The sequence below is a fragment of the Nesoenas mayeri genome, assembly GCF_963082525.1.
Source record: "Nesoenas mayeri genome assembly, chromosome: 4".
Lineage (NCBI taxonomy): Eukaryota > Metazoa > Chordata > Aves > Columbiformes > Columbidae > Nesoenas > Nesoenas mayeri.
In genome coordinates this window covers 39,678,148-39,750,236 of record NC_137540.1, presented here as the reverse complement: position 1 = coordinate 39,750,236, position 72,089 = coordinate 39,678,148, and the positions used below count along the sequence as shown (strand labels likewise).

General features: G+C 36.8%; 2 protein-coding genes across 10 annotated transcripts; one reads left to right on the top strand and one right to left on the bottom strand.

Moving 5' to 3' along the window:
• Positions 1-35,182: 35,182 nt before the first annotated feature.
• Positions 35,183-51,069, bottom strand: CEP44 (centrosomal protein 44). 5 transcript variants are annotated; one of them, XM_080343189.1, is made up of 13 exons: positions 50,933-51,025; positions 50,125-50,594; positions 47,778-47,928; positions 47,010-47,157; positions 45,918-46,064; positions 44,931-45,038; positions 44,081-44,113; positions 43,397-43,537; positions 42,806-43,015; positions 39,718-39,787; positions 37,621-37,748; positions 37,325-37,362; positions 35,183-36,560 (listed from the first exon to the last, which is right to left on the bottom strand). In XM_080343189.1, exons 3-13 carry the CDS (start codon positions 47,864-47,866, stop codon positions 36,503-36,505), a joined length of 1,170 nt encoding a protein of 389 aa, XP_080199315.1. In that variant the 5' UTR covers positions 47,867-47,928; positions 50,125-50,594; positions 50,933-51,025; the 3' UTR covers positions 35,183-36,502. The 5 variants fall into 5 exon arrangements, with proteins under 5 accessions (XP_080199315.1, XP_080199316.1, XP_080199317.1 ...); XM_080343190.1 differs by lacking the exon at positions 50,125-50,594 and having other exon boundaries at positions 50,933-51,069; XM_080343191.1 differs by lacking the exons at positions 50,125-50,594; positions 50,933-51,025 and adding an exon at positions 49,714-49,776.
• On the top strand, positions 50,614-67,914 carry FBXO8 (F-box protein 8). Of its 5 annotated transcripts, XM_080343197.1 has the most exons (7): positions 50,614-51,042; positions 55,018-55,153; positions 56,117-56,453; positions 58,397-58,523; positions 64,593-64,711; positions 66,337-66,533; positions 67,278-67,914. In XM_080343197.1, exons 3-7 carry the CDS (start codon positions 56,125-56,127, stop codon positions 67,463-67,465), a joined length of 960 nt encoding a protein of 319 aa, XP_080199323.1. In that variant the 5' UTR covers positions 50,614-51,042; positions 55,018-55,153; positions 56,117-56,124; the 3' UTR covers positions 67,466-67,914. The 5 variants fall into 5 exon arrangements, with proteins under 5 accessions (XP_080199323.1, XP_080199321.1, XP_080199319.1 ...); XM_080343195.1 differs by lacking the exon at positions 55,018-55,153 and having other exon boundaries at positions 56,114-56,453; XM_080343193.1 differs by lacking the exon at positions 55,018-55,153 and having other exon boundaries at positions 50,615-51,042.
• The last annotated feature ends 4,175 nt before the right edge of the window (positions 67,915-72,089 follow it).

The following is a 72,089-nucleotide window of genomic DNA, read 5'->3' as shown; positions in this document are numbered from 1 at the left end:
CAAACCAAACCAAACCAAACCAAACCAAACCAAACCAAACCAACAATAACAACAAAAACCAGGTAATTCTCTATTCTCTCCAACCACAAGTTGCACAAGGAACTTGAGCGCATTATTAACTTCTTTCACAGCTCCCGGGCTAAGTTGGAGTTTGCATTAGCAAGAAACACGTTCTATCAAAAATGTGCCTTGTTTTTATCTTGAAAATATACGATCATCTTCTGCATAGCCTATTAAATCTGTTAAAATGGAGAATTCAATGCGCTTTAAAGCAGAGTGAAAAGATAAAACTGCTTCCACAGACAAGTATTCTAATAAAGTTTTTAAAAATGTTAAGTACAAAGTTGCTTACATATTTATGATTACGATTATAGGAAATAACTCTAAACATTTACTTATCTAAGGATGCGAACTAGTCCCTAAGCATCCTGGTCTTCTCCCCTCCTCCCTCTTGCTCTTCTTCAAGGACAACAGCAGCATCACCACCACATTCTTGGCCCAATTCAGAAACCTTCACCTCCACCTGCTGCAGTTCCAGTTGTGAGAAAGAAGAACAAAATGAATAAGAAAGTTGCATGTAGGTTTATTTTTAATAAATAAATATTTTTCCATTAAAAATGCATTATATTCTTCAGCACCTCAAGATTGTGAGGTTATTTTCTCAGAGAACTTTTGGGGAATGTGCCATTGTCTAGTTTAAGTTAACACTTGTAACAGCCTGGGATTTTTGGTGCAAGAGAGGAAAGAGAAGGAAAAAGAGTTTGAGGGAGTTTCAAATTAAGATAGAATGTCCATGTAAAAGTGTGAGAAGCTCTGAAAACATCTGTTTATCCAATTTCAATAAATGATAGCACATGAAAATAATTACTTAACAGAAACATTCAATCTCTTCAGAAATGTGTAGGCAGAAAGGTATACACACACATTACCTGTGGCAAGTCTAAGATCAAATATACATTCTGTTCCTTAATATGTCATCTGTCTCTCTGTCTGTCTTGACCAATGTATAACATGCTTTAATAGTGTACATTTAGTAAATCTTCAGCAAATATTTTAAAACACAGAACTTGTCACAATATAAGTAAGGTTGGAAAAGAGCTAGACACTGCTGTTTCCTAGACATGATATGACATATATCAGATACTTGTCTATCAAATAACTCTAGCAAGTACATCATGCCTGTATGGACAGACTGGGATACCTCAGACATTTGCAAAATTTTGACATGAGCTAATTTTATTTCTTTGATATAAATTAAAGAAATATACGTTGTCATATTTGATATTTTCTCATCGCTTTTCCACAAAATAAAAGGCACTTTAAGGTTGTTCCAAAGGTTAAGGATGAAAACATAAAATATTGTGCTAATATTTTTGTCACAGTTCCAGTTTTTAGAAAAAAAATAAGTATCTATCATGGGAGGAAGGACTGGATTAAAGGGCTCAGAAAACCAAGATTCTCTTGGGTCAACTCCAAAGACAACCAAAATATAAAATGCATTCGTTTTAATAAATCTAGAAGGGAACCAATCCAATTCTGAATAAACTTAAACTGGTAACAGAAGGATTTACATTTAAATATTTGAACCTGCTGACTTATTTGTTTAATTCATTTTCTTTATAAGATGTGATTATTTTAGCATAGCCAAATATGCCTGTGCACATGTATGTCTGTAATACTGTGGCAACTGAAAAAGAGATAGATACACGGTATATTTATGGAATTAGTATTCTTGCCAAACATTTCATATTAATTCTCAGTACCAACAGACATATCTAATCAAAGTAATGGGTGTCTGACTTTGTGAAGACGTGTTACCCAGTTTCACATGCTTTAGGACCGTTTGGTCATTACTTTCAGTGTTTTTGAATATACAGAAATATTTTGGAAGAATCCAGTGTGTTGATGGTAAATATACTGCAAGGTAATTATCACCTGGCATATCCTGACAGCAAACCAAGTATCAACTGTACCTCACCAACTGGGCTGAAAGTGAATTAGAACTACATAATGCTACTGCGAAATGTGTTGCAATGAAAACAACTCAAAGAAAAATAAAACCTGTTCTTAAAACTCAGTTAAATCCAAAGAAAATCTATCTTGAATTTAGCTTAAATTTGATGACCTTCAGAATTCATAATATGCTGTATGTACTAATATATACAGTGCTTCTTAATGTATTTGATACAAAGCATATAACCGGTATCTTTCAAATCTTAGGGACAGGCATAAACTGAAATCCATGCGTGACGTATTGGAGGTACTTCACATGCCTAACAATTAAAAATAAAAAAACAGCACACACCATAAAACAAGTGTTCTGTTATTTGTTATGCAAATTCTGCAGATTCTGCTGTTAAAAACACAATACAGGATAACATAATACAAATACATTTCTACATGTCTAATGTATTTTTATATGTGAAGTTCCTGACAGTTGCACCACAGAATACTGCAGAAACCACTATATAGGTGTCACACTAGACTAATTCACACATAGACTAAGTCACACATAGACTAATTTAACAAAAATTACTAGCAGTTTTTAGGAAAAAGATAATCTGTAGATGACCATATATTACAGATAAATATGACTGCTTTTCTTGAATGTTAAGATGTTTAACTGCAGATGGAAGTACTCAATTCTGTTTAGTGCAATCCCATATCTCATCACTTATTTGCTGATATGAGGAAATTTGTCTCTCACTTCATAGAATATATTGGTAAAATTGTTCTACACAGGCTAATACCAAATATCCTAGTTTTCTGGCTTCAGTGTAGATTTGTTGACTCTATGTCAGTTTGACTATAGAGAATTACACCTAACCAAAGAAATATTTTGAGATGATGGTTTAAGTGTCTTCTTGCAACAATACTTTCACTCAATCAGGTAACATGGTTACCAGGATAACGGCAGGAATTGGAATTTATAGAGCAAAGTCATTTAAGCCCTAAATGATGAATTATTTGTAGGACATCTCAAATGGCTCTGTTGTGCTCTGTAAGACTCTCTCAAGTCCATTAAATAGGTTGCTTGGCTTTAGAGAACAATTAATATTTTTTTCAGGGGTAGCCTTTTTCTGTAGTTGCCTGCAAAGATTTATTTAATGTTAAAAAGTAGGTGAGAAGCTTCATGTGCTTAGTTTTATTTTCTAATTTTTTTATTAGATTATAAACTGGAATGCTGATATTATGTAATGAATGCAAGCTAAAGACTAAGTGTCCTGCAAAAATCTTCTTGTTTCTTGCCTTTTTAGAAGGAAAATAATTATTAAAAAAAAAAACAACAAAAAAAACCCCAAAACACAAGCTAGAAGTAAAAACTGAACAACACCCTTCAAGATTTTGACAAAACCACTTCCAATTCAAAGAACTCTCCTGTACCCTCACACTATTTTTTTATTCTTCATTCATTCATGCAGAGGGAATAACAAGGTGGGTTTGACATTGAAGAAACCTACTCTTAAAAAAAATAATTTTAAAAAGGAGCGGTTTTGTCTAGGTTACTCCACTGCCCTTCTTCCCAAGACATACAAGCAAAGAATGAATATCCAAGAATATTGTCCCCTGTTTTGTCAGGTCTTTCTTTTTCCTGCTTTTAAAACTACTTCAGGACATCTTTAATGTTTTCCTGTACTTGAGAACTGAACAGAATTAAGTTGCTGTGCCACAAAGAGCAAACAGTGACAGCTGGTTGCAAAGCAGTTCCACAAGCCCAGCCCTGATTGCACTGCTTGTGCTCAGCACCAAGGGAGGCTACGCAGGGGCTGGATGAACAAGAGCTTTTGTTCTGCAGCCTCAATGATCTCAAAAATGCACACAGAAACATATGGACAGCACATCAGCACTGAGAATGGCAGGTCTGCAAATGTGCAGCATCCTCTTGATGGCCATTATTATTCTATAAGCCCAGTTTTCATACATAAAAATCTGAAGGTATATTTTTATTGTTTTAGAGCTGGACATCAGAAATCACTTTAATATTTTAGAGCTATCAGCTCTGTGTCTGAAAAGACCATGGTTCCATGTTCTTTTCATTAAGGATTTAATACTAGTTCACAATTTCTCTGTATCATTTAAACAACCACCTTTAGGGGATTTTGTGCCCCTTTTCCCCATGGTATACTTGCATAAGTTTTCACAGATTCTTGGGAACTCATAGAAGTGTTATATATGTGTATCAAGATGAGAATAACCTCTTCCAGGTATATAAGAGAGGGATCTGTTCAGAAAAGGTGCAGATATCAAGGAAGCTAAATATTTCTGGGCTGCTTTAGGGCCTTGACCTTGCAGTTATTAATACATGTAGCTCAGAAATATTCGTTCTACATGTTGCTTATGTTAGTGCGCAATGGTACATAATCCCAGTTCCTACAGTGCTATACTCTGAACAGTTTCTCAGGATGCAGAAATCAGGGATCTTCTTTAAAGGATTTATTTTTAAAGCATTCTTCCTCAGAGTAATGATTTTGGTTTGCTTAGTTCCATATATATAGCTTAAAGCTTCAGATTCTTCTAAATCTGAAATGACTGTGGTGCTCTTTTAAAGATAAATTGTACAATTTATTCAGAGCATCAGTGATTACTGCACAAGACATTATTGCCACAGACTTAAGTGGTGCAGTATCAAGCCTTCTAGAGCAGTCATTCCTGTCTTTCCTGTGACTTCTAAATCTTCTAAATTTTACTGGCAGTTTTCTCACAAAAGTCTCATTTTGGCACATTACAGAATGTTTACAATGTTCAAAGCATTTGTTAATGTAGTAATTAAGTATATCCTACAATGTTAATTTATTAAAACACTATTTAAAAGACATTAGATCACAGTATTTAGTGCTCAATACATATTTAAACTGTGTATCCAAAACCAAAGTTTTTATAGAGTGAAGTCATTATTATGCTCATTCATCATTCTTATTCTTTCTACATATGCAAATCTATCTATCTATTTCCTTTTCAGTGCATCTTGAAAAAATGCAAGGAGCTGGGAATAGAAAGACAAGAATACACCAAATAGCGGCATCAATTCTGAATCCTGATCACCACCCCTGAAACAAGTTTCCCCTGCACCCCCTCCACACTTACTGTTGAATATGGGTTGTAATTCCTGCAGGTGGCTAGAAAAATGTATCACACACCTGCACATCTGTATCCTTTAAAGAAATTACAAACATGCTCACTGTCTTGCTAATGCTTCTCCCTTGAGCCAAGGATATCCTCATGCAACAGCAATACATGTATCAAACAAAAAGATTAAGTAAAAAATAATTTAAAAAAAACAAACAAACAAAAAAACAGTTGAATTAAGGACTGTTCAAGAGCTCTGAGACTTTAGAGAATATCCAACAAGCCATGTCCTCAAATAACAGAACTTTTAATTAATATACTCCTAGATACTAGATATCATTCAATTACTGTGCAATGAATGACCTGCCAGGGACTTCTTTACACATAATAAATGAAAGAATGAAGTTTGTGAGTATCAATACTTAAATGAACTTATAAACTTGTGCAAGACTGATACAGTCATAAAAAAATAAAATCTGTTCATCGCTAGTAAATCACTCCCTTTATTTTTGTAGCACTAGCATAAATCCAAATGACAACAGTTACTGTCTAGATTTACAGTGATGTAACTGAAGTCAGCACTTGGATCCATATGTTTCAGTGCATGGTTATTTCTATGCATACTTAAAACTTCAGAATTATATAGAACTAATGAGGCTGCAAACAAAGTTAGGTCCTACTTTTAATTTGTCTGTAGGACTGATACAGGGCATCTGTGTACAAACGGTTTGAACTTCATATTTAAAGATATATATTCAGCAGGAGAAAAGGCAGTGCACAGCATAGTAAGAATAGCAGGTTCACAAGCCAGCACCAAACTGACCTTCACTACTCTCTTACTCTGCCTGTCCAGGCAAGTGATCACTAGATTGCATGACAAAGAAGGATGTGTGGTTTCCAGAGGTCTCATGGAATAGAAAGTAACAGACCCTGTAGCTCAGTTCTGAAAAGAAAATTAAACAATCATATTGAACACAGATAAGTCATTTCAATCAACACCACAAAATGCCTTTGAACATGCACCAATCTATTGCAGAAATGCTATTGTTTAATTTAGCTGGGGAAAAAAAAAAAAACCACTATGGTTCTTTGCTGGAGTGATACATTTCAATTCACATGGACAGGGGAGAGGGGACAGAGGAAAGGAAAGAGGCCAAGGTAGACTTTTCTATCTGCATTCTCTGGTAGGGAACTGGGGAAGTGTTCTCTGTGCTGCTGACTGAGACAGTCAGACCACATGTCCTTGGAAAAGCTTCTAAAAAATGCTTGTGTCTATAACTTATTTCACTGCCCAGCACCACACCAGAAAGCACTGTAGGACATGTAGGCAGCAGTTAAAAAGGATTTATCAATTTGGTTTCCTTTAACTGTTTTGTTTCAACTTAATAGAATTGTGGCAGTGTGCCACTGAGATGGTACTACCATTAGTTTGCTGTCCAACTACAATCAACAAATGGAGATAAAGATCACAATGAAGAATGTAATTGATTTTATTATCTCAAATCCCCTGTTAGATTGTGAACTTGTTTTGACAGTATTTGTTTTCTTTTTTGTATCCGCAAAATGCACAAGGCAACAAAGCCTGGAGCATTTAATGGCATCTGAGAACACTCCTAGAAGGAAAGGAACGCAGACAAAACTGTGATTTCTGGAGTCCTTAGTGCTGTAACCAAATCAAAACCTCAACACCTTGTTTAAAGTCACCTTGCCCACAAGTTTATGCACACATCTAGAAAATCTCTGTAAACACAATTCTCACTTTTGGAATGTGCTAGAGAAGAGTGAGCATCAATTGCTTTCAAAAATGTTTTTGAAGATAGATAAATATGATTTCTTTTGCTCTCCGGTTTACACATAGGATCATAGTATTTTTAATAGGTTTTGTAAGTCTCAGAGTACCACACCTCAGATCCAAAACACTGTACAAAACATGTTTCCAAGTGGCATTCCCACCTTTCTTCCCCAAACTTGTTTGGTTTATATCGGAAAAGAAACCAACAAACTCCTAGCCCTTTGGTGGAATCCTCACTGAGCTGACACGCACCCTTCCACACCAGATTAATACAAGCTGGAAGGATTCCAGAGAGTCTCCAAGGACAAAATTCAGAAGAAGACCCTAGTTAAAATACTGGCAGAACATAAATTTGCCTTTTTCAAGGCAACCACTTTACATTGTTTAGCACATTTAGCAGGATTTAAAGATGAAACTATGATAGTCACAAGCTCTGAGAATAAAACTGTGAGGTGAAGGAAAAAAAATGGGTGAGAGATGAAATACATAGTCACTGCCAACAGGTCTTGAGCAAGTACTGCATGAGCAGGTGAAAAATAATCTAGTGACTGTGAAGAGCCTGATGACAGCTCTGGGTCTGCTTCCCTTATTCAACCGTTTCTACTTATATTCACTTCTGCATCTGTTATATATTTAGGGGTGTTTTTATTAGTAGCTTTGGATCCATTGAAGCAGGTGAGCATGTGTTCAAAAGACAACTGAAAAAAGATAATAAGAAAACATGAAATTGTTCAGAGAAAAGCAGTGGAACAAAGCATGGTCTCTGCAAGTAAAGGCATTCATATTTTTATTTGGTCTATGCCATTTGAATGGAAAAAAAACTAAAAAAAAATAGAAAAAAACCATAACAGTTTCATTTTAAAATAAAACAGGGGAAAGTAACAGGATACAAATAATCTCATGACAACAAATACACATACGTACTGCATGCAAGTATCTATCACACAATATTCTTCCTTAAGCAGTTTTCCTCCATCTTTCCACCCTTCTACTTTGAGATATTCTTTAAACTCACTTTATAATATTGCTTGGTTTCCTCAGTATTTTTATGTTCACAGAAGTCTCAAGTCAGGAAAGCACCTGGTATGCGCTTGAGATGCAAGTGCATAGTGGTGGAGAGAAAAGTGAATTCCCTACAAAATGCCTTTCCTGAATAGGAGATTTTTGGCCAAGGAGGAGGAATTTGTGCTTTCGGTTTCAATGTATTCTTAGAGAAAAAGAAAAAAAAAAAAAAAAAAAAAAAAAAAAGTAACAAAAGTAATACACAGACCTATCTCCAAAATATTTATCTTTTGGGTTATATGTAAACGTTGGTGGTTTTTTTTCATATAATCTTATTTTAGTACATTAATTGCTGGTTAGGACAATTTGTAGCCTTATGTTTGGGACTATATGCAAAAGTATCAAAATAAATTAGAACAAATAATTCCCTTTGTATTTCTGAGAGTACTTAACTCTGACAGGAACAGTGAAGGACTCCACAGCCCAGTAAATCATAATTTCATACCTTAAGTTAAGAAGTGCTGCAGAACTGCTTAAGCACTTGATCAGCTCCTCTCCCAAAGGAATACAAGAGAATCCAAACATCTGTATTAAGGCATAGTTACATGATACATAGTCTTGTCTTCAGTCAGAAAAGCCAGTTTAAGATGTTCCCATGCCTTTCCTCCCTGACCCCAGACACTTCTTCCTTCCTTTAAGCTGCTCCCTGAAATAAGCCAATTACAGAAAACTCTCATGAAAAAAATTTCTTGGGAGCTAATGGTGTTTTACATACAATAAGATACCTCTCTCTGTTTGGGATCAAAGATGAAAACACTCTCCAAATTACAAGTACATATTAAAAATTAGTGTAGGGGAAAGGGACCTGGGAGCTAATGGTGGACAGCAGGATGACCATAAACCAGGACTGTACCCTTGTGGCCAAGAAGGCCAACGGTATCCTAGAGTGTATTAGAAGGGAGGTGGTTAGTAGGTCAAGAGATGTTCTCCTTCCCCTCTACTCTGTCCTCGTGAGACCATATCCTGCTGCTGCCTTGCTGCAGGGGTGCAGGGGCTGAGGGCCCAACTCTTTGGCGTGTTCCTGGTCTGTGCTGATCTTGGGGCCGGCAGGAGTGTGGGCCTGGCTCTGTGGGGCCGGGGAAGCTGAGAGCAGGGAGCGTTTTGAGGAGAGGCCGCCGTCTTGCAGGGCTGAAGCAGCCCTGGAACCCAGCTGGCCTGCAAGGCCGCCCTTCCCTGGCTGCAGAGCCGCAGGCAGTGCCAGCACCAGGGCTGGGGAGGGTTCAGGGGCCACGTCTCTCCCTGTCCCCACTTCCCAGGCCACATCTCTCTGTCTGGAGACCTTCTTCAGCCTTCTCTCCTGGTTCCACAGCCATATCCCTCTTTCTTCTTCAGTTCCATGGGCACCATATCCCTCCCTCTTACCCACATCTCACAGCCAAATCCCTGTGTTGAACCATTTCCCACATCAACATCCCTTCTTCTCCCCAAATTCCTGAAAATAGCCATCCCTCCCTCTCCCTCTTGTTCCCACCAGTCATTTCCCTCCCTCTCCCCAAGTCCACAGGCACTCGGCCGCCTCTCCCCCACTTCACAGGGCCACATCCCTCCCTCTCCTCCAGTTCCAACATCCACATTGCTCCCTCTCTACGGGTCCTCGAGCCACAACCCACCCTCTCCCCCACTTCCCACAGCCACATCTCTCCCACTGCCCAGATTTGCAGCAATGAGCAAACAACATGGCAGAAAGCAGGCCCGGTCCCTCTCAGTGGCCCAGTGCTTTTATTCCGGGGGGCCCCGGGAGGCCCGGCCGCCCCCTCAGGCGCGGAGCCAGGGGAGACGCTGCGCATGGTCCCCTGAGCCCGGCTCGTCCTCCTGGGCCCTGCGCAGCCACGACGGGTCTTCATCGCTCCCTGGCCGGTAGAGGAGCTGGCCGTGTCCATCTGGGTCCCTCTCGGTGGGCAGGCTCCGAGCACGCCGCTGGGGACTGGGGCGGCGGCGCTCTGCCCTCTCAGCAGAGCGTGCGCGGCGCCTGGAACGGCTGCGGCTCCGCTGCTGCTGCTGTTGCTGTTGCCGCCGCCTCTGCCACCACGGCCCCCGCCTTGCGTAGGGATGCAGGCGGCCGCGGCGACCGTCATCCTCCAGCCGCAGGCGGCGGATGGCCGTGATGGGGCCCCGGCAGAGCGGGCAAGTGGCATCCTCGGTGCTGGCAGCCCAGCGCTGGATGCAGGCATGGCAGAACGCATGCCAGCACGGGTCCACTCCAGCAGGGGCTTCCAGGAGAGCCAAGCAGATGGGGCACCTGTCCCCCCGCCGGCACCTCCTGGCAGCTGGTGGCACCGCTGGCTCATCCCTGTACCCCTCCATTGCTGTGGCTGGGACTCAGTGTCCTGTCAGTTGCTGGGACTTGGTTTCCTCTCAGCTTCTGGTAGGACTTGCTGTCCTCAGCTGCTGCTGGGACCTGATGTCCTCTCGGAGCTGGAGGCACCTGGTGTCTCTGCTGCTGGCAGGACTCGATGGCTGCTGCTGGCGCAACGCCAAGGCTCGCGTTCCGCTGGCGGGACTCAGTGGCCGCTCAAACGCTGGCAGGCCGCAACGTCTGGTGCCGCTGGCAGGACTCGACGGCTCGGGTGCTGCCCACAGGACTCGACGTCTCGTGTGCCGCTGGCAGCACGTGACGCTGCCGTTTATAGCCGCCCGCCGCCGCTAGTGACGTCACGGGCTGACTGTGACTCTGGTGACATCACAGGACTCTTGGGGGCACACCCAGGGACACACCCAGGAGCTCCCCAGCCTCACACATGCCCTGTGACGCAAAGCCCACCTGGCAGGGGGCTCCAGGGCTGGCCTCACCCGTGCTGGTCGTGGTTTAAGCTGAACTAGCAATAGAACCAGGATAGCCACTCACTCAGTCCCCCACTCACTCCCCAGACAGGGGAGACAACTGAAAAGGGAAGGGAGAAATTTGGAATGAGATAAACACAGTTCAATAAAATCACAAAATACTAACACACTACTATTTTTTATATATATACATATATAAAAAATAGAAATGGAATATAAAATAAAAGATACTCAATGCAATTCCCCATCAACTCCATCTGCATTGAGCAGCAGTCCTTTTAGTAGGAGGTAGAGACACAGTTGCAATTTTGTTGATCACATCAATTGGGATCTGACGATCTTGCCATTTTATTAGTGAAAAGTGGTTCTCTCGTGCAGGTGCCTTGACCTTGCTTCTTTTTGATGACAAAACTGGCATTCCAAGGAATCCGAATTACTCTCGCACTTTTCTAGAAAACTTATTTTGCTGTTCCATCCCATACAATGATGTCATCTAGATATTGCAAGTGTTCTGGAGCTTTTCTTTGTTCCAGTGTGGTTTGGATCGGTCCACGGCACATGGTAGGGCTGTGTTTCCAGCCCTGGGGCAAGCGATTCCACGTGCACTGGATGCCCCTCCAGGTGAATGCAAACTGCGGTCTGCACTCTGCTGCTAAAGGAAGAGAGAAAAACACTTTCGCAATGTGGGTTGTGGCTCACCGCCGAGCTGCCTTTGACTCCGGTTCAAGCTGCAGCTCTAGAGTGTCTGGCACAGGAGCACTCAAGGGTGCTGTAACTTAATTCAGCCCACGATAGTCTACTCTTAGTCTCCACTCTTCACTAGACTTATGCACTGGCCTAGTGGGGCTGTTAAAAGGTGAGTGAGCCTTGCTGATCACACCCTGACTCTCCAGTTGATGAATCAGCTTCGGGACAGGAATGAGAGAGTCTCGACTGGTGCGATATTGCCGGCGATGGACCATCGTGATAGCAATTGGCGCCTGCTGGTCGTCAGCCCTCAGCAATCCTACAGCAGAAGGGCCCTCTGAGAGACCAGGCACAGTCAACAGTTGATGAATGTTCTCCATGTCCACAGCCGCTCTGCCAAATGCCTTTTGGGACCTTAACACACCCTCTCCTGGGGCAGTCTGTGCCGAGGATGCACGGAGCACGTGGAGCAGTCGCCGTGGGACGCTTTTGCCCGTCTTTCCCAGTTTGGCTCATTTCGGCCACTACTACAACCAGCTTCTGGGATTCCGCAGTCACTCCAGAAATACTGATGGATTCTATTCCATTGTGGTTTGGTGGGATTACTGTGCACTGAGCACCGGTGTCCTCCAAAGCTCTCTGCTCCTGGGGGTCTGTTGTACCAGGCCATCAGATCTGCACAGTCCAGCAACCTCTGTTGTCCCTTTCCGGCAGCGGGCTGGAGGCAAGGCCCCCTCTGATTTGTGTTACACACATTCTCTGGGTAGGAATCACAAGGTTCCTTCAAGAGCATCATAATCTCTCCTAGCCCTTCTAGAAACTGGAGCACACATTTTCCTAGGAGGTTTTCCTTTAAATTCATGTACTCATTCCCAAAGTGCTGAGGTGGGATTTCCATCCCACCTCCTCAGGTCTTCTCCATGATCACCGAGGAGAAGCCACAGCGTGCCTCTCCTTGGGTGCTTCTTCTGTCCTCTCTCTTGAGATTGGAAACGCTTTCTCCTAATAGCGGAAACGTCGGCTGGTCAGGTGGTCAGGTGAACCTGTCCTCTCCGAGTGCTTTGATTTCATGGAACAGCTTTTTGAACCGGTTGTCAGATTTTTCACACAGTTTGTCCTCAGTTGGCACTCAGTTCACATCTGGAATACTGTGTCCAGTTCTGGGCCCCTCAATTCAAGAAGGACATGGAACTGCTGGAGAGAGTCCAGCGTAGGGCAACAAAGATGATTAAGGGAGTGGAGGAAAGCCTTGTGAGGAAAGGCTGAGGGAGCTGAGTCTCTTTAGTTTGGAGAAGAGGAGACTGAGGAGTGACCTCATTAATGTTTATAAATTTATAAAGGGTGAGTGTCACGAAGGTGGAGCCAGGCTCTTCTCAGTGACAACCAACGGTAGGACAAGGGGTAATGGGTTCAAACTGGAACACAAGAGGTTCCACTTAAATCTGATAAGAAACTTCTTCTCAGTAAGGGTAACAGAACACTGGAACAGGCTGCCCAGGGAGGTTGTGGAGTCTTCTACTCTGGAGACATTCAAAACCTGCCCAGATGCCTTCCTGTGTAGCCTCATCTAGGTGTTCCTGCTCCGGCAGGAGGATTGGACTAGATGATCTTTTGAGGTCCCTTCCAATCCCTAACTTTCTGTGATTCTGTGTGACACACAAACCCATGGAGAGGTAGCGAGGCTGTCCTCATAGTCCCGAAGCTGGTTCATCACTTCTGTCACATTTTGTTGAATGTAGCTGCCCAGGACATCGATGCCCACAACCCAGCATATGCCAGTGGTGCCCATTGTACAAATCTGCGTCCCATGGGTTGTGTACAAAGGATTCTATCTGCATTTGTCCCCTCTGCACCGTTGGCTCACAATAGATTATCTCCCGCACAGCTAATCCTCTCAGGATCTGGGTACCTGTCTCCATAGTATTCCGTTTACCTGGATGACATACAGCAGCATCCTTGAAGGGAAACCTTGCCTTTCCTGGTGGTCAGGAGTCACCTGCAGAGGCTGGAGAAGTCTTTCTCTCTGGCAATTGCCCTGTGGTGGGTGGCATCCCTTGACAGAGATCCCAGCTGCCTGAATTCGCTACCATCCAGTTCTAGACAATCGGCTCCCTTGTCCCAGCATGGGAGCGGCCAGGTTACCACATTCTCACCTTCATGACAACCACTGCAGTGCCCCCTGGGCAGTGGCTCTGGGCGAGGCTGAAGCCCTGACATTCTGCGATTCTGTGATTCTATGAATAGAAGGGAGACATTTCTCTCTTTTAAAACACACATGGTGATTATGTCTATAAAGTAATCCAGAGGGTTATAATGACAAACAAGCCATTAAACTCTGGTCTAGCCATCAGGGCACTCACATAGAGACAGGTTACATACCCCTGAACCTTTATTACTGTACATATAATGCAAGAACAGGTTAAAAGGTTTGTGAAGCAGGAAAAAAATAATGCTCCTTATGTAAACTATTGTACAGATAGGGAGTTAGGACAATCTCTGGCAGCAGAGACATACTTTTATTCCCACAGCTAAAGAACATACTATGTGTCCTAAGCCATAATGTAAAAGGCAAGTGCTGCCACTGATCGTGCAAGCAGACCAGTGCAGTAAACAGGCTCTGAGGACCTCCAAGGACCAATTCCAGGGAAACTAGTGTAAATGGTTTGGGAGGTTTTGGATACTGACTGCATGAAATGCTTCTCAGAACTGGTTAGGACAGGGGCACAGATGTACAATTCTGTGGTACTTTGTACTATCTGGATGTTTCTATTGAATTCTAGTGGCCTTTGAGAGACAGCTTTTTTACTTAGAAATCCTAATTTAAGTTGATGCTAACTTACTTCAAATTTAGTCTAACAGTGCCTTTGAATCCTCCTGTTACTCTAATTGACAAGACAATATATTTTTCCTATCTCAAAAAGGAGATAAAGCACACCTGAACTTACTAAAAAAGAAAGGAGATGGATGCTTTCTTAAAATAATAATGATATGGAAGAGAACATACAATGATTTAATCAATGAAAGATGGATGAACAATAAAAACATGTCCCAATAAGAGCATGAGTTCTTGCATAGACTGTTTTGGGTTTTTTTGAGAAAAAGCAGAAAATACTTCTCCCTCTGAAAACGTTTTGTAACAGTCTGCAAACCCACAAATTAGGCAGATACTCTTATTGTCACAGAATCATAGAATGGTTTGGGTTGGAAGTGACCTTAAAGATCATCTATTTACAACCCCCTGCCATGGGCAAAGACACCTTCCACAAGACCAGGTTGCTCAGAGCTCCATCCAACCTGACTTTAAACACTTCGAGGGATGATGCATCCACAACTCCTCTAGGCAACCTGTTCCTCTACCTCATAGATAATTCCTTATATCTAAGATAAATCAAATCTTTCCATTTCAAGCTGATACCCCTTGTCCTATCACTACATACCCTTGTAAAAAGTCCCTCTTCAGCTTTCTTGTAGGCCCCCTTTAGGTACTGGAAGGCTGCTATAAGGTGTCCCTCGAGCCTTCTCCAGACTGAACAACCCCAATTCTATCAGCCTGTCTTCATGGGAGAGGTGCTCCAGCCCTCTGATCATCTTCGCAGCCCTCCTCTGGATTCCCTTCAACAGGTCCATACCCTTTTTATATTGGGGGCCCTACTTTGTCCAAGCTACAGTCACCATGTAGAATTTACAGTATAAACCATGATAAGATGATAGACTATACATATGAAATTCATTTGTCACTAACTACATGCTAACCTCATAGGAAGAACTGAATATGTTTTCATTTTTTGTCACATATTTGGCAAATTTACAGATACTTCTGGAATGTTAAATCAGTGAGATTTAACAAAAACAACAGTTTGCAAAGTGGAGTTGGCAGAGGGGGAAAGGAATGCAGCTAAAACATCCATACTGATAAGTATTCAGTCTGTGTGGCCCAATGAGGTCTAACCCAAATCAAAACACACAAATTAAACACCACAGGGTACACTGAGTCCACATTACCAACTGTTTCGTCTTACAGATCTAGCCTTATAGGCTGCAGTGCTTACTAAGATAGACACAGCTTTACAAACATTGCCTCTTCCCTTATCAGGAGGTTTCATTTTTGCTGTAATATACTCTCTGAAACCCATTCACTTCTAATTTCTTGACAATTGCCCAGCCTAGTGCATCTATACTCATCTTACAAGTTCCAACTCTAGGCCAAGGGACCAGGTAAAGGCCACTATAAAAGACTTGTGTTTGGCACAAAATTAATTATCCTTCAATCCAGTAACATTTATACAAAATTGAGTGTGAAATCACCCATAAGTATGACGTGTGACAGTTGCACATTCATAAAAGAAAAGAACAAAACAGGCTTAGTGGGGTGCAGAAAAAACAAAACAAAATCGACTTCTCTGAACTGTGATGAAATGAAGCCTTTCAAGAGGTTTTGAATCAATGCCCTGAGAGGGGTAAAAATGAGCACTGAGAGTTTTTAAACATAACAATACTTGAAGACTTGCATATTACAAAAAAAAAAAACATTTAGAGAAATATTTATTCACTGAATTAAATAAGGCTTTAAAATATATATCAGTTCTTCAAGATGGAAAGACAGTGGATGTCACATTGAATAAGTCTTATTCTTTTGCAGCCATAGTACAACCTAGACTAAGTGGGGAAAGGACACAGGGAAGTGAAACAACAGAATATATAAATCAATCCTGGGGTTCTAGGCAGTAAAAAGAAGAGAGTATGGTCTATTTAGAGACAGATTTGTCAACTTTTGTCAGTTCCCTCCAGCAGTTAAAGAAATTTGGATGTCTACAGAACATATTTATGGAGGCAGACAGAAATAACGCATCACAATGTCATTATAAAAGTAAATGGAAAGTCAAATACATAATTTTCATTTCTTTTGCAGTGATTTTTAACAGAAAAAGTTTTACCTCTTTCAAGAAAGTCAGCAAAACCCGATTTTGCTAAGAGTCTTAATAGAACTTGCTTGCCCCTTTTGTGAAACCATAATTGATCACCATTTTAACATGCAAAACATTTCACACAGCTGTAGAAATGCTGGAAACACTTGTTGCTTTCAAGTTCCTGAATGTATCTCAAAATCCCATTTCATAGAGGAAACACCTTGGATAAAAGAGATTATACCAAGACATATTTTTTCTCATTTAGGAAGGAATCCATCTTTCTTAGTTAAAATATCTGAATATATTAATGGACACCACTAAATGCTACTGTTATGATTAAATCTTCAACATTCTGCTGCATGGGGAGACTAGCATTATATTCTTAACAGATGTAGTGTTGGAATGGTTTTACGCTCTTTAGAGAGGTTGCATAGTATGATTTATCACCATAACTCAAGTGAAATGATAGTGAATGGAGTTATGGTGTCAGTGATGAATATGAGTTCCAGATAACTGAAATTTACTGAAGAAAGCAAAAGTTGGCATCTTTGCACTATGTTAAAGCTTGGAAAAGCAGGCTGGAGTGCTGAAACTGGCCAGATTTTTTTATGACTAGTGGCTTTCCACTGCCTACTTTGTACGAGGGAATTGCATGGTGTAGGTTATGGGGCCTGAGGCCACACACAGTGTAATTTTAATCATCTCTGGAAAAGGACTTAAACACCAGTACAGCTTCATACAAAGACAAATTTTCCAATTGATATGGAATTATTCTATAAAAGCACTCAAAGTCAGATGTTTTCAAATCCTTGCAACTTGAAACCTCAATTTCCAACATATTTGGCCTGAATCTCTCATCTACAGGAGAAAGCTAAGCACAAGGTAACTTTCAATAAGAATGAGAAATTTCAATTTTTTGAGAAATAAATCAGTTTGCAAGTCTCTGAGTGGTGTACATAATCTGTGAGGATTTAAAATCTGCACATACTTAGTCCAGTGAAATAAATTTCAGGAGGACTTGAGGTCTTTATTTTCTATACCAGATCAAGAGAAAATAAAGAAGCAAGCCTTGTTCACATTACATTAATGTCCCTTAAATGCCTTAAAACTTCACTGATTTTCTTTTTTTTCAAAAGGAGAAAAAAATAATTTCGTTAATTAAAGATCAAATATTTAAACTTCTTGCCCTCACCCCTTTTTTAACATTTTTAACAGTAATGTTTGGGGTTTTGAAGTTCTAGTCAGCATTGCCTTAACTGTTGCACTAGCAAGTGTTAATGCAGTTCCTGCCTTTCCTCTAAAGAGCAATAAAAACATAGTGCTTTCAGAATTTAGGTAAGGATATTAATCTTCGCTCCAGGTGTTTCTGAATCACTTTCCATAATCTGAAATAAAACTAGTCTGAATGCAGTATAAGTTTGTACCAAGTTAAACTATATTGAGTATGTTAAATATACCAAAACTTACTGACATATTTACTTTCTGGAAGGCATATTAAATGAACTTTAAAAGCAGATTTGAAAATCCAGCTATAAAGGAGTATTCAAAAGGATAAACGAGGGCTGAACACCATCCAGATCACATACTTAGTTGTAAGAACTACAGTAGGCAAGTAAAAATTCCACCCTGAAGTAACAATTCAGTTTAACCTAGAACTCGTAGTTACTCTTTCAAGTCAATAGGTATTCTGTGGTTGCCATATATCAGAAAAACATGCTTAGCAAGAGTGTAAAACAGCTCAGTGAAACAAATACAAACTATTAACTTTTCAAACACCATTCCTGAGTGCAGAAATTCTTCACTGCCAACCTTAACACAAATCCTCCCAAGCCTGTACCCACTAATCATGTTTCTACTTTAAATGAGGTTCTGATGTCTCTCCTACACCCCCTCCACTCACTAGAAAATCCTCCCTCATTATCTTGACAGATTGCTTTGATTAGCAACCAACTCAGTCACATTATGCTCTGTGCTTCAATTCCAGGAAGGTAAAGGTTCAGTGATATACTTCAGGTTTACTTAATCAGAAGGAAAATTAACTTAACTGCTCTAGGAACACAGAGCTGTGGCAGACTGCCTGAATATTGCTCATATGCTGCTGGCACCAGCCAAAACCTTCCTTGACCACAGACTGCCTTCTCTATATATTTACAGAGACATATATTTCTCTTTATATTTACCTCAGAACAACAGATGAATAATGGAGATTTCCACTAGAAATGCTGACAGTTTAAGATTTGGAGCCAGGAAAACATCCACTGTTCAATAACTCATTGAATCAAAATAGCCCAGTTACTTTTAGAGTGGCTATTTCCTGATCACTGTGATTTAGTCTCGATAGGTATTCAATGGAATTTGCTTTACTAAAACTAATGCTTCTCCAAATGAGGGGTTTTTTTGAGTACTTAAATACAAATCTGGACCTTTTTTCCCTTAAATGATGTGAAATACTATTTGCATTTTATCTGACAATGCACTTTTGTCAGTTACCACTGGTTCTATGGTGCATTTAGCTTATCAGATTCCAAGCCTAGAGTGCAAATAATTTAATGATCCAATTTTCTACTGCATTTCAGATTTTTATATCAGCTCAGGTTTTCTAGCTCTAGAAAATAGGGTGCATATCCATACATTAAGAGACAGCAGTACTTTGTGGAATTTCCTCTTTCTTCACAATTCTGAAAACAAGTCAGCAAGACTGAGACCTGCTAAATGCTTGACACCTATTACTCATATGATTCAACCACAAGTGTGTACCACAATGCGAAAGTCTTCCAGACCTACAGTAAATATGTAAAATATACTCATGACAACATTAAAATTATACTAAATGTTAAAGGGAGAACACATGTTGGGGTATTGTGCATCAGTAATTTGGCTGGCTCTTACCAGTCTAGTTATTTTTCTGAAGGGAAAAACAGAGGAGAAAACAGGAAAAAAAGGATTTTGTGGCTTTTTTTTTTTTAATTGTACATTAGAATAGGTAACCAAATTACATGAACAGGTTTACTGTAGCCAATTTTGGGTTTTCAATGTGTTCGGTATTTAGAAATGGATTTACACACTGCTCAGCAATTATCAGAACTGGAGCATTTGCAATAAGAAAAATGTTTGATGTTGAAAAGTGACATTTCTCCATTGCTTAAAATATAATTTAATGTGTGAGGAAGATGACAAAACTTACATGTTACTAAAATTCTTTTGCATCATCAAAGATATAACTGTACCATCTACAGAACTGACATTCAAAAAAGAAGTCTCTCAAGTATGTCACAGTTGTGATCTGCTTTCTGGAATATAAGGGAGACTTGCAGTAGCTCTCACATCATTAGCAAGTCAGTAAACACTAGCAAATTTTGAATAAAAATCCAATATAAGAAGAAGCCACTGTTAATTAAGGGTTGGAATAGTTCAAGCTACTTCATCAATAGCAGAACACTGCTGCTCACATGTAGTTTAAATCTCATGGAGCTTTCAAGCACAAAAGCATACAGGAAGCCTAATTAAAATTACAGTGAAGCCAAAAGTCTACATAAAATCCACAGAGACTTTAAAAACACTTCTAGAGTTTGTTGAAGAAACCTCAGAAGTCTTACGGTGTACCTCAGGTTTTTACTAGAAGTCATACCACACATGGTAAGAAGGGTCAGGGTAACCTAAAACAATATATAGAGATATTTAAAAAAAAATGAATGTAGGGTTGAAGGCATTGGAAAAAAAGAACAAACCAAAAAAACCCCACAAACAACAACAACAACCACCCACCACACACACCAAATATGCATATCTATCAACACACCATCAACAATTCTTAGGGTCAGTTCTCCCTCAGGACATCAGCACCAAGAACACGGCCCTGCTGTAGCCACCTTCCAACATGGAAGAAACATCTTAGTGTGGATATACACTAAAAACCAAACCAAACCAAACAACCAAACAAAAAAACCCCACAAAAACACAACAACCTGGAATGGTCAGATATTACTCAGCATTATACAATAGTTTCCACACCAACTAACCACTCTCCACCTGCAAATAACTTTCTACACCTTCTTCCGGAAGGTAACATTTCTACATAAGACAGCTAATCCTGATCCAAGTTTTGTCAGGATTTCTAACTACCAGGTTGAGAAACTAAAGACTCTGGTTATATATACTCACTTTCAAAAAAATATCCTGCCATGTTAGGTATTTTTGCAACTTGAGAAATCCATAGAAGTAAAATTTGAACAGTAAGTGTAAAAAAATCTTCAGTTTCAATAATAGCTTTAGCTCTTGGGTATTTATTTTTAAGTAGGATTTTATTTTCTGTGGGAGGCAGACTTTTTTTTCCCCCAAGAAAACACTCTGCTTCAGGTTGTTACTACTAGAAGAGTAGTAATTTTAAGATGCTGTCATCACTATAAACAATTGTTAATGGCCTTTCTTATGCTTTTTCCAAGTAAATGAACTACCCCATCTCTAGTCAACAGGAGCAGTTAAACTTCCTACTGAAGTGACAACAACTATCCTCTATTTTATGAAAAACAGCCCTTCACGTTCCCCATTTAAACCCATTCAGAAATACAATGTGAAAACTGCGTTCTTCTTAGCTCTCAAATTTTAGATCACCCTGAGTTTTGAAAAACCTCTGAAAGTATCTAAGTACTTAAAAATAAGGTGAATCTAAAAGAAAACAAAACAAAAACAAAACAGCTCTTTGACAGGAGGTTGCAATAGCAAGTATGCACATTAAATTAAAGCCGAGGAAGAAGTTACAGAGAATATTATGGACAAATACTGGAATATTTACTATTTTAGAAAAGAGAAGTGTGTTCTGCTGGCTTGCTACAGGACAGGAATATGGAAAGCAGAATAGAAATCTTCCCCTTATCTCAGAAATTACTAAATACTTAATTCCTTTACAAGTAAAAACTAACACATCAAGTTTAAGCAGATTTGAAGAAACCTACAATGCATTCAGATGCAGAGTGTTTTAAGAATCTGAAGATAAATAAAGTAGCCCAATGAAGAGAAAGTAAACAGACTGCATAAATTACATTGGACGGATTATTTCTAGAAAACTATATTGTCACAAATGTGACCTACCTATACATCAAAGAAGTGTTGAAGCCTCATGCAAGCAGAAGCAGTTTGGACCAGCTGCCCTTCATTATGGGTTTCTAGCTTAGCTGAGGGTTAGACCCTCAAGTCTCTGCTGACAGATGTTTGAGTAATTCTTTATTTGGCTGCTTTTGCAAGAAAAGGCTGAAATGATTGCCTTTGCTGACAGGAATCTTAACAGGAACTTGAATTTGCAGTGGTACCTGTTTCTCACAGGTCATCTGGTGCAATTTTAGCTATGTAAGTAAGTTGCTTTGAATCCTCCTCAATTTCATCAGAGACTTCTGAGTAGCCTTAAGGTGTCAGGCAGACAAGTTGTTACCAGAGAGGGCCTCAGAAACCCAAAAGAGGAAAAAAGTGCATGAAGTCTTTCATACTAAGCAGACACCATGGTTAAGTGAACTGAGTGGTCAGTTTAAAGGTGTTTATCTTTTTAATGGGAGTTTAAATGCAAAATCATTAGCCCTAAGTTAAAGTTGTTATTAAGTACTGAGCAATAAGTTATGTTACACCACTGACAGTATGAAATTATGTTCCCTTTGAGGGGTGCTGGACTTAGTTTAAAGTTGCGGTTTCTGCAATTATGTGAGAGGCAGGCACATTCCTAAGAATCCATTAAGTTTATCTATGTTGTCTTTTTGCACTTTTCTGTGAAAAATGTCTAATTTTCTTAACATCATATAAACATTAGATAAGCAATACCCTCAAGGGACTCAAAAGGAGAAGCAAAAGCCTTCTTCAGCATCTTCATTTTAAAGGGATATTTAGGTGAGAATTTCTATTTAATACTATGCTTCCAATATTCTCCATTAAGGATCACAGTTACTATAGAGCTAACATGCCAAAAAAAACCCGACGTTTGACCTAAGGTAAAAAGGAAGTGAAAAGATAAAAAAAGATAAATTTGTTTTGCCTGGGTAAATCGGGGGAAGAAGTAAAGAAATGGAAATATATGGATATACAAGGCTGTAATTTGGAAAAGTTTCTGAAGATAACAGACATTTCTGAATTACTGGAATTTTTCAGACAATTCTCTGAAATTTCTAACATGCCATTTTGTTAAGGGTCATGCTGACAGGCTCATTATTTTCTAGTAAAAACTTGGAAAAGCTAGCAGGAAACAAAGTGTAAAAGAAAATAAAAAGCTGAACTAAACTTACAAAAAGGTTCTTAGGACAAATATTTAAGGTGTACTGTCCTTTTCAGAGATTTAGCTAAGCAGCTACAGCTAGAAAATAGAAATATCATCCAAATCTATTCACAAATGTTCTGAAAAAGACAATAATTTTTGCTGACAATATTCAGGTTGTTAAGATAAGAAATAACTGGGAAAAAAAAAAAAAAAGAAAATTACTACCAGAGTAAAAAAAAGTGCTGACAAACATAGAAAAAGATATATGACAACTCTAACTTTGCAGTGATAGGTTCTGAGTTGATTCTCCCTGTCCAAAAGTGAGATACTGGAAATACAGCTGGGTTTAATAGGCAAAACAGCCCCTTTTGAAAATCTCAGAGACATCGCACTTTGCTATGAAGAATCCCAGTCTCAAACAGAAAATGGAAAATGGAAGATGAGAAAATTATTTCTACAGAATCCCAGACTAATATCTCTTCAAATAACACTGGAAATACTCGTGTTAGTTTCCAGCTGACTCATTTAGGTTTTGCAAGCATTGTTTTCATACTTGAAGTCTATTTTCTACATATTTTCTCACTACTATTTCTCTCCAGTCATGCAATTTATACAAATATAGTCATAATTTCACTAGTATGCTCAACTACAGCTTCCCTGAGATATTTCCCAGCATTACCTTTTCTAGATCATCACCTCTCTCATGGTTCATGTTCTGCAAGAGTCTGCAGGAAGTTCACAGTGGTCTCCCTCTCCTGAAAAATATCGTAAGTGATATTGAATCTCTACCAATACTATAGGATGAGGTATCAAGAACAGCACTTTTCTAATGGCACTTGACTGATCTTGTTTACTTATTCCCTCTATTTCTTGTAGATACACTGGAATGCAAACCCTATCACAGTAGCAGCTGTCTCTTTCTGAAATGCAAGGCATAAAAAAAAGTGTTGGCAAGCAAAATACTCACATATTCACCTGATACAGTATTAAAAAACATGAATAATTTCTTCCTCACTGCAGGAGAGAGAGATTGATCAGCTTAAGCACAATGTTATCCAATGAAGATAATGCAAGGGCTTAAAGTAATAGGTATACTCAAAGTCATATTAGAATAATATTAGCTGGAAATAGTATTTTTTAATTATTTTTCTTTCATATAATCACAGAGTAAATCTTGTTTATCCTAAAATACGTACAGTGTTGATCTTTTTCATCTTCAACAACAGGAAATATGGAGATCCAACTAGAGCTCGCTCTTCTCTCTTCTTGCAGATATATATTCCAGACATTCACTGCAAGAAGTAGTTTCTGAAACAGAAAAGCATAGCTTCAATTTGTATTAAAATAAAAATTTAAAAAAAAAAGAAGAAAATATGAACAGGGGTTTGAGGAAAGTAGAGGAAAGGAGAAGAAAGGGGTGTAAAATTCCCTTTCAGCTACAAAAATGTTTCTAACTGAACACATTATAAGGACTATGTGACATACCTGATAATAAGAGAGCTGGAACTAACTGCACCTATCCACCATTATGTGCAATAATGTATTCCTCATTCACATCAGGAAAATATTTGTTATCAAGGGAGTAGATCTGCATTTAGTGGTGCAAGAAATGCAAACCAGGAATTTCTGTAGGGATTTTAAGAAAACATTCATGTACACCTCCTCTTCTTAAAGGCTAGTAAAAATTGAACAAATTATATGGATGTTATTTGCAACACAGGCTCAGTGTTACAAATAAGGGCCCACATGAAGAATTAAAAGCAAACAAAATCAAATTTCTCTTAAAAAGAAAATCCCCCAGTTTTGCAATAGTCTCTCTGTTGCAGATAGATTTATAATTTTTAAATTTAAGAACTTCAGCTTTTTACAATAAGTATAACTTAACATGTTTAACTGAAGTTCATATTTCTTAGCTGGGATTTTTTTTCTGCAGAAAAAAGGGCTGATTTTGTCAGCTTATTGGGAAGTTCTTTAGTTTTTAATCTTTCTCCAAACAGAAAGGCCTCAGTGCAAACTCACACCATCGCTCCATCATTCAAAGCTGTTCTTATCTTCTCTATGACTTACAGAACTGCAGCTATCCTTTTTTTCTGATAAGACAATGTTGGCTACTGTTATCTGGAAAAAGCAGCAAATGTCAATCTTTTATGAAAAAAAAGTAGCTTAAAGACTAAACTGTTTATATTATAGTAGACATGTCTATCTACATTTGCCAATAAACTACACTGAAGTAGAAAATGTATGATAATTTATATGCTTTATTTAGATGAACATGCTATAGGTTCTGCTTGCAGTGAGCCAAGTTTTTATTTTGTATAACAACTAACACTGGAGCAACAAAAAAAGAATGACCCTGTAGTAAATTATCTAACTTAAAGTTCAGATTTAAAAGTACTATTTTTGCACGAATAGCAGGTTTACTTTACATGGAACAGGATATTATTCCTTAAATCACTCAAAATACAACTTCAACTTTTAACAGGAAAGCACTGAGCCTATTTTAAAATAGAAATCTTGAGTTCAGGCAAGTTCAATCTTAGCAAAAACTCATTAGCGTTGTTATGAAAAACTCAAAGGTAAGCAAAGATTATTCCTTACTTGATTTTACCATTTCTGTTAAAAACTAATATAAAACTAAATTATGTTTTGAACCTTTTGTTTTTTAAACATATTTTCCCATAGAAAAACACATTAAAATACACATAACAATCACTATGGATATTACAGCTGTGTAACATGACCTACTGAGAACAACATTTAACTTTAGAAATCACATTCAGTTAGTGATGTATATGCTGCTGTCCAAGTTGTTAAAACTAGACTTACCAAACCAGCCCAGTTATCAGCAAGAGCACAGTTACAGCAATGCAGAGATTGACATGTTCTGGCCAGTAAACTTCCTGGATCTTGTGGCCTGTACTGACCTCAACATTATAGCCCTGGTAACAAGTCAGGACCTGAGCTACTCCATTTACTGATAATTTAGGTATGCTTACGTAGGCTACAGTTACAGTTTCATTTAAATGGACTTCAAGCAAGAAGACCAAAGACTACCTGAGCTTGCTTACTCTGCTGAGTGCATCTGGGCCTTAGGTGTCCATATTTAACCTTGCTCAGGTAGAAAACAAACAACAGAACTCCATCCTTCCTCCACTCCAAAAATTAAATTAATAAGCATAACTAATAAATACTCTTGGAATATCTGATGTGACTGATTCTGTGAAAAAAATGCAGAAGACACTGCAAATGAAGAAAGCTGAATGAGTGAACAAGACAACTGAGGTTGATTTCTTTAAAGCTAGCTATGGGTGTGCTGCTGAGGGTCAGCACAGGTCTGAAAGGTCTATTACCTGAAGCCCGAAAACCCTCTCTGATATATATACAATTTAAAATAACCTGTCAAATTAAGTTGTCTCCTCTCATTTACAGGTCTGTGACTTGTACAAGACTCAAGATACTGACTGTCACATTCTGTCCTCACATTGACTAAAGGTTTATCTATGAAATAATTTGCTGAAGCAATATTACTGGACAGTACAGGTTAAATGACCTGTAGCATTTTAAAAGGCTGAAAGAAAATATAGGTGATAAGGTTGGAGCAGAATAAAGTATACAAACCCTGATATCTGATAATGAGAAGACATGCAACAGGCTTGCTGAAAAGCTGCAGTGGTGCAGTTTGACTATCTAGCAAGTCAATCTGGTCCTACTGCAGTTCTCAGGGTACTCAGCTGTAATAGTTCCCTGCAGGGCCAAAACACTCCTTCTAAAGACAAAACACAGGACCCTGGAACAGTTCTCCTGAAGTGAGTGACCACTTGCAGTCAACCATGATGAAAGGACTAGGATAGCTATCTGTTATACCAGTTTAACAATGTGGCCACAAGCACCTAAACAAGAAATGGCTAAAACTCCTGCCATTGTATTTGAGAGGCTTGAAAATAATTCATTTTGTGTACTAATCACTACTTCAGCAGAAATCTTCTTGCTGTGCCAGTATTTGGTTTACCTTCATGATCTGTTTATTTCTTCTTTTTTTTTTACCCCATTACAAAATAAAACAGTTTAGAAAGCACTGGAAGGTATTTAAAGATTAATGAAAGTGACTGAATGTTGCTAATTCACCAATCAAAGGAGAGTGTTGTGTGTGCTTTATAAAGCTAGGAACAATGACAGTATTTATTAATTGTTACACTTACTACTACGCTTTTTTATTATTACACACCCACATAGTCATGGCTGTCTTTTAAAGAAAGGAAGAGAAAAATATAGACTTATACACACAACTCCAGCTGGCCAGCAGCACCAAAAAAAAACCAACACCAAAACCAACCCACATAACAATGCTTTCAATGTACTCAAGGTGACTGTGATATCTGTGATACTAGGTCTGACCTCATATATATCCTAAAACGTTACAGCACTCAAAAATCACCACAGCAGACCTAAAGAAGGTTGGGAAGAGCCCCTCTGAGGAGGTACTATAATAGGAGACAAAGCACCAAAGTACTCACCTCATAAATCATAAGAGAGGCAAATTAACCTGCATTGGTCCCCAGAAAACTGAGGGTGATGAGCAAAAAATATAATGCAACAATATCACAGCCTGTTACTGCCAAAGAGGATACCTATCACAAGTTCACTTTCTGGGTATCCCCACAACTGCTCACTCCTGCCTTCTGCCTCTGGTGTTGCCTTGACCCAGACAATTCAGCCTGACTGAAATCTGCTTCTCTCTTGCATCTGGTCTCTCCCCAGCTGAACTGATCCAGTTCACATTGTTCCATGTGCACTGGTTCCTGATAGATAAACCAATTCATTAAGAGGGATTGACACAGGGTCAGGGCAAAACCTCATGGGAAAGAAGAGAGCTGCCGGTTTTGGCTTATTAATTACATGCCTCCAAGAAGTTTCTGCAATGGTGGTTGATTACCTGAGATGCCCAAACAAGGCTAGAAAGCAAAAATTGACTTCATGCAGCAGAGAAAGTAAAATACTCGAGATCTTTGACACTCCATCTGTGAGTCAGATGGGACCCTGAACAGCTGTACATATGGCTGTCAGCAAAGGAGGAAAAGCATACCGATAAAGAATTTATACTAAAATTTGCATTAATTTTGTATCAAAATGTTATCATAAATTAACGTTGGCAACGAACATGAGACTTTGTTTTTTAGACAAACAAAAGTCCCATTCCATCCCCAAAAGCCCTCAATATATCTGCATGCACTGGACACAAATTCCTCCTTAACCTTGCTGACTAGGTTCTGAAGCATTATATTTTTATATTTTTGTTTTAACAGAGACAAAATTGAGATGAAAACATGGAGAACACAGAGGTGATTACCTAAATTCTGGAAGCGGCACAACAAAAACTAAAAAACGAGGCTTTGGACAGAAACACCAATTCAAATTCCAAGTCAAATCACTTCCCTCCAAAGGGATAAATCTCTTTTTTCTTTTTTTTTTTTTTTTCCCCTCAAGTACAAAACAGAATTATGTCAAACATTTTCATTTTTACACCGCTGCTCAACACTCTCCCAGTTTTAGAGGGGTTCCTGTGTGGACAAGTTTGCTGAATGTTTGAGGAGTCTAGGAGTCTGAACCACCTCCTCTCTTTCCACACAACACCTTTGAAGATCAAGTTGTAACAATCATTTTGCCTTGTTCATTGTGAGAAATACTCCATCGTATTATCACTATGACCATCATACTGCAATATATTTTCCCTACTCATTTGAGCTGTTTTAATTTGAAGTGGTTCTCAATACTAGTATACTTTTAATTAAATGCACCTCCTTTATATTTTGTGTTGCTTGATTATCAGACACATTACATTGTGAATCCAACTTTTTAAGCATCATTTGATTAAAATATGTCCTGCTGATACCTGGTTTTGGTTCATTCAGAGCCTTTTCCCTGCTTCCCTGTAGTTTCATTTTTATCTCATCCAGAAGAATCTCCAGCAACCAGGAAAGACCTCCACATTCTGGGCATACAGTTTCCAAGGCCTCTACTAGGACTTCAGTTTGCTCTTTACTGAAAACAGCTTCTCTCCTGAAGCAAGAAGTGATTCATTACGATGATTAATCCAACTTGTTGCTAAGATGAAACGATACCTGCACAGCAAAGCTCACAAATATTTCCAGAACACTGACGGATCATTGCAGCTTCTTGTAGTTCTAGATCAGTTATTATTTAGTACATATTTAAGTGAATCTTTTAAGTTGGGGACAAGATCATCATAAGGCTTGCTAAATCAAAATCCAAAAGTATATCGAAGCCATGCCTGGCACAAAAATACTTCCACTCAAGGTCATGGTCATGAAATCAACTATGAAATAACTAGACATTGATCTCTTTCAGTGCCCTCCCAATCACTAGAACAATTGCCTTTTTTTTCATGCTAAAATAATGTAACAATTGTATTTTTTCCCTCCGTAGACATATGAGGATATTTTATACTGAAGACAATTTATGATCAGTGCATCACCACAGTATTATGCAAGTCAAAGTCAGCTTCAAATGAAAAGTTTTAACTGGTTTTAATATCAATCATTCAATCACAAAGTACTTAAAAGCAATAAATTGCTTGCTGGTACATCTTCATGAAAAAGGCTACATGTAATTTAGAGAATACAGAAATGTTCCAAGAGTGACGTATCAAAAACCTACAGAAAACTTGAGTCACTGGTCTTAAATTGTTATATCACAGCTTAAAAAGCAACCTGATAAAGTATTCTGGCTAACAATCTCCCACTATATCAGCACCTATTTTTCTGTAGTTGACACAAAAGCACAACTACTTTATCTGAAATTATCACAGCTGTCAACTACTTTTATAACTACTAGAAGCTGGAGCTTAAGTTACTACTAATACACAAGCTCAAGTAAGTTCATGAACTCACCCTTTTGTTCCTTCCACGGGTTCCAATGGAATGGTTTCAATTAAGAAAACTCTTAAAACCAGACTACATTTTTTTCCATTAGCTTTTTTCCTAAGTAATTCTTAAAAGTGGGCATAAACAATGAACCAAACTGCATAATGCTCTCACGAGGAAAACAAGGGGAATCATTTAATTTTACAGTTGGAGAAAGCAGACAAAGAAGTTACTATAAATGATTTATGCAACAACATCAGGACATAGACTCTATGTAATGCCAGATCATAAGTCAGTATGATAGGAAAGGCACAGCACATTCAACTTCATCACCTATGAAAAAATTGAAAATGCACTGCTAAAAATAACTGGAGAGTCTTAATGTATATTAAAACTCACTTATATTGAGAGTAATTAAATGCTTTGAACTACATTAATTCTATTGCCTAGCTATCACTTTATAGTTAATCTAAGGTTGAGAGGATTTGTTTCTTATTATCATCATACAATGTGATCACGTATATGAAATATTATTTTAAATGCCTTACATGTGCATACATGTTTATAACACAATATGAAACGTTTCCAAACATATTCCATAAGGGTTGGTTTCACATTTGTCTGTATATTTTACGGTCATTTTACACAGCAACAGGGGGGATTTTTTTTTTTTTATTAACACAATAGAAAATATGCCTCTAAATCCACAAAAATTGTCCAGGGAATGGGGGGAGGAGATGGAAATCAGAAGCACATGTAATTAAATAGAGATATTTTAACACTTGAAAACAGACCCAATTCCAAAATGTAGATTGCCTTTAATCCTATTTTCCGTGTTTTTCCAGACACATAGGTGCCCTTTCATTCAGTCAATTCAAACATAAATTAAACAAACATACAATAAACATGTTGTCATGAATATGTATGTTGGGACTTTGCATAGGAACTTCTAGCTCACTAGGGGCTCAGAGAAAAAACCAAACCCCTCAGCAGTAAAACACTAACTTGACCCATTTTCTCTCCTGCTGCCCAGTTGTCATCACAGCGTGCTGTTCCAACTAAAAATTCAGACACAAGTGTTTGTATGCAATGACATAAGCTGGATCACAGAGCTGATGTGGAAGAAAATAATACCACAAGCAATAGCCCTCACAATGTATTTTCAGAAGAGTGTACTTAAGTCACATCAGTTACAAAATGCAGTTCATAGCACAGTCATATGGGAATGAGCAGCAGTGGGAGGAAATCCCTTAAGCTGCCAAAAACTTTAGCTTTGTGAAACTATTCTCAGCATTCATAGAAAGCATTCAAGGCTCTCTAGCTGCAGTTCTCTTAATCCCAGTTCATATTTCAACATGCACTCAAAAAAGTGCAGCAATACCAGGTAAGATGAGAACAGACACACAAGTGTAAAAGTTTACAAAGATGTTGCAGTATTTTTCAGAAATATAATTATGTCTAACTAAAATAACCTGAGGCATAATATTCTTTGATATCACTTATGCTAAAAATTAATAATTATAAACCTAACATTGGCAAAACTATATTTCTGCTGATTTCAGACCCTATCAAGAGTTATTTTCCTTTATGGCATATGAAGCTTCCTTTTTAATAACTGGAAAGGTAAAGAGAAAATCAACACACATTGCTGTATTAGAACACCATTGCTCCACACAGCTGCTTACTGTTGTTAACCTATAATTAGAGCAGTTTTCTGCCAGACAGTACAAAGCCTCCCCACTTCCAAACCAAGCATCTGCTCTGGACACAGCCCAGAGGATGAGTTTTGTAGCCATAGGTATAGCATCTTTCTGTCTTAGATAAGGTCACATTGCATAAACAGAGATACTTAGTTTACTACACCTTATGAAATAAACTCTGGGATGCTCAAGCAAAGGAACATCAGACAGTTTTAGTATGACTTATTTTCGCCATTTGAAATACCGAAGTCACAAGTGTTTTAACTAGCACCCTCATATTGATTGCTCATCTGACAGAGCTGGCAGGCTGCATCATCCCAAGCATTCTGCCACGAACACGACACAGATGTCTGTCACACAGAAATCTGCCTAGGTACCACAGAAACAACATACTATCTTCAAAAAATTTTTGCAGATTTAATACCTTTCCTGAAGAGGCATATTTTACTGTCTGAGGATCATAAATGAACTACTCAGATTTTCACCACATATAGATAAAAAAAGGGACCCTAGAAAGAAACTGAAAAAGGAACTTCAGGTGGCATAAAGTGTTTCAAAATAAAATTGTGATGCCAAATGAATAATTTTAAGGTGGAACATATTACATCTGAAACTGTTTGAAATTATGGCTAACTGCCAATGTCAAAACAAACGGCTGATAGAAAAAGCTATTTTAACCTCTGTTCACTTATGATTAGTAAAGAATTTTCAGCTTCTCTAATAAAAAGTAAATTCCACAAATATTAGTGGCTTCTCATATATTTTGATCGTCTTCTTTCTTTCTCCAGGAAAACTAATCCTTACAACACAAGAATGCACTTCTCAAATTTCTGTGTGTCCATATCCTTGATTTTAGCTTTTCACAACTACAATAAAATAAAAATAGATACAATAGATCAAACAAACAAACAAAAAACAATGAGCAAGGGCTGGGGTGGAGGCGGGGAAGGGAACAAAATAGCCATTGGAAAAAATTGGTGTTCAGCATGAGCAATAGGCTTATAGGCTGGTTGTATTGCAGGCTGTAAGAGTAAATTCAGCAACACACCGAATTTGTTGTGAAGCCATATGGGCACCAGACATCTGTCCCAACAACTCAACAAATAATCGTGTTTAAGAAATTAAAAATAATAGCTCATTTGAAAGAACTATCACAGATTTGATCTTCCACAGGCAAAGAAGAAAACTCCCACTCTCATTGGGTATAGCTCAATTGAAATTACAACACTGCATGCTACCATCAGCTTCTGCTAAAAATATATGTAAAATTTTATATAAATATGAAATTAAATGTTGTCATGGTTTAACCTCCACCAGCAACAAAACAACACACAGCTGCTTGCTCACTACCTGCCCCTGGTGCAATGGGGGAGAGAATAAGATGAATAAAAGTGAGAAAATGCATGGGTTGAGATAAGGACAATTTGATAACTGAAATGAAATAAAATAATAATTAATTGTAATGAAAATAGAGAGGAATAGAACCCAGACAGTGATGCAAATGAAAAACAATTTCTCAACAGCCAGTGCCCCACAAGTCCCCAGACAGCAGGTGCCACCCCCAGGCCTATTTCCCCAAGTGTATACACTGAGCATGACATCGTATGGTACAGAATATCCCTCTGGCCAGTTTTGTTCAGCTGTCCTGGCTGTGCCCCCTCCCAGTTTGTAATGCACCCCAAGCCTGCTCACTGGGAAGACACAAGAAGCTGTGAAGTCCTTGACTTAATGCAAGCACTGCTCAGCAACAACTAAAACATCAGTGTGTTATCAACATTATTGTCATCCTAATCCCAAAACACAGAACAACTCCAGCCATTGGGAAGAAAATAAACTCTATCCCAGCAAAAACAAGGACAGTATACCAGGCAGTATTTTTCACATTGGAATATTTCTTCAAAACTCTATAATAAATATACCACATCACCAGAAAAAGAGCAACAAAATTATTTTTGTGTTGGAATTCAAAGAAGGTGTCTCTACTAATCACTGCTAGATTGACAAGTAACCTCCCTTCCCACAGAGTCTAGATTTCAATTCTGCAAGTTCCAAAAGAGATTCTTCTCCTTAATGGAAGTGATTTCAAGACAACAAGTATTCTATGTCAGGCAAATTTAAAAGAAAGTAATATTTTTTTCAGTCCAGGTTTCTTCTGCACCATGTTTACTGTTGGACTAGAAACTGAATTGAGCCTGACACGGGATACGAGACTAACGCAGGCCATAAACACAAAAGAACTCCCAAGAATAATCATAAGAAAATTTGATATAAGGAAACAGGACACAGTACTTATGGCTTTGAGCTTTGAATTCACTTATGATGATGCAAAACAATTCCAAGTTGGGCAAAAAAAAAAAAAAAAAGCACGTAGCTGAACTTGGTCTGTCTCACACCTAGATACAACAAAACTTGAATGATCTGCAGTAGCATTTAAGTATCACATATTAAACATCAAAAGTAACATCACAAAGAATATACTCTAGTGTCAACTACAACAATTTTCTTAGTATTTATGACTCAGAGCACTGGAATTCCATAAAATGTAGCAGTACATACACAAAATCAATATAATTAAAAGAGGCTATCAGACTGCTTTCCAAATGGTGAGAGTATTCTCATTATGTTTTCCATATCATGTTTTAATTTCAGTAAACAAATTAAAAGTGCATATTGATGTCAGGTAAGGCACAGTTTAAAAAAAAAAATCTTCATGGGAATCCTGTACATTTTAATAGATTTAGACTCCTGGTAAAAAAATCCAGTTAAAACATATATTTTTGTAGAAGCTTCAGTTTTAGCATTCTACTTGAATGCCATTACACTTCATTATCCCACATACTGTATAAATACTTTCAGTTATATAAGGTGGAATTATTGTTGATGTTTAAGGAAATAGAGTTGTTAAAACAATTTTTAGCTACAAAATTACTAATATATATTTGTAACTAAATAAATTCAGTATCTTTAAGAAATATCAGTAGTTCAAGTCATTATTTATAACCACAGAACATATCTTGAACAACAGGAATTTCTTCCCAGTCACTGGAGAGAGCTAAGCGTGATAGAAACTATAGCGGGGAATATTCTCTGGATTTATTTAATTTATGTTTCGGAAGGTATGTAACATTTCCTGTCACTCAGCAAGATCCATCCATGCAACTGTTTGCACATGGAGAATATGTCAACTCTTTGACTGTTGTGACAATGCTTAAAGTACCATTGCACCAGTCATTATTCAGAAAACATTGCTATTTTCAGTTATGACGTATTTCCCAGAACTGACCTGCTTTGGTGAAGTTTTACAGTGGCATATACTGTACCAACTGTTTCCAATGCTAACAGTGATCAATAATAAAAAAATAATAATTATAACTCAAACATGGAGAGCTTGAATGCACTATGAGTATTTCTTTCTCAGAAAATGGTACTATCTTCCAAAAATGAATTTCATTTTTAAAAATGAAGCAAATGTGCAAGAAAGACCTTTAGCAAACCAGCTCCACTGCCCTAGCAGTTAGAGACCCTTGGCTTCAGTTTGATCAGAGTGAGTCCTTACTTGGTTCTGAAAACAGGAGAAACAAAGCTTTTAATTACAAAAGCTGAACTCCATTGTGCACAGAAAAGTATTGCATTTAAGCTTTCATAAGAAGGAAATAGTTGAGCAACTCTGGATTTTCAATTTTACAGTACTAAATTGAGACGATATTAAAATACACACTTACAGGAAGACTTTTTTCTACCACTTGCTGCATCAATCAGATGCATTCAATGATAGATCCCTGTAACTTGAATAATTTATATTGACTAACACTTCTCATCTTTGCCATAACATTAAACATCAGGTTCATTGTTCAAGTTCCTGTCACAAACATTATCAAATATCACACAGAATAATTATCTTTATCTAATAAAAGCTTCTTTGAATTCAAGGCAAAGAGGAAAATTTAAAGAGAGGTAACATTTCAAAATACTTGATCATTACTGGTTTAAAGCAATAACTCTATAGGAATACACTTTTTTCCTACTTTGGCAATTACTTTGTATAAAGATTTCCACAAGATGGTGCTGTAGTCCTGCTCTAGAAAATATCACCTATTTTCTGTTGAATTGATCTAACACGTAGAAGAGAACCTCATTCCATTTCACTTCACTGTTAGGATAACGAATAGTAAATTGCAAGGCCCATTTTCAATTACAGAAGAAAACATGTCCACATCATCTAACTTTTTTTTTTTTTTTAAACAAATAGAAAAGTTCTATTGCAAAAGTCCAAACCCCTCAACTAAAGTTTATTTGACATAAGGAATCACTGTATGTTCTTCTGTTTGTATGTAAAATAAAGTCAATTATATTCCATATGGTTATAGAAAAAAAAATCATAATTATTGTTAAAACATATAAATCACACTTTACAACACAATGTCAAACGGCTGGTTTTGCCTTCATTTGCAAATTCTGCCAAAAAAATCCACCAGTTTTGTGACATTAAATTCCAAAAATCTTTTCAAGTGAAGTATTCTAGCACAAAGAAACCTTGATATGATACACTACCAATTTACAAAGAGTATTAAATAAATAAATCTTATCAAACCTCACACATCTTTGGTTTCATTATATAATGTTTATGGAAGTTTCACATCTACTTATGTCTCTAAAGAGAAATTTTAATACAGCTTTAAATCATAAAAATCTTGTGTAACTTTGTGTACTGGATGGTCTCCATCTGTGCTGCTGGTCTTAAAATGTGCTGGGTAAGAGCACTAAAACACTCAACACATCTCTTGTAGCCAAAGTCTGTGAACTTACTTGCACGTTTTAGTGTTCAGGATCAAACTGACCCTCGCTTTGTCAGTGTTAATGGAAGCCGTAATGTGTTGGTGTTTTCCAGTTCAGCATGAAAATATATATTTAAATAAAAAACAGCAAAAAAGATACATATTTAAAATTGTGTGTATAAGTTTTCATTAAGACTTATTCAGCAGTACAGATGGTAAGATGGTATGTAAGAAAGCCTCTTGGGTGCAATATGCAAGTCCCAGCTGGAATGTTTCCAACAGGATGTAAACCATGGTCCTCAAGCTTGCACTTTAAAAAACATATTACTTAGCACACTACTAACAAATGTCAACAGAAAAATACACTGCTGTAATGACTTCACTTTACAAAAGAGTGGGGGAAGCTATTTGAACAGTTTTTAAAACCAAAAATCAGGGCTGGTGGGAGAGAAATCAATATACAGATGCATTAGAAAGTATTTATTCAAAGGAATAAAAGCACTAATGGTCATTACAAATTTAATATATTAAAATTTAATGCTGTACAAACATACATATTATTAATAGTTCTGACAGCCATAAGTCTGTAGAGACCGGGTCTGAAGACTTGTGCCTTCAGGTCTTCTCAGAGGTGTTACTTGAGGTTTTTAACAATTCCGAGGTTTCTTCAATTCTGAAAATGAATTTTGTTTACACATAGACACTTATTAAAATACAGTAAGAAACAACTCACTTGCCTTTAACTTTCTAATGAATCCAAAATACTAACAAGCAGCATGAAATCTTAAATTTCCGCTCATTCCCCTTCTCCTCTGCATATACAAAGAAAGAAGTAACCCACACAATGAAATTAAATCACAAAAAAGGCTACAGCTTTTTTTCAGGCCAGGCATTTACAGAATAGAAACTTCTTGCTAAAGGAGCATCATACAACAATACATTTCTCTTCAAGTATAATAAAAATATTTCTTAAAAAAAAATTTTATTACAGATCTCAGGACTAGTATCAAATACACCTTAGTACAGTTATCACAATGCTTAGTCTGAAATTGGTTTTACTTTCGCCGTAAAGAATAAAAAACAGATTTAAGATATTGTAGTCATTTTTCTGGAAGAAAAGTTGCAAGTACAAGGGCATTCCTATCAGGAGATAAATAATATTCCTATTCCTTGTCAACCAGATTCTAAATACTCTTTAATCTCTGGTTAATACTATTAAGAATACTTTCTATTGCTTCTTAGAAACCAAAACAGTGACTCATCCCACAAATACAGAACTGTAAGTGGATTTATTATCCAGTGGAGTCATAAGGAAATGCCACACCTGATGTAGAGACCTTTGTGTTTTGGAACACATATGTATGTTCTCTATATGCCTTAGTCAAGTACAACTCCCTCTTGGGAAATTAATTCCTGATGCCCTTTCCCATTACTTACATTTTACTTATCCTTTCCATTCTTTGTCTTGTTGTCTCCTGCAATTTAAAAGCAAAAATGTTAGTGAACTCTTCAAAGCTAACATTCTTCAGACAACTTTCAACCTGAAAAATTCATAGAGAAAATGTGACTTTAAGCATTGTTTACATATCAAAAGGATTTTTATGAGATAGACTTAGAAGTAGTTTTGCAGTTTCCTTGTTTTTCACTAGTAGTATATACAACTAAAACTAATGCTTACTTGCTCTCTCAACCTCAGAAATGAAATCAACTAAGTATTTACCAGTTTTACTTACTTTTGAAATGTCTGTCAGACCATGAGAATTAATGGTCATGGCTTTGGTAGATGGATCTATGGATAATGGTGAACTGCATCCAGACGACTGATTAAGATTCTCTGGCATCTCCTCCTTCCTCTCTGTATCTATGGAGAAATACTCATTTTTGTGTCACCTTTGCTTTTTTGCTCTTTTACTGCAAGGTCAGCTAGCAAACAGCTTGATTTACAGCATGTAATAACAGAAGAGAATACATTGTTTAGAGAGGGAAAAATAAAAGCTACTGGTGAGGAACCAAAATAAGTTTACCATTTTATTTAAACAAGTGCAATATACTATGTACAACATACACAAGACAAACTCCAAAAAGATTATTAGGAATGCTACCCTCATCCTGATTACAGTGAAATCAATACTTAAAGTCCAATTATTTGGTCAAACAAACATTTAATAGTAATTTCAAATAGTTCACATTATTTTTACTGTAAACTGCCTGTTCAAACATGTCTTTAATTTGTGCTAATTCATCACCTCTTTCTTTAGCTTAAAATTTGTATGAAACTCTTGCTGTTTCCCTAGCTCTCCTCCTGTTGGGATAGGTTAACCATTCAGTAGAAACAGACTTTTATATTGGGAAGGCTTTGATATTCTTTACAATTTTAGAATACTACTGCCAGGGAAGAGAATTTATCATCTAGGAAAAAGGTGTTCCCATATCCTTTTTTTCAGTAAAGCCACCATCTATGTATCATACTTTTGGAACATGTTTAGCTACACTATTCTATATTTTAAAACATATTGAATTATTTTAATGAATTAAAATTTAAAAAAAATGTTTCTTCTGTACAGCTGTGATTCATGAAGAGCACTACAACCAGAAAGAGCATCAAAGCATTCCAAGTGCTGAACATCTCAGACAGAAGAGTTAAGACTGGCTGCATAACTTGTATACCTAAAATTCCCCAAATCACATTTTAGAAAAACAAGAACAATAAAATCAGAAGAATTCTAGAAGTCTGAAAACACGAAAATTCTCTTTTACAGACCATCAGCCTGTTTGTTGACTAACATACCTCTAAACATATGAAAGGAAGTAAACATGGTGCAATCTTTCCAAGGCGTATAAAACAAAGGTCCCAGTCCTGAGACTTCAAACTTTGACATAACCAAGAAACTGTCTTCCTAATTTCCATGGAAACAGGATTACTGAGATTCCCCACTAATTTCAATGCAACAGCCCAACCCTGGACAGAAACACCTCATAAGTGAGAATGGGAAACAGAATATCCTCCTTACTACCAGTGTTAAGAATAACAGCTGCCAAAGGGGAAATAGGCCAAATTAATTGAGAGAATGATGCAAGGTAAGGGCTACAGAGCTACTACTGAGGAAACAGAAGAATTAATTATAGCAAGGAGAATGTTTTTAATTTCTTTCCAACTTAAGGCTGTTTCATTTGTTTCTTGTGTATTATCAACATTAAATTGGAAAGGAAAATATTTTGTCGTGCCCTTCAAAATAAGAAAGCTCAACAAAAATGACTGTTGGGTATTGCTAACTGCTTCAAAAGGGTTAAAACCATAGAGAATGCACACCAGTGATTTTAAAAATAACACTGATTATGAAAGAAAAAGCTTGAATTATTCATCAGCTCCATTCTAAAAGTAAAAAACCAAAAATGTGACATTATTTTAATTGTAACAAACCCATGGCAGCAAATATATATTTATTTTCTGCACACAAACAGCCTTTTTTAAAAACATTACCATAAGTGCTTTGAAGTGCAGCTAGCATTATTGTTCTTCACAGCTTTATCTATAGCACCTTAATTAAATTTGCATCTTCAAGATTTTTAATAGAGTTATTTGTATGTATTAAGTATTATGCTATACATTTTCATTAATACTTTAGAAGATTGATTTACTGAAATAGTTTTAAAAGAATAAACTACAAACATGAAACGACTAGCAGACTAATTTCTAATTTGTAGCATGCATTTAAATTCAGAGGTCACTAAATTATCATTGTCTATTTTAAAAAACACTATTTTATACATGGTCAGAAATAAGTGTTTTGCTTAGGATGTTAATTAAAAAGAAGTAAATCAATACTCACCAGGAGAAACTGGAATCCTACTAGCTGTACATTCTTGACTTGTATTGCTGAACACTGTAGATAAGTCTCTCTGAAACACAAATTTACTGCATTTTAGCTATACATCCTGTTCAAATCATCTTTTGACTGAACAAAAATATATTTAAGTACTAGTTATGTATGCATTTGCTGTAGCATCCACACATATTGGCATTGCACAGATGTCTTTATAGGACTAAAAAAATCCCAGATCTCCATACACATATTGCATTAAAAACTAGTCAATTTCATGGAAGCTTTTTTAATATCAATATTGCTGTTCATAAACAGGTCAAAAACAGGTGCGAATGTAGTGCATATATAACTTAGGTATGAGCAGAATAAACAGAGTGTTCTTGGCCTGTGCTAACAATGACATCTTGACATTGGCTGCCGTTACCTTAACAAAGTAAGTGTACCTTTCACTTCTAGTTCATATTAAGAAATGCAGCTCCTCAGTCCTAAAAAATTAGCCTAAAGATGAACTGAAATTCATTCCACGTAAATGGTTAGAACTCAAAACTCCATTTGAGCTGGCTTCCCAGGCTCCTAAGTGAGAGAAAGCCCTGTTAGGAATGGGTGTCAGTTTAACTCAACCTAGCTTCAAAAAGGCTGTTCATAAACAATGAAACAAATTTAATGCTGTACTAACAATAAATGCGTTTGAGTGCAATTTTCTATTTTCAAAATAAAAAAATACAACACTCAACATCTAGACTTCTTTCACCAATGAGTTATGGTTATGGTTTGAAATCCCAGCCTTTGGTAAAGTATATCACTTTATGTGCTGGAGTAACTATTTCAGTTAACGGGCAAATATTATATCTGAATAAGCTAACGGCAGAGAAATAGTAGGTATTGTGTGTGAAGAAGCTGGAAAATAACAAAACCAAAACAAAACACCAAATTAAAAAAAAAAAATCTGCACTGACTACTTCTGCTCAATTCCTTTCATTGAAATGAATTTGGTAGTTTTCAGACTTTCCCAGAGTTAAATATACAGCTGCTGCTACTTTGGCAGCACTGCAAGACAGTTCTTACACTGTCCCTATTATGTTAGCTGGATGCCAAAAGTTCTATGAAAAATGCAAGAGGAAGAAAAAAGGCGTAATTCTAAATTGCTTCTATATCTGTGAAGCACAAGTTAAAGGGAATGTCATGAAAGAAAGAAACAGCAATTCTCTGGCCTGAAGGATTATTACTTGGCAGTTTTTAAATGCCTATTGCAAAAGTTACAGTTTTTTAGACTTTTAAGTATAAAAAAATTGCTTCTTTTGCTTTGAAAAAAGGCAAGCAACAATACCACACACAAACTAAATTCATATTTGTTTCTGCAGATGACTTCTTTCAATTATATGCAGTATGGAAATACAATTATCTTACTGGAAATTTTTGAGTGATATTAATGTTAAGTATTTTCCAAATATTTTCCACATACTATTCCAAACCTTTGAGCAACTGCAATAGACACATTACTGAAGTAATAATAAACCAAACTTACAGAAATAAAAGAACAAGCCTAGTCTGAAATACAAGCTTTTCCATGCTGCTAGTGTCATAAATGCAGCAACTCTCTTGAAGAGAATATGCTTGAAACAGGAGCAAAACCATCTATGGCTGTTCAGCTGGAGGCCTCTTGGAGACTGCTAGCAGAATAAAACATTATCATTGGTGGTGTTATTTGGACATATGTCCTTGAATTACAATATCCATAAGAAACTGATTTCAAATGGTAAATCACTTGAGCCATTACTGATCTGAAACTGTTTAAAAAAAAAGCGATTGAGAATGCTGATCTTTATCCTTTGAGCTACAGCCTTTAAAAATAACCTAATGATCAGCCTGAACACTTCATTTCAGAACTTTGCATAACTAGCACATTTTCAAGGCACACAGGAAAAAAAATAGGGGCCTTGTATACAAGTATTAGTGACATTTTCCAGTGTGCAGGACCAGCAGCACACTCAGAGCTCCTAGTTACAAATAAATTCAACATTTTTTACAACTACAGTGAAAAATGCAATACTCAACTATATTCCACAAGTGTTTTCAGCTTCTGGAAAGCATCTGACAGTATATGAAGGATACACTTGAGCCACATACGCAAATACACTTTGAGATTAAGCACGTGATCACAAAGTTGATGTTATGATTCACTGCGTCTCAAAATTTTACGTGTGTACATATATGAAATTATACAATGTGCATACAAGGACCCTTCAATAGCATGAAAAATAACAGAGTCTTAATGCAAAAATATGCTTGATTTGCTCTGATAAATATGCCAAATGTAGTGCACATCACAACTAGCACTTTCACGGACCTAAAAATGCAATCAACGTCATGGACAAGATATAGAGAGTAAGGGAGTACAAAAGGAGAAAGACCATCAATTAGGCTAGAAATGTAAAAGAATCACATACTAAGAATGGGACTAAAATAAGAATTAACTTTTCCATTAACCTTGCATTTTCCATTGAGAATGCCATTTTTTTTGTCAACATTAGTTATACAGAATGAAGACTTGATCTTCTAAAGAGAATATCTGTATTTGATTAGAGCTCAGAGACTAAAAAACAACCAAAAAAAAAATCCGATATTTAACTGTATCAACAGCAACATTTACAGGCCAGCATAAGAAATTCAGAGTAATGCAGACCAGAATAAAAAAACCCTTAAATATGTCACCAGCATGATTAAACTCTCAACTACAGAAATATTAAGCTTTCAAAGACAGCATAATTAAGGAGTATTCAAAAGCTTCCTTCTACAAGTTCACTAGGAAAGATAAACACACACACTAATTACTAATGAAAACAATTTTAGCTACACATGTTCTAGCAAAGAAACAATTTCCAATGGGCAGCTTTGCATCACACAGCGTTAGAAAACAACAGATCTTAACAGTTAAGAAAAAAAACCAGCAACTCCATAAACAGCACATGCATTCAGATCATGCCTTTAAAAGTAGTTAAAAAGCACACATCAGGAGGCAGGAAGAGCAGAAACAGGCTGATAACATAGTGCCTGGGCAATTTTTGTTATAGAAGAAAAAGAGAAATTAACATACCTTTTTGGAATGCAACAACAGTTCTGTTTCAAGAAGCAAAATTCGACTCAACAAATTATTCCAGTCCTTCTCATCTATGATCACCTTTCCTTTCAGTTTCTCTTCTAAACCTTGCAGTTTATCTTCCATCCAATCTATCTTATGAAGCTTTTCCTGACAATCAGCAAGCTGACTCTTTAGGAACTCAATCTGAGAATTATCTTCTATAACCTGAAAATATGGATAAACACAGATGTTCTCTAATTTCAAAACAGATAAAAATCATAATTTGATCAAGGAATTAAGTGGAATCTTTCTCAAGCTCAGTAGCCACATTCTGCTACATTATAAAATCAGTTTTCTTTCAGAATTGCCATAATATACCTATTAATGAAACTCAGCTTTTGAAAAAAAAAAATTCACTGAACTGGCTCTTGAAAGGACAGTACAATTTAACTGACTTTTTTTTTTTTTCAATTTTTTTATTATATATCTACTAGTTATACTTAAGAAGCATCCAGCTATCTTGTTAAAACCTTTATCCCTTTAGAAAAGCCCTGTAAGAAAAGTTAAGAATGCATGCAGACAGCAACTTAAAATAAAACTTCTTACTTGTTCACATTTAACTTCCACAACATCATCATCCAGGCACAATTCTTCATTACCTCCCTGTGCTGGAAGGGGTAGTGGATGAAGGTCACCACTAACTTCATTTCCTGAGTGCCGTTCTACTTGAGGCTTCTTTTGAGCATTCTGAAAACAAACAAACAAATAAATCACTGGTGTTATTAATTACAAGAACATTTCAATTCATCAGCCAAGTAACTGACACAAAAGATCTATCATTTTAGTATTTATTTATTTAAACTTGACAAGCTCATCCCAGCTGGTTGCAAAACACAGAAAGCAACAGCAGGCAGCTTAATTAAAAATAATAATAATAATCATATAGACATGAAAGAACTGTAAAACAAATATGCACACACTTTAGCATATGTACTATGTGCCTTGATCCCTTCCATAAACAGTATGAAAGGCACTGAAGTCCTCTCTTGTTGTAAGGCTTGTTAGATTTCTAAGCGTGGATTGCGAAGTATGCATCTCACTGTATGTATTAACATATGTATAGACAGTTCCAACATCAAAACCACCCCTCAAACATTCAGGAAAAAAAAGTTCAACTAGGAAGATTGGAATTCGCTCTTGAGAACTATCAGGAAAACAGCCCTACTAGCTACATATTTCATTTCCTCTGAATGCCTTCCTTTGAGAGAACAGCAGACAAATTTTGCCTACCTTTCCAGATGGATCAAGTCCTGTGATCAACACCTGTGACAAAACAAAATTGCTTAATGATTAAGAACCCAGAACTACTGGTTTTGTGCAGCAGCTTAACACTTACAGATTCCTAGATGTTTTACTGAAGTCAAAACTGTCCTCTTCTATGGAATCCTTAATACACTCATGTATATGCCCATTCAATTCTACTATTCAACAACAAGAAGTGCCAGATAAGTATTTCCAAATATTTTTTGTGAAGTTTTCCTCACTGTTAAAAGCACTATTTTACTTCTAAATGGAAATAACCAATAGTTAATGGGCAGAGTCCTAAAAGTTTTGTACAATTTTACTTTGCATGCTTTTAGCAAAAAATATTAGGAAAGCTGTTTCTTCCACAGGCCAAGAATAGCATAACATGTAAGATCAAGTGTTATTCTTGTAAAACCAAAGCCAAGAGGATTGTTACGTTAAGAAATCTTTGTCAAACAGATTCAGACAAAAAAGCAAAAAGTGTTTTGAAAGCTACATTGAACACACTGCAACATTAGGCCAAACATATTTCAATCTCCAAACAGGATATATCCAAATAGGATACTCTTTTTCCAGTTCCATTTTCACTTTCTTTGCTGTCCCTCCATTTGCTATAATTCAAATGGCAAACAACAGTAGTAGATCATTACCATCAAGACTTTGAGATCAACTTCTCAGCAAATGAGAGAAGCAATATCCCCTGTATTTCAACTATTATTGTATTCAACCGCACTTTGGGAAAAAAAATGGTCTGGATCAAACATTAAAACCTAAATGAAAGCACATATTCCAGAACGAGCCTGGCTTGCTGCAAACATAAAAGCTCTTTTCATACCTGTTCAGAATTCAGAGCACTGCCACTAGGATGAGCAAGGACATTATCACAATTTGACCACACTTCACTTTTAAAAGACCTGAGTTTTTTCCGTATTAGGCATTTAACCTTCAAAGTGAAGAAGAGAAAATATTATGCTTCTAGAAACTGATTATTTTCTGCCATCATTAGAAGACAGGAATATTGTGTGGCACACACACACAAGCACATTTAAACCTCTGCAGTACACTAACGTCTAATAAAAATTAAGTATGACCCAACTTTAGAGAGAAAATAGACTTGGAAGTGAATGTCATACTCATACACTCATTAACGCCTATGTGAGGCTGCATCAAAGCTGGTCATAAAGAGAAAAGACAGCTTGTACCACAGCTGAACAAACAAATACGAAAAAATATGTAGCCATGCCCCTGATAGTGACCAATGAAGTCCTGAAGACTGTTATAAACTCAAATGAAACAAAATCCTGTAGAACATAAAGACTGAAAATTCCTTTCATTAAAGCATACACTGATAAAAAAATGCCTTAACAATGTAAAATATATAAGATTCATGAAGATAATCTGATTTGAGATATATACCACTGCAACACAAACATAAATATCATATTTAGATTAAATGTTACCATAACTTCAGATGGTTTTGCTTTGGTTTTACATTTACATGTGAAATTCACCAAGTTACACATTCACTATATTGAGAAGTATAAAAGAAAATAACATCACTTACCGTAAAGATACCAAGTTCTACATTTATCTTCATTCTAATACCTTTTTGTTTATACTATGAAGCCTTGGCAGCTTTGTGTCTTTTGCACGTGTAACAGCACTCAAGCATCTTACAACGAAACTTCATACTAAATTTCTACCTATGTTGACAATTAACAATGCTGCACATTCAAATAAACTTCAGAAGTCTTCAGCTTCTACCTGCACCACCAAGCAAGTCAAAAGAAACTTACAGTAAAGTTACCAGCTTAATCTGTACCTTATTTGAGTTACTTAATTCCTTATGTTTTTTCACCACACAGTTGATAATGTCACAAACAATCTGCATTTTTCTTTCCGCAAAGCCAAACTGAAGAAACTGCTGTTTTGTTAAAATTGGTTTATATTGAAATTCATCTCGAAGAAGCTGCAACAAAAGAAGTTTACTTCAATTTCAAAATCACCACGTAATTTGTTGTAGAAATGGCACACTCAGGTTCTTATTTTTCTACAATCTTTTTATTCTGCACTTCAGCAGTTAAACCTCTTCTCATTTGGTTATTTATATATTTTCAGCTGTTTCTTCTAACGAGAATTTCAACATACCTCTTCCAGTAACATTTCATTCACACCTCTCTTGTAAAGTTTAACTCATAGTCCTAAGATTCATGAAATAAATGATTGTTGACATTAATATTAAAAAAGTGAAACAAAAACTTTCCAATAAAAAGCTGTATTAATCTCAGCAAATGCGTCGGAGGGCTAAGTAAGACTCCCACAGAGCCTCTTTGTAAAGGAGTCTCTGTACTTAGTCAGAAAACTAGTCTGAATAAGCTAGTACTTGTTAACATATCAAGCCACCTTTTATAAAAAGGTGCTTATGGATATTTTTAAGGATAGTTCAAAACTGATTCGATTCCAATGTATAAACCATTAAGAACTGGACTTTGTATATTAATTTTGCACGGTGTTTTAAAATAACCCCATTTCTCACTTGTGTTTTCATTACAATTATTGAAGTTCGTTGTGATTTTTTTGCTAGTTACCATCTCTTCTAAGGTCACTTCTATAAAACTTACCATGTAATAAATATTTCAGTGTCCTTCACAACTAACACAAAAACCAATATTATTGATTCTACCATTGTCTCAAAATCAAGATTTGGCTAACAACATTCAACCCTTATTTTTATGAAAATCTAAATAAAAGCTTGCCACACAGTGACTTATTACTCATCTTAAATCCTAACAGAATTACAATTCACATCCACCGCCAAAAAATTTCACTTTCTAGTAAAACTCATACAAGTTTAATTCTTATGAGGCCATACTCAAAATTTTGTCTCTTCTGCAAAGAACATGAACACAGATACCTTATAAATAGCTTCTATAAACCGCAAATCACTCTTTGCTGTGAGTTCCACATCGCACTTCACCAGAAGTTCTGCTATGTAAGTTGAAAAAGATGTAAAGCAATAGCTGATAATAGGTAAAAATGCAGCTGGATCTCCTTTTACTAACCTATTGAGAAATAAAAGTATTTTACACAGCAGAAGATAACAAAAGCCTTTCATTACTTAAATTTAAATATTTAACTTCAGAGATGTGTCCATATAGCCAGCATGTCATACCCAAATATCTCTTTCATTTTAAGATGTTTTATTTTTTGAGGTATATCTCATTCAGCAGTCTTTACTATTACCTGTAAAACAGTCAAAACAATACTTTTGGGACACTCATATAATTTTTATATTTTCAGGTCTAAATCCCATCAGCGTTTCCATCTTAACAATCAACAACTTTTTTCTTTTTATCTTAAAAGGGTGAAATTTCCTGAAGAAAGTTTTGCTAGCACTTATAAAGAAATTATAAAAATGAGAGATGAGTCAAAGAAAAGAGAAAAACAGCAAAAGAAAGAACAACAAGATAGTGATACACTCCAAGATTATTCTAAGGATTGCTCAGAACAGCAAAACTGCATCCTTTTATCTTTCAGTTCACATGTATCAAAACCCCAACTTCCCACAAATATATGCTCTGCTTACTCATCACTGAGTGCAATGCTAATATTTATACAAATCTTGTTTACACATCTTGCTGTCCTCATGTATCAGCATAAACTTATTCACACTGCTGCTTACACTGTATAATCGACATCTCTTGGATAATTTATCAAGCGAAGTCCTTGTTCTATTTTTCTTAAACTTCCTTTTAGGTCTCCTGTTGCCATTATTCCAAATGCTTTTCTTCTTTCAGATTATGACATTAATGTAATATAGTACATTCTCTGCCCTAAAAAAAAAAATTACACAAAAATTACAAAATGCCATAGAATTCAAAAGGGGTTTGCTCCCCTTTTCTAGACACTACTATTACCAAATTGTTACAATACAGCACAGAGCTACAGCTTGATACCAATTAACATCAGCCATCAACTTCATTCATTCTAAATAGGATCAAGTAGTAATCCTGAATCCTTAACTATCAAAGATCTTTAAAGGTAAATATATCTGAAAGCATATTACAAATTTAGGACTGGCTAAATCCACTAAAACTCCGTGAAAAGTTTCTTTGCTGTTTCCAAGGCACAGGAACTCCACATGCAGTGAAAACCTGCATTCTTCAGTTTAGAATGCTTCTTATTCTTTAAAGAACCCATTAAATAAACTTAAAATTGTTTGGGGGAGGTAGAGGCAGGAGGGGTAACAGACAATGTAGATGTTTAAAAATAGGTGAAAGTTTATTTGGATTGTTACCAAATGCCCCCTGTTTAACTTCTACATTGTAACATACAACTTGGGAACCCACTTCTAATTTATTGTGAGCTTTGCTCCACAGAAGAAAGAGACTCATCTAAGGACTCAGTGCAAACAACAAAAAGGTGCCTTTCTCCCTGTAGAATTATCCTGCAAGGAAACTGAAGACTACTACAAGAAAGAAAGGGGGGCGGGGGGAGAAATAAAGGAGGAAAAAAAAAGACAACAAAAAAGAATCAGCAAATCATGAAAACACCATCATCTAAATCACTTTTTAGATCAAAGGGATAAATACAGGCAGCTCATGCTTCTAAAATGTTTTACTGAACATAACTGATGAGTAAATTCTCAAATGGAGGAAGAGGAGACTGGAATAAATAAACGAATTGCCATAAGATATCTAAATATACTGGCAACTCCCCCTGACTGGCAGGTAGTAAAAAGAAACACCTGTAACAGTACCATCAACTATCAGTATTAATATTAAACTTAACCCTGTCCCTCGCTCCATTGCTTCAAAATACATTTATATTTAGAGATAGCCTACCAGTACTATTTTCTGTATCTTGCAAGTGTTTGTTTGTAAGAAACCAATACTAGTTCTCCTCCAACACAAGACCTTAAAAAGCACAGAGTGGATGATAGCCCAGCTCCTAAGTCACAATTTATACTGACACATGAGATTAAGACCAAAAGAAGGAATGTTCCAAAGAGATTACATCTAACCTTGTCAGGAATCAGCTCCGATGGATACTCCAGTTTGCAACTTTGTTATTTGGTCCTACTCATTAAGGCAGTGAGTCTTTTTGAAAGGAACTTCTTGATCACACACTTCACTTATGGGGGGGAAACGAGGGCGGAGACAAGCCACAAAAAAAGAAAAAAAAACCACATACAAAATCCCCACCCACAAAAACCACAGTTAAAGCTTGCACTGACAAATGGTCTGTTTTGGTTTGTTTTGGGGGGTTTTTGTTCATTTGTTTCAGTGTTTGGGTTTGTTTTGGTTTTTGTTATGGGTTTGTTTTTCTTTTTTTCTTCTTGTGTCTCTATCATGTTTAAATCAGAAATCTTCCAGAAGATAAAAATTCTCTTCCTCTTTAATCATTAGGTTCTGGTTTATTAGTCATGCTACATATAAGTATACAACACTTGCTAAAGGTTAGGGACAATTTATCCTCAAGTATTCGAAAACTGAGACAACTGTTGTTCCTGCATTACCTCAGAAAGTGATCCACCCCATGGTTTTGCCATTTAACCAGATATCAAAACAGAATTCTGACATCAGACTGAAGCCCTAATCTGAAATGCAAATACTTACAGAAGACACAGGAATTCATCTGATTATATAGGCTGTTTCCCCAAAGTATCAACAATCCTTTCTACACCGGACTTCTAGATGCAAAAACCGGGCAACTACTGTCACTACAAACTGAATAGCTCAAGAGATCACAAAGATAACAGAGTTAAGTTCAGCGGGGGAAGGTGAACACTGTAAAAATTGGCACATAGCTTTTGCCTGTAGGAATTCACGACAGAACAGTTACAGAGCATTGGTTATCCAGAATAAAATCAGGTATAAGAACGTTTTAAGATATGATAGCCTAGAACTGTAGTAGTTTAAAGAACAACTCTTAAAATTACATTCGGTATTCAAAGACCTAATGAATGTGAAACAAACGAACAAGCACACAACACACAAAGAAAAAAAAAAATGCAAGTTACCAAGTACCTTAAGACTGCCTTTAAAGTGCCTAAGAAAAAATAATTTCGATTTCTTCAAATTGTATTTAGAATCTTCCGTTAGAGGGGCGCAGGTTCAAACCATTATGCAGAGACGCAAAAACGTCAGCGACAAATATTGCACTGCGCTGTCGGGCCAGCTGGAACAGACACGCTTCAAGAACACCGGATAGCTGCAAACGAGTGAATCGCTCAAGGAACTGCGCGTCGTCCGCTGGCTGCTCTGGGCGCCATCGAAACACCGGCGGAAAATAAAAGCGCGTCCCTGCCACGAGCAAGTCCGGCTGCACTTCCGAGGCCGCGCCAGCGAGCTGAGGCGAACTTGTCAGGGGGGATAGGTGCCGGCTGCCCACTCGCCCTCGCTCTCTCCTAGACCAGCCGGAGACCGGGCCCGCTCCACTCACCGCCCCTGAGGAGAGGGAGGGCCCTGGGCTCGGAGCCGTCCCGCGCCGCCGGCCCCTGAGAAGGAACAAACCCCTGCCCTAAGGGGGGGATTCTGACGCTCACCCGCGCGAACCGCCACCCCGCTGCAGGGCCAGGGGCCCTCTCCCGCCGGGCCGCCTGTCCGGGCCAGCGGGTGCCCCTCTGTGTCACCTCAAGGGCGCCCGGACCACAGCGACTTGCGGCGGGCACTGACTGAATCTGCCGCCGCGAGAACCAACGGCCGCTTCCGCTTCCTGCCCGTCCGTCTGCGGTGACGTCACTTCCAGCAACAACACTAAGCGTCAAACCTGCCTGGCAAGGAGACGTGAGGTGGCGGTTTCCCTGTGTGCTGGAGGGCCCTCCCTGGCTCCTACCGTCTCTCCGCGCCGCCGGGAGCTGCTCAGCCCTTCTCTGCCCGGCGAGGCTCACGCACCGACTTCGGCCGGGCTCGTCGCGGCGGCGGTTGGGACCTGAGCTCGCACAGGTAAGGGCCCCGCGAGCTTCCCTCAGCGGGGAAGGCGGGTGCGGACGGACGGGCGACGCATCCAATCAAGAGCCGGGGCTGTTGGGACGGCCCAATGGAGCGCGGGGGCGGTGCCCGCGGGGCCAGGCCCACCAGGGTCCGCCGAGTGGCGGGCGGCCGTGGCTCGGTCTGACCCGGGCGAGGTCCCAGCTCAGGTCCCGGCTCTCCTGCGCGGGGAGAAGCGTGATTCGGGGAGACGCCCGGGAGGTGGTGAGTAGGGCGGCTGCGGAGCTCTTGGGGACGCGAGGTGGGGCAGGAGGGCAGCCGCGGCCCTTGGCGGAGGGGGCTCCCCGGGGCGCTCCCGTCAGCTGGAGCGGCCTTGGGCGGGAGAGAGTGCCAGTGAGTGTCAGTGTCCGGAGTCAGGTTGGAAACGCTCTCGCGTTAGGGGGATCAGCAGGCCTCGGTTATGAATGCAACTGCCACGAAGGGAGCTTCGGTAACGCCGAAGGAAGGGTCATTTTCCTGTTGGGGTGATAAGGGTTTCAAAGCAGCAACTGTAGGGCCAGTTTACTATGAAGCGCAGGGGTTTTATATCGAGAGTGTATGTTGTGTTTTATTTAATAAAGTAGAAGCCATTATCAATACAGCATTGATCTAGATTTAGCTTTTATTATGCTCTTCAACACTGCAAAAGAATTTATTATGCAGTAACAATGTAACTTGAAGAAGATATGATTAAAATTGAAATCAGACTCTGAGAGGTATCAGTGCCAGAGAAGATCAGTAATTTATAAACAAGCTTGATGTTGTTTTTACTGTGATAGTTATTACAGCCAACCTGTCAAGAGGTTTCAATTATTAGGTCAAGTTATATAATTGGAAATCTGGAAACATACATTTGAGTGGCCTGTTGAACCTGGAGACTGCAAATGTATATTCAGAATCTTAAAACTATAGTTCCGGACACGATTACTTAAAGGACTTCATAATAACATTGAGTTTACTCATATTGTTTTACGAGTAAGCTCTCAAAGCATTCATCCTGGATTACTACAAAGCTGAAAGTAATTGCATGATGGGGAAAATGTGATGCGATGTAACAAACGTCATATAAGCTGCTGGATATCTATACATGTATTAAAACTTGTTGATTTCTGGGTCTAGAATGGTTTGAATTTTGTCTCACTTCATTTTTTTCTTGGAGATTTCTTCAGTTGGTACTTAAAATAGAAAATCTATTTTTTACATTATAAAAGACTTTTTAAATTATTTCTGCAATGATACCTTCTGTCTAAGTATGTGAGGACATTATAAGGATGCTAGTTTCTAGAATGACAGTATTTTTTTTCTGTCTGGGAGCCACTTCTAGTGTTAAGTCAACTAGAAGCAATTACATTGTTGGTGACATATAGCAATTAGCTCTTGTGTGGGAAGAAAAACCCTGTGAGCACCAACAAGAACTGTTGGTATTCTTGTTAGCTCAGTATTCCTTAACAGTATGTATTTTGTGAACAGGGAGTTCTAGGTGAATATTTCAAAAATATATTAAGCTAGCAACTAAAATTTGGATATTTGATTTAGGGCTAAGTAGGAACACTTGGTCCTCTCTGATCACTACTAAATTCTTTACAAGTAGCGCATATAGGACAGAAAGATAATCTGACTTTGAAGAGGTTTGCAAACTATTATAAAATTGCCAGATACTTACCTGATAGTATAAAATTAGCTTGATAATTGACAGGGCACAGCATTTATATGAACTGTTTCTGATAGTGCTGCTGGTCTTTCTCTGTCATCTTTCTGGTGTGTTATGATAATGAAACTTGTCACTATGACTCCTAATGATCTTCAGAGCCTTCAATTTCCTGTTACTAATTTTTTCCTTTTATTTAAACTATGTACAAATAATTAATATTTTCAGAAGGTTTTTTGACAGTTGGGACTTAACAAATGTGTATACAAATGTGGCTTTGTTATGATATAAATTAATGTCAGAAAAGATGGCAAAAATGCTAACAAATTCCTTAATTGTCTTACAAAAAGTTATCTTAACAAATAGATTTCTCCGTTTAACAGAACTTTCCTTTCTCTCTACTTAACATACGGAGTTTACATAGAAGAGGTTCTTTCATTAAAACTTTCGTAAAATATGAGGTTTAATATTTCAATGTTGTCATATTTTCTCTTGCTGATTTCTATTGCTTCAGTGATTAAGGACTTGAAATAATGATGAACAACTACAAGCACTCACTCCTGTTTCTCTCTGTCCCAAAAACTAGTATTTTGCTGTTTGGCTGTTTTATCATTTTGTTCGGAATCAATGTTTTATTTTATTTTATTTTATTTTTGTTTTTACATGAAGAGCTACACTGAAAAAGTGTGCAGATTATAACTGAGTTACATCTACATGTGTATGTGTACATTTACCTCTTTCAAAACCATTTTTTTTTTTACATAATTGAATTGAATTGTTATTCAGTCATTCAGATCATCTAATATCATCCAAGAGTGAACGCAACCTCTAAATTTGACATCTGCATATTTGAAAGTGTAATGCTTTGTTGGCAGTGTTCAATTTACTCGCAGGGCTAAGGTCAAGAATTGGTTGACGCCTCCCAAGATATTTAGAGATATCTGTTTACAAAGTACTGTACTTAATTAATTTACAAGCTCATATACAATGCCTATCAAAATGGGAACTCTACTTTAATTGAATCATCTAGTGCAGTGATGGTAGCCCTTTTTGAAATGTTGTATTTGCTCAGAAATATTCTTTATCTGCTCTTTCCATCCCTTAGGAAAGCCTCCCATCCTCCTTCCAGCCCTTGGCTGTTCCTGCCTACCCACACAAACTGGCTTTTAGTTTGATTCTTCACTGCACTTCACCGTATGCTCTGCCTGCTCAGCGCTGGTAATAGGAGCAGCAGGCGACTTGATGGGTTTATGCTTGTGGTCCAGAATGGCAATTCTGACACACCTATCGCTTATTCATTTAATAGCTCTTGATTTTATTCTAACAGGATGTGGTGATCCTCCTTTTGCGTGAAGGTTGGTAACATCCTTCTCCTTGGAGAGATTTATTGCTTAAAACTAGAAAAAGATGTCACTGAGCAACTGTAGATATGGGAATGTCTCTTTAAAAGTTGCTACCTCTTATTTTAATCTAGCTAGGCAATGAAAAATAAAGGCAGAGTTCTTTATCGCATGAAAAAATATGTTCTATTTTCAGCTAGAAGTTCATAAATTAGTTGCAAATACCAGCATGAGTTATCAAGGCCCAGTTTCATCAGACCTCTCATCCTTGTGTTACTACCTTTTAAATGTCAGATTGTGGTATAGTTTCCTCTTGTGAAGTTCTTTTACTGATAGCCCTAAGGACTGTTAAAACTTTTATGCTACTCTCAAGAAAATAAGAATACCTTCATTATGCATACATTTTTGCAGCCAATTGTATATCCTATTTATGGGGTGACTTACTAAACTTTTTTTTTTTAATTTGCCTGATCATTTATAGCAGTTGATCATGGTTTAACCTGCCTCTGTATGATAAAAGAATTAAGCCCAATATATAATAGTTCAGGATAGAATAAAAGTTATTATTAATTTATGTGAAAACTAATGTATTACTAAATTGAAAAATGTGACTACAGTTTCCTCATAACTGGTACCTTACTTAGAAATGAATTCTTAAATATTTCCTTAATGGATGTGTATATGTGTGACTACTTCACCAGCTATCTGAACCTGTCTTTTGTCTGTTTCATCTTGGTTATGCTTTTTTTCTGTAATTTCTCCAGTTTCTCAATTTTTCTTCCCATAATCACTCACCACATCCATGGCTTGTTTCTTTCTGATTATGTAGGACAGTTTGCATTTGTGTTCAACCTTTAACAGTCAAAGCCCTATTTTTAATCCCTATGCTAACAAAATATAAATAATTTCAAATACCTATGAGATCCTGCCAGATCAGGCTATAAGTGTTTCTTTTTTTGAAAGTCACCATCAGGAATCTGCAGATGCCTCATATGATCACTTTAATGATCTGTCATCATAGTAAAGGCTGAAAAATAAGATAGATCACCGAATATACACCACTTGTGATGCGATTAAGACGACATTCCCGTACTGAACGGTATATCATACTTTAATTTTCTCCCTCTTGGTAAATACAGTTGGTTACTGAAGTTTGAGCTGAGGTATTGAGAAATCTTGATAACTGACTATCATTCAGGGTCTGCTATTTTTATTACCATCTGTAGCAAAGTTTGACAAAAAATAACAAACAGAGTGATAACAGAGTGATAACAGAGTGACAGAGCACTGGAACAGGCTGCCCAGGGGGGTTGTGGAGTCTCCTTCTCTGGAGACATTCAAGACCCACCTGGACATGTTCCTGTGCAACCTCACTTAGGCGTTCCTGCTCCAGCAGGGGGATTGGACTAGATGATCTTTTGAGGTCCCTTCCAATCCCGAACATACTGTGATACTGTGATAAGTAAGATAAAAAAGCCTTATCATGAAGGTTTTATGCTACTGTGCAAGAAAACTTGAAAAGATATTTTGGCTGTTCAGAAACAAGAAGCTAAATCCTTAATGGATTATCATTGACATTGTTAAGCTTTGTGTTAATGTCAGTCACAGCCTAGATTTGTGTGCTACCCACTACTGAGGACATTTTTATTTCTTCTTATATTTTATAGAACTTCATTAACTCTAAATAAGGTGTCTTTATTAAATGTTAAAGGAAGTCTGAAGATAATAATTCCAAATGTTTTGATGGTTAAGGCTTCTTAAGTTCCTTAGGACATAGATAATGTTTGGTGCTGTTTGCAGAAGCTTATTGTTAATTTCATAACTCTTCAAGCATAGCAACTTTTTAGAAAAATAAACTTATCTTTTTTATGGTTTTTCTTTTCAGTGTTTATTCAGTTGCTCCATTAGAGGCAGATTACATCATCAGCATAACTTTGACAAAACTCATTTTTTTTGTATTCAGATCAGCCCTACAATTTCATTTTTCTAGTGTGTGCTGAGTCTATCTTACAAATATTTATAAAGAGTTGTCAACATTTAATTTAGATTTTATGTCCAGCAGGCTCGCAGATGGGTCAAGGACTCTGGAGAGTTGCTAGGAGCCAGCAACTGCAACACCAAGGATACAGTGGACAAAGCTATCTTGCCAGAGAACATGGTAGGAGGATAGCTACTAACAATGTTTCCAATACAAGCCATCGCAAACAAGCCCAAGGAGGCATTGATATCTACCACCTGTTGAAGACAAGAAAATCTAAAGAACAAGAAGGATTCATTAACCTGGAAATGCTGCCACCAGAGCTTAGTTTTACCATTTTGTCATACCTGAATGCAACTGATCTCTGTCTAGCTTCATGTGTCTGGCAGGATCTTGCTAATGATGAGCTTCTCTGGCAAGGGTAAGCAAACAAAAAGTATCACCAGGACATATTGAGAAATTTAAAATCTAATAGCTATTTTCACTATTTGCTTTCTGTCATTCTAACCTTAGCAAAGGTTTCCTGAGTTAAATGAGATTTAACATAAGGGAAACATGAATATAGTTTAAAAATGTTATTCTGGATTTCTAATTACTGTCAGGTATTAGTGGAGATTAGTGCTTACACAAGTGTGCTTGGTACAAGTATACGTGTATATTACTACACACCTGTTGTTTGATATATCATGGGGAAAAAAAACAAGGACTTGTCTTCACTTTTGTATTAGCTGAAAGCATATCTCAAATGTTTGTACAATTACTTCTCTGAGCTTCAAACAAGTATCTAGCTTGAGCAAACAAACGTATTCAGCTCAAGCTTCAAGTACTAAGGGATGGGAAGTCATCTACTGTACCTGTCTTAGAGTAACTTAAGTGTATGTTTTTTGGAAGATGGTGATGAAAAGGGGAAAGAAAAGGTCAGTTCTGCAAATGTGCCAGATGGAATTTCTGCAGTCTTAACTGCTAAAACATATTTATATAACATAGGCAGAGTTTGTATGTCCAGAAAATAAATAAAGGAACATTCTATCAAATAAAATACTGTAAGATCAACATTTAATTAAAATAATTTTCTTTGATATTTGATGTTTTATGACACTAGGAAGGACTCATGAGATCATACCTGTATTTAGTGTAGATAGTCAGCAGAACTTGTATCTTCTTTCACAACATAGTCTTACCCGTTAACAGATATTATTTAGTATCACTGTAATAGTTGGGATGTTGTTCAGGTCCTGTTTCTTTTCCTTTCCTTGTGTTCTACATCTCTTCCTCCTATTTATTTGTTCCTCTGCATTTGAATTAAGCAGCTTCCCTTCCTATCATGCTTTATGAATTCAGAACTAGGATAATGCAATTATATCTTCTTAGTCTCAATTGTTCTGCTGTTGGGGACTGTTGTCTTGGCAGGAAACAGGAATTCTAGTGAAGATCCTGCTAAGCTGAATTTATTTATTTGAAATAGCTTGACAGTTGAGTAAGTATGCATTGTATTGCTCTCAGTTCTTTGTATCAAAGCCAGGCTAAATAGAAATAAATTCCCTGGACCAAAGCTTGAAGATACTAGAGCTTCTTAAATGTATGCAGTCTATATTCTTAACATACAAGGGGAAAAATACGTATTTTCCTCAAGAGTTCATTCTGGGAAATAGTTCAATCATTTTTAGTGAAATCTTCCCAAATAATACTTAGTTCAAAGCATACACTTTGGTGTTTGTTGATTTCAAGGGAATCTCAGATGGTGTCATCAAGTATGCTGAGATCATAGACAGAAATCAATGAAACTGAGATATGGAGTGAGGGTGGGATAAAAGGGAAAGAAACAGAAGTGATGGAAGATATAGAAGGATGGGGCTGGATCACATGATTAAGAGTAGTCAAGAATGCAGAAAGGATGGTAAAGTGGAAAAGGACAGATGGTGAAAACAGTGAGTTAATGGCATAATTTTGTGCAGATGTGGTGTCTCACTCACTGCACAACTGGAACACAAGAAAAGAAACACTATTTTTTAAAACTGTGATACTGCTGTAGGAGAGCAACTTGTCACAGTTAGCCAGAGTTCAGATACTAGGAGTGCCAGAGGTCTCAGCTGTGTGGATGTCATCATGATGCCACTTACTGGGATATGTTTTGAAATTGCACTCAAAGACACCAAACCCTGTGTGAGAAGAAAACAATAATCATATAAATGAAGACTTCAGCTACACACATGCAAAAGGCTTCAAAACTAAGTGTTACAAGCAACCTGCTTCTAACTTCTCCTGTAGTTTGTTTGGCTTTGCAGTGTTCATTACATTTTGCTTTTGTAAAATATGTGAAATACAAAAAGAAATTTTGATAATAGACTAATTCTGTTTTCATAGGTTGTGCAAATCCACTTGGGGTCACTGTTCTATATACAATAAGAATCCGCCTCTAGGATTTTCTTTTAGAAAATTGTATATGCAGCTAGATGAGGGCAGTCTCACCTTTAATGCCAACCCTGATGAGGTAAGTGAACTGTTGCTGACAGTAATAAACAGTTAAAATAATTGTCATTGTTGCTTTGTAATTACAGCCATACTAAAAGCCAAGTTTTAATAAGTGCTTATTTTGCTGCAGGAGTGATTAATACTAAGTTACAGCCCTATCGTGATCTTTTTTGTTTGCATATAGTACCTGTGCACATAATTTACATGGCTTGCCCCTTAAGCCTGACCTATGGATGCTAGAAATTCATAACCACGTATTGACTTAGGAATGAGGCAGAGATCCTAACTGAGGAGACAATGGTGATTTTAAAAAGGATAATAATATGCTTATATAAATTAAAATGCTTCTGCAGAGTATGGGTTTGATCCTACTTCAGTTAAGGCAGGATTAGGTGTAAATTAACACCAATTACTTCCATGACAATTATGGTTTCTTGTAAGGGATTTTTAAATATTTCTACTATCAAGGAGCAAATCTTGAAATATTATGAAAAAGATGTACTGCTGAAATATCCGAAAGATGAGTTTGACTTGATTTCTGTGGATGTTTGTTATGCATAATCTTTCTTTGTAGTATATAACAACATATGTTCTAAAAATATCCCATGTCAAAACAAAAGGTTTCCATTTATTAATTGATGTAACTAACTGGAAAAGTCAGTTTCTGCTTTTGCTCTGTCACCTTTCAAAGAAGAAACAAGTTTGAGAGTAGACAGCTTTTGCCTGGGAGATATGCAATTAACACCCAAGTGACAAAGATTCTTGTGTACAAAACCAAACTCCTGCTTCTTGTGTCCTAGAGAAAGAAGGTACACAGCCCTGAACAAAAAGTAGTATTAACTTCCTGCATATATTTATACATACACAAGGAAGTGGTAATTCAATAAATCCAAAGTAGGAAGAGGATTAAGATACATGAAAAGAAATGCTTCTAAGAGCCAATAGTTCACTCTGCTAGTATGATACAGAAAACCTGAAGTTGTGACCATGGAGTGAAATTAATAAAGCGGTTGTATGAATCATTACAATAATGTGATTTGATTTAAATTCTTGCTTTATCTTGTATTCTGCTTGATAAAGAAACCCACTACTTTTATTAGTCACAAATTACAGAATTTTGTAATTACCCTGGTAGAGCTCTGCTTTGAACTGTAATACACAGTGTTGAGACATCTTATCAGCACTTGGCCACTTGAGTGATTAGCATTGATTTCCAGCAGGATTCTACTGAATTTAGTAATAAATGTAAAGATTTTCAGATGAAATGCAATATTTAGGTAACTTAAATGTGTTTTCAAGAATATATCAAGTTTTAATTGGTAATAGCTTTGTTCACTCAAATTTTTGTCTTTCAATTTGTTTTAACATAATTTTGTACTGTCTTAGTTTATAATATGCTGTTATATTCCAACCTAATTTAAAGTAATCTTGGTAGGTTTGAAGCATTTGGAACCTTCACAAAAGGCACTGAATAAGGCATTCATTATTTTTAGAATAAATTAGGACCTGCAAAATAGAGCTACCTTATAGTATGCCTAATTTACATATTAAATGTATTATGCTACAATTACTTCTGGGTTCGTTTTGGTTATATTGTACGATAGTAGTACCAACAGTCTGCTTCAGGCCTAGTGAGAGATGAGAACCTCAGGGTATCTCCTAAGGGCTTCTGTTCCTCTCTCCCTGTGGAGCACCATAGCCTGGTAGGAATCATTCAGGGCCTGAGTTTCAGAAGAATTCACAAATACTATTACTTTTATTATTTACAACTGTGATATTGGCAGAATTATTATTATAAGGACACTGTGACTGAAATTTATATGACATTCCACTATTACAAATTGCACCTCCGAATTTCCTGCCAAACTCTGCTTTACATTTGATAACAGACCTGATCAAATTACTATAAAAATAGGAATACTTACAGCCACAGGAGCAAGATTCTCCAAAGGACACCGCCCATGTCATGAAAATGGGTAACCAGGCTCCACAGCAACAGCTCCAGAGCTAGCGGTGGCTCACGGGGTAGGGAAGAGCATCTACACACTTTGTGGTAGGATTCTCTGGTTAGCCATTGTTGTGTGCATGGTGTTGTGATATCTGCTGTAATTTAATGTATTGATTGTGTGCATGAGCTTGCGTAATTCATAGCAGGTGTTCACATTCTGCCGAAATGGTGTGTCTAATCACATTACATGTAATATGAAAAAAATACTCCAGTGCATGTTTGGTTTCTCATTATTTTTTTGTGTGTTGGTTTTGTTTTGTTTTTCATATGGCAGCACCATTGTAGCCAAGATTTTGGAACTTGATTTTTGTTTCTTTGGGGAGAGGGGGTGGTTTAGAGTTAGCGCTAACACTTGAATATTAATATTGTGTTGTTTAATCTGCCTGCATGGTCTCTGCTATATTTTATTCTAAGGAGTGTATGTGAAATGTTCCTCATGCAGTGCTCATTTCATATCTTATATGTTTATGACTCAGAATTTGTAAGCAACCAGAAGTTATTTCCCACTGTTTTGTATACTGTTTCTAAATCCCTACAAAATATTTTGTCAAGTTTATTACCTGGAGTTATGCTTTGTAGTTAAAATTGGAACTGAAGGTGGAGAAGAGAGCCCTTTGGTCAGGAAAGAGAATCTACTTTTTGTTTCATTCTTGATTATAATGATCCTAACTGATTCTGTTCAATAGCCTTTATTTTTATTGATCTATTGGACTCTGGACTCTACTGAAACACTCAGACTTTAATGAGGTCAGGATTTCCTTTATGTAGCATAACAATAAAATACAGTAAGACAGTGCTTATACTAAGCCTGGCTTTCCACTTTCTGATTGTCTTATTCATTACCAACTGCCCTTAGTTTTTGCCAGGGAGGTCAGTTTCCTGACCATTTCTTGATTATAAATGAATTGTTAGCCACTTACTGAAAGCTACCTTACTGGACTTCTGATCATAGATAGTCTGTAGATGATGAAACATTTACTGTGCTGTATATTTCTAAGCAAATTTTTTGAAAAATTATCCTATTTCATAGTGATCTACTAAGCAAGCCAATTTTGAGATGCATTGATTTATCTGTCCTTAAGAATATTAAAAGCATGTGTATGTTGTAGAGAGAAGTAATTTTGTGTGATTTGTCTAAAAAGTTTGAATGAACCAGACAGCTGAAACCTTTTGAAAACTCTGCATTACTCTTTCATACATTAAGATTTTATCCAGAGCTGTTTGAAATTCAGTGTTAATATTCTTGGGGCAAAGGCAAGGTATCCTCAAGGCATCTCTCCAGATTCTCTAATGTGAGGAAAGAATGTGGCAGTGATAAGCAGGCTGCTCATGTAAGTTAGGCAGGCACAGAGCTACTGGAAATCTTGGTTGTTGTACTGTTCACCTAACTACTCCTCCACTAAATCAGAATTAGAAGAACATACTGTGTGTGCTCATCCTTCATTGTTTCCTAAGCATTACATAGACCTGGTAGATCGTTGCACAGATCTACCTACCTGACTTCAGTCAATTATTTCCTAGGAGAATCACCAGAAGGCTGATAAATAGTTCTAGCATAGATTTTAATAGTGTGTAGAACTACTTATTTCAGCTAATATACCTGCAACAAGCAATCATTTTAGCTACCAAAAGTGGTTTATTTGAAGTGTGGGTTCTGAGAGGAATTGAAGGCAGTGTTTACAGTGTTACAAAAAGCAGATTAAATGACATGCTGTAAAACATGTAAATAAATTTCATTTGCTGTGAGCTAAAATTTGAGAACAATAAAAAGGAATCAGGTTTCTGTTGTTGCAAAGTATTTCTGGTTGCTTAGGAAGAAATAAAAAAAGGCTAAAAGTCATGTCATGTGCTGAAGTATATATTGTTTATACCCTGATTATTTGTGAAGAACATGAGGAAAATGAGAATGCAATCACAGAGAAAGATATTATCAAGCATTATGTGTGGTGAGTGAGAGACGGAACCAAAGACAGGGAATAAAGATGCTTTACAAAGACTTGGTTGGTGCCCTATCAGTTGAAGATCTTACCTTGAGCTCAAATCTAGTGCATGAAAGAGATTAGTTCTGACATTTACTGTCACAGAGAAACCAACCCATTGTCTGTCTTAAAGAAGGTGTTATTTTCATCCTGCCTCATCTATGACATGCCAGGTATTTTCTGGCTATGTTGCACAAGTGGTTGCTAAATAGTTGCAGCAGGGATAGTACTGAGACCTCTTCACCAGACTTCAGTTTATATTACATTAAGCAAATAGTTATTACTGAAGCAAATGCATAAGTGTTATTAAGGCAGAATATATGCAATGGTGATGTTCTGCTGCTGGTCTTGTATAACTTGCAAAAATACTTAAGGAATTAATATGCAGTTGATGTTCATTTTGATTTCACATTTTTAGTTTCCTATTTAATTCAAGAAAGTACTTAACCTTACATTGTCCAGCCATATTATGGACAAACTTTGGACTTAAATGCAAGCTTATAGCGCAATACATGTTTCATTACTGTCCTAAATAAAGATTCTTAAAATCAGGGCCTAAAATTGCTAGGGTTTTATTTTGGCAGTTGTCTTACCTGTATAAAAATTATATATTTTTTTTAATTTTGTAAAACATGCTTTAAACAAAACCAACCAAACAAACAAGTATCCTGATTAACTGTTTTTTTTTCTATAGATGTATAAGCAAAAATTATGGAGTGGTAAAAACAGCTAGATGATATTAAAAGTATGTGTTGACTTTTCACTGGTGTTATCAATATCTTAAGCATATATTTTAATTTCTTTTTTGCTTGATATAACTGGGACTTTGCTTTACTAATCCACTTCATAAAACAACTTTCCAAACCTGCGCTTAGTCCTTTATTTCTTTTTTTAAGCAAGATCGAAGAGCACTGGCAAGTTAGTTTTTACACTGAATGACAGGTTGCCACTATGTCTTTTTAAACTAAAATGGCAGACTTGCAAAATATTGTGAAGTCTGATAAGACAAGATTTATGAAAAAATATTTAAGTAGTATTTTAAAGTGGTACAGAAATGCACTGTCCTGCACATTTTACATTGTTTCAACATTATGGTATAGTCAAGAGATACTGTATGTGAGTAACTTCTCTGTAACAAATGAATAGAACCACTCCCAGGCCAAAGGGAACTGAAATTAGTTAGTTTGTTACTATCAGGTTTAGTTTTTTGTTATTGAAAAGTGTGAACAATTTTAAATACATTAAGTTGGTTTTGATTTCTGAGATCATAAGGAAAAGATATTTATTATTTGGGATATTTTAATGAACAGAAAGAATCCAGAATATCACTGAATTATTTTTAAATTAGAGTTGGCATGTGTATTATATAAAAAATGTATGTGCTTGGTAAAGTGTGGAAAATTTGGGGAATTTTAACACAAATATAAAATATACACAATTGTTCTATCTTTTTAAGTTATTTGGGCTTTTTTTGGTTGTGTTTTTTTTTTTTTTTTAATGTTAGGCACAGTGTTCTTTTTTGTGTGTATGCATATTTATATATGTTGATATTTACCTATGGTTTGAAATCAGTGTGCTTGTATTTATTTGCATTATTACACATTTAAACAAATGCATTTAATGCATCTATTTGAATGTGATATATCATATACATGTGAGAACGTTAAAATTAATGTTTTAATGAAAGATATTGAAGAGTAAACACCTTATGGCTAAGATATTCTTATTTACAAAAGTTATGAAATTAAAAGTTATGGTCCCCACAGCATTTTAAATAAAATTATAAAAGTATGAAAACCAAAATACTAGTCTACATTGAAAATAAAATATTAAGGAATCATCGTGGTCGTTATGGGGTTCATAATTTTAAATTTCTTACTGTGAAATCTCAACAATAACAAGAAATTGTTTATTTGCTTTTGATTTATAATTTTGAAGTGTATTTTGCATGTTGAAATGTGATTTAGAGGAAGAGAAATCATTCTGAAAAACAAAACCAATTAATTAATGGGATTATGTTCTTGCATTCCAAGTACAATACTTGTTTCTAAACACTTCATGAAGATTAAACGTATTTATACATGCATCTATTTTATCTCAGGGAGTCAACTACTTCATGTCCAAGGGCATACTAGATGATTCACCAAAAGAAATAGCTAAGTTTATCTTTTGCACAAGAACACTAAATTGGAAGAAGCTGAGAATCTACCTTGATGAAAGGTAATTGCAGTTTCTCTTGAGACTTTTCCTATTCTTTTTCAATGTACAGCACTATCCAACAACATTTTGCTTGTACTGATGTAATTTTAAAGACGTAAAAATGCAAGAAAATGCAACTAAGTAATGCTGCTGCTAAATCTGAACACTTATTCAGCTTAAGTATTTATGCAAGTGTAATACTTTATAAGAACTCCTGAAAATATGACCTATAACTAGTAAATCTCGCATCCTGTGCTTTTTCTGCATTTTTGCAATTCTGGGCATAAATTGTTTTGAAGTTATAGTGAGCATTTAAACTGCATAGGATAATCTTTGTGCTGTATGACATTCAGATTTTATATTTTGCTGGTTTTTAGACTCGAGGTTTCTTTTTTTTCTATCTAGTATGGGTGTTAATCAGAAAGTGCCGTTATCAGTTTTCCAAGTGATGATAACCTTTTAACTAATGTTGGATCATCTAACCATTGTTGGGTTGTCTGGTATTTCTCAAATGGAAGTCATACCCACCTCCTAAGATGCAACTGAGCATCCTCTTGGAGACAGTATGAGCTGCAGTGGGGAACACTATTCCTGCTGCAGCATGCTTTCCCACCTCCACAATGCTTTCTCTTGCCCTCCAGGACACCTTCAGGTTGGGGTAGTGCAGTATCAGGAAAGAGGAGCACCAACACATTCAAGCAAAGTTGAAAGAGGAGGAGAATAATAACTGGACCTAAATAGGAAGGAAGAGCAGAGGGACAGCAGCGCTTCTAGCAGGAATCGTCTCCTGCTTCTCATCCTCCTCAGTCTGTATCACTAAAGGAATAAAAGGAGTCATTCTGTAGTGTTATCACTGCTGGCAGACCTGTGCTGTAAAACTTCAGATTATCAGGGTTTTTGGCAATAGAGAAAAATGTAAAACCATTTAATGGATGATTGCAAGTTAATATTAGCAACCCCTACTGCTGTTCATCTTCCATTTGTAAACAGAGTGTAATCAGGCACAAAAAATAAAAACTAGGTTTCTAATGTTTAAACTTCCCTCTTAGTACTGAAATGTTTAATAGAAAGAATAAAAATATCAGAATATTATTTGGTTCAATTCAAATTTGCTTCCAAATTTCCTTCAGATGTCTATTGCACATCCGTTTATGTAGGCGAGTCTGAATGCTTTAGATGTTTCAGTGTTCAGTGGAAAATGCTTGAGAGCATTGCACCCTGATGGACTTAGAATTTAAAAGGGTTTTGTGAGCAAATTTTATCTAGCTTAAACCTAGTTTTAACAAGATACTCATGTAACAACTTCTACTTAGGAACCAAAGTGTATGACACACATGAATCTATTCCCTTTACGACCGTCTTTTTTAGTGGCTCAGACAGTTGAAAGGAAGCAAAGCCTCTATGTAGACTGTGATTGAATATGCATATAAAGAAACTTAGAATTCTGATTAATGTATATTTTTGTAGTATTTGGCTACTATTGGAAGTGTCTGAAGAACATGTGTTCATAATATTTTGTGCCTGTCCACAAAAAACTAAGCTCATGAACTGTTCTAAAGCTTTCATTTTTATTTTTAAAATCTACATTCTCATATTTAAAGAGTTAAAACAATCTTCTCTAATTATGTGGGATTTTTTTCTACTAGGCGAGATGTTTTGGATGACCTTGTGACGCTGCACAACTTCAGAAACCAATTCTTGCCAAATGCACTGAGAGAGTTCTTCAGACACATTCATGCTCCCGAGGAACGTGGGGAGTACCTTGAGACTCTCATAACAAAGTTCTCTCACAGATTCTGTGCTTGTAACCCTGATTTGATGAGAGAACTTGGCCTTAGCCCTGGTAAGCAACAAAGAGCTTTGATTCAGTGCATCATTCTTTATATTTCTGGATGGTGCTACTGGTATTGGTAGTTTTAAAATCAGCACCTAAACAGGCATTTCTGAAAGTACAAACATGGCTTGGGGGCGGGTTCAGTATACAGGCATCATCCCACTTGGGTTGGAAAAAAAATATGCTTTCTTAGACCTAGCAGATAAGCAAATTTTGTTTTTGTGTTATCTTTCCTTCACTTTTGTCTGTGCTTACACTCTGTAGTATCTCTAAGTTCCCTCTTGCAAAGACTTACACACTTAACATTTTGCCCTGTGGGTAGGCCCACAGAAATGAGAGGGAATTTTGGGCCTCACTAAGTTAACAAGCATTTCTAATTGGTTTCAGCAGTGGGACTGCTTACATATTTAAAGATAAGCTTTAGCAGGATGTTGGCCTTAGTTTACAAAAACTTCAAGAATCTGTTTAAATGAATGTGCATAAAGCCCTTTGTGACTTTTGGATAATGTAGAAATATTAAGAGGTTTGTAAATGCTCATTTGGCAGTGTGCTGACATTATTACTTTGAAAATTGTTCTATTAGAGTTTATTTCACTGGAATACCCTTTTGAGCTGTTATATATGTGTATATACATATGCATATATAATTGTAAGCCCAGATGATGTAGACTGTAAGGTTCTTGGACAGGGAACAATATTTTTTAATGATCACGGTTTCCTCTTTAATTTTTTTATTTATTCTCTCTTGTCTAGATGCAGTTTATGTACTGTGTTACTCTTTGATTCTACTTTCCATTGATCTAACAAGTCCTCACGTGAAGAACAAAATGTCAAAGAGGGAATTCATCCGAAATACACGACGAGCTGCACAGAACATTAGTGAAGATTTTGTAGGACACCTTTATGACAACATCTACCTTATTGGCCATGTGGCTGCCTAAAAGCACAATTTGCTAGCACTTAGAATTTGTAATTTTCAAAAATTACATCAATTCAAGAAGTTAATTATTTTGTAGAGATGGGGGTTATTTTAGTGCTGGTCATTCTAACCTCTGTATGCAATCAAAGTTTGTGTGTGTAAGTGTGTGTATGTGTAAACTAGCTTTTCTATTTACCATGGGAACAGAAGGATTTGGAGATTTGTTTTTCATAATTTCTTGTTTTGCACAAAATGCCCTTAGTCTGACACAGCCATTTACGAATGTTAAACTGACATTACCGTCTAAGCTGATGAAGTGGTGAATTTGTGCATTAGATCCGCTTGAAACTTTAATAAGTTCTTTCTTTTTAGAATACCATGTAATGTGTATATATTTAACTAAAGAGATTTATAATCATAATTATTTTATTGTAAGATATTTTAACTAAAATTTCTCCTTTTATCTCTTAATAGTGTTGTATTTCTTTCTTTTGCATTTTTTTTACAATGCTGACTACCTCAGATACGTAACTTAGAGAAATATCGGTCTGAATACTGTAATAAAATTTATTCTAGGAGATGACAGAGAACAAGTGAAATATCTAAGCTGATGTTTAATACTACATTGACTAATTTGAATTAGCATATGGTCAATCTGTTACACACTCAATTTTGAAGAATATTACAACCTCTCTATTTTAGATGAGCCTTGATGTCATGTAGGGATAAACCAAGGAAATGGTGCAGCTCACACAGCGAGAGCTGGCCTGTCTTGCAGACACCAGTTACTGGAGACGCAGGACAACTACAGTCATCTCTTCAGCCTGGGAAGCAAGGAGAAGTCTCAGCAGGGAAAGTGGTGGGTTAGTTAACGTGCTGCTCCTTTCAACTGCTTCTCTCAGTCTGGAAGTGTCAATGATGGAAATGCCTAGGGAAATGTATAACAGATGACTCATTGCTAAAGCTGTTAAAAACTGACTGTGCAAGATTAGAGCAGTGACTGTGTGGAGTTGGAGAGCAGTTTCAGACTCTGATACTGAATTACTTTGTCTATATCAGTCATGTAGCTAGATTTTCAATAGTTCTAGGTTTATGAAAATACTTGAAAAACTGCTTTGGTCAGGTTGTCTCTTACATTTTCTGAAGTGTGCAGAATATTAGCAGTGCAACTGCCGTGCATGTGCAGGAATTGAATGAGGATTTGCCTGGTTTTTGTTCAGATAACTCACAGAGCAGTGCTTTCCTTAAATTGACATAACATGTACTTGAAATCAGATCTGTTTCTGATTATGTTTGTTTACATAATATTCAGATATCATGAGCATCTGGATTCATCATGGTAACAACTAGATTTATCCCTTTTCCTTACCACACCATGAGGTAGGAAGATACTCTTAGTTCTGTTTTACAGATTAATCTGACTCTTTTTTTTGTGTAGGAAGCCTATGGCAGAGTCAGGAATTGAATGCAGGTCATACTCCTCACAGGCACACAGTTTGTCCACACTGCTGCTCTCTGTTTGGCACCTGGGGGTGTTACGGTTTGTCTTAGATAGATACAAGTGATGACAGTGACAGTCCACATAAAGGCTACATAAATGACAGGAAGAAAAAAAATGGCTACTGCTGCTGTTTCAAGTGTTTAGTACATTTTGTTTATAGCTCTGGTCCACATGCAAAAATGGATCCAGAAGACAGTTGTATTTTTTTTTTAATTCTGTTACCTTTAATCAAGTATAAGAGACATTCGTATTTGTGTAGCATATACAGCCAAAAGCAGGAGCCAGCACTGCTGCAGCTGTCTTCCAGATAGGTTTTTACAATATCACTCCCCTCTCTCAAAATAACTTCTCATTTCATCCTGTGTCATTTCATGTGTTTCAGAAAGCTCAAGGATGCATTCTGCAGTGCAGAATAAAGAGTATGCAGTATGTTAGGGAGGTTTGTTTAAGGCACAGGTATCTGGTCCTGTAAAAACAAAAAAAACCAAGAAAAAACCCCACCAAACTGACCACAACCAAGAATACAAGTGGGAAAACAACATAATCTGTAAAACCAACAGACAGTAAAGGATAAGCATCTCTGTGCACCTCAAAGTGATCTTACATGAAGGCTGCAGAATATGGCTCTCTAGAAAACACTTCAGAAATTATACACTTAAAAAGAAGAATTCAGTAAATTTTGAAATTACAACTGGACTTATAAAGAAATGTTTTCATCTCAAACCCCAAATGCAAAGCAAGCCCTAATTCTTTTCTGACTGGTATTTACATTTGTGATACTGGTTTTGATTTTGCACTGATACAAAAGTATGAATTGTTAATCTGCATTTCTCTTAGTTTCCAGTTACTGTCAGTTCCCATCCTCAAACAGATACAGAGCAAAGCCTCCAAGCAGACAGAACATGTTTTTTTCTGAAATAGATGAATATGTCCATTAACAGGATTCAGAAAGCTTCAAGGCCAGCGTAACAACACCCAAGATGATACATTAGAAAGAGGATGATATGGCTAAAGTTTCTGTAAGACAGAAGTCCAGGGGACAAGGAAAAAAAAAAAACACAAATGAAAAAAAACCCACACCTAATCACATACACATAACAGCATCTGATCCTCACAAGAGGATTTTGAACAGTATTAGTGTCCAACTCATGCTGTACATTGTTACTAACTTAGCGTGAAACGAAAAACAGCAAACACAACATGCCAAGTGTGAGTTCCCTTAGAGGTAACCAACAAAAAATTACAACAAACATTCCTTCTCTTTTTTCTTCTGAAGTTTAAATCCTTCTCCAGAGTGGCAGAGAAGTAAATTTTTACTTTGTAAGAATCTAGAATTTTTCATGAAGTTTGGCGATTTTCTGTCTAACAAAAAAATAAAAAAAAAAAAAAAAAAAAATCTTAAGTAGATGTTAAGTAGATGCAATACTTTGATAAAGTGAGGAGAAAGATAAAGTTTTAATTCTTTTAGTCACCCTCTAAAAGCCCTCTAAAAACTTAAGTTTTTTTGGGCAGTGTCTTCTTCGATGCGCTATGGTTGTCTCCACATACATTTTAAAAGAAAATTGCAATAGATAACATCATTGATCCAGGTGTCACTAAATGAGATTATGTGGAAATAGCTACTTGATCAAGCACTTCAGGAGACATAAAGGATCTCAACCCTAATTACATGAGCAAGATCATACTCAAAACTGCCAAGTGATACCTGAGCTATTGTGATTCCACCACCGCACGGCCTTTGAACTTTGGCCGTGTGATGTTGCCTTCACGCTACCTGTATACAGCACTAAAGGAAGACGTGAGCCTGCAGCCCGGCCCTCTGCAAATGCTGGTTATTCTGGTCCTGAATGGCTATTTCTGCAATTTCGCTAACTTTAGTGCACACAAATGTGACAGAATAACAACTCGTCTTTGTTCGTGCAGGGGAAATGAGTGTACCTGTGCCCATGTGCCATGTCACACAATACAGCTCATTTTTGCCTATATTAAATTCTGAGGCTCACATGGAATTTATTCAAGGAATACAGCATATATTCCATATTCATGTGGTTTAGTTATAGACAGTGTCTGATATTATACATTTTCTCAAAACTATTTCTGTCTTGAATACTTTCCACTCCTACTCTAAACAACAGATTTATACATCTTTGGCTTTTTAAAATAAATCAAAGCTGCTTCAACATATAAAAGCCCAAACAATTTTAAGTTAGAGACAAGTTTGCCAATTTTGAAGTGAGTAAGAAATCAGCATTCAGGAAAAAAAAATCATTTTGTTCTCTTCAACTTCTCCCTCCCATGCCTTACACTGGAAAAAGAAAATAAAGAGTTACTATTTCCTCTTCAGCATACCACAGTTCATTAATGTTCTTTACATAAATTTATCAACAGGAATTTTTCCTTTTTGAAGTGGTAATAGTTTTGTTCTCTGTGTAAGGTGGTCATTGTGCAATCTGATATTTTTATAGTTCTGGTTTTAGAAAACAAGTATTATTTTATGTACTTAGGCAAAATTGAGGTATACCTACTTGATCATGTTAAAATGTCGAAATATTATGCATTTAGAAAAGTCAGATTTACTTGACTTATATTGGATTGGGATTTTTTTCTTTTCACATATTTCATGTAAGTATCAAAACTAATAAACATTAAGGCTGATGACTTGTTCTCTGCCATTGTAAAATCTACCACTCTAATCTCAAAAGCACTATTAAAATGGACAAAGGACAGACTTAAAGGATTTCCTGTGTCTCCCATAGGCACATGATGGTTTCATTTTGCCTTAAACAGAAATAATATACAAACTACACATAATAGTGCTTTTAGTAAGATAAAATTTTATGTGATCTTCTAATATTATTTATCAGATGTGAAAAGTTAAGACATACCATATGATGTGTGTAATTAAATCATAACCAAATAGCTAGGATTAGTTACAGAAATTAATGTGTACGTAAAAAGCTTCAAAGAGATCACGTTGCTCCTTCATCACTTCAGTGCTTTTGCTAGCGATGACAGTAAATTTTTAGTTTTTCTGTCTTATTCATTTAAACAATCTTGGAGAAGAGATGGATTAGAAAATATTTACACAGAATATTTCCGTTCCCTATGTAAAATTTTCTTTCATTAAAAATGAACTTTCTGTATT

Bases quoted from the DNA above. Each gene is read 5' to 3' on its own strand.
- CEP44 (XM_080343190.1), bottom strand. From the start codon at position 47,866: ATGGCAACAGGAGACCTAAAAGGAAGTTTAAGAAAAATAGAACAAGGA. The intron at 43,538-44,080 runs GTAGGCAAAATT...GTTTGTTTTCAG, and splicing joins GACTTGATCCATCTGGAAAG to AATGCTCAAAAGAAGCCTCA. The intron at 43,016-43,396 runs GTAAGAAGTTTT...CCATATTTTCAG, and splicing joins TGGAAGTTAAATGTGAACAA to GTTATAGAAGATAATTCTCA.
- FBXO8 (XM_080343195.1), top strand. From the start codon at position 56,125: ATGGGTCAAGGACTCTGGAGAGTTGCTAGGAGCCAGCAACTGCAACAC. The intron at 56,454-58,396 runs GTAAGCAAACAA...CTGTTTTCATAG, and splicing joins GATGAGCTTCTCTGGCAAGG to GTTGTGCAAATCCACTTGGG. The intron at 58,524-64,592 runs GTAAGTGAACTG...ATTTTATCTCAG, and splicing joins TTAATGCCAACCCTGATGAG to GGAGTCAACTACTTCATGTC.